Below are 72089 nucleotides of genomic sequence, written 5' to 3'. Positions count from 1 at the left end.
TGGGGTAGATTGCGTCAAAGGGGTACAGGAAGGGGTAAGCTTAACGTTTTGCCTGATGTCGTTGATTGCTAGCTTAAATATCCAACATACACAAACGTCTACACACAAACATGTACACGTAGGCACTTTGAACGACAGCCGATGACGTCTTGAGCATGTCCACAAAATGTAGAATTGTAGCACAAGCTCAATTTGTGTGTGTAAGAGGAGTGTTTGTTTTTGTGTGTGTGTCTGTGTATCTGTGTGTGTTAAGTGTGGAAAAGGCAAGATGCTGCAATGCTAGGACTTGTTTTTAATCTGCCACCTATCGCACACAGCAAATAAAATATATTTACATATATGATAATTCGAATATTGTACGCAAATAGTTTTATTCTTGTTGGTAATAACAATGCTTGCACTTAATCGACAATTGCAATAATATTTCATTTATTGCTTCTTTGCAGAAATAGTGTCCTACTTTAAGGCACATGTTACGTAAAAGTTAGTCAAAGTTTTTGATTTCTATACACATTTTTTCTAATACGAAATTAGATCAAATATTTTTTTCTTTCTTTTTTTTTTGCTGAGTGTACCTCCTGAGCAGCCGCCTCTCTTGGCAATGCTTATTTGATAATCTAACTGTTATTGACCTCATTTTTCTATTTGCCACACACACACACACACACACACAGACACAAATTTGTTTACTTGCATGTTGAGTCTTGGGCGCTCCCAAGACACCACCCAACAAAAAAAAAAAAAAAAAAAACACAAACCGAAAAAAAAAACTTGCAAGTCTCAAGACTTTCTGGCTGTGAAGCCCAACAACGAAACGAATCAGTATTCAAGTCAAATTGCAAGGCACATGTTCATGTCTCTCTGTGTGTGTGTGTGTGTGTGTGTGTGTGTGTGTGTGTGTGTGTCTCTGTGTGTGTGTGTGTTTATGTGAGACAGTTCTGAGCCTGTCGCCTAACTGGGCTTTAAAGTCCTGATGCAAATGTTCTACTTACATTTGGCATTTCCCTCAATCTTTCTCAAAACTGATCCGAATTTCGTTGGAAAATACAGATGGCTTAGTTCTTGGCTTGCACTTCTCAATTTTATTTCATTTTAAATATTTTTTTAATTTTAATTTGTCTTTTCTTTTAAGCTTTCAAGAGTCAGCCTTTAAATATTGTGCTTACACTTTTCCTGGCACTAAGAAGTCTATAACTAAATAAACGATTTTCACGAAAACAGAATAAAGTTTTATGAAAACTACTTTTGACTTTTTCTTTGTTTCGTCTTAATTCCAATTCCACATTTCTCAAAATTGTGCATTGTGCATAAGATTTTAAATTGAACGTAAAATTGGCTTTCCAAATCCGAATGTGATTTATTCCCAAAAATTGTTGTAAAATTGAAATTGTATGATGGAACGATGGGATGATTGAAGATGTACATTTCTTATTTTATTTCTCAGTAAATACCCACAATTTACAATGTGTGTGTGTCTGTGTCACCTGCTGTCCAATAAGACTCTCGATTGCAACCAGTTACAACAATAATCGAGGCAATTCTCCCATTTGTCGCACTTGTCCAAGAGTTTGTATCATGTGTCACTTTCACACACACACACACACACACAGACTGTGATGTATTGGTTGATGTGAGTGTTGAAGTAACACAAGTAACACACAACATTCATGTGCGTGTTTAATGGCAAACACAACGGACCCAGGGCAGAGTAATGTTGCCTGGATACTGGATAAAATTGTATGTGGCAAATGTGCAACAGCCTGGCAGCCCAGCAAAAACCCCCTTGCCGCCCTTTCACCCATTTCCCGCTCGTTGTATGACAATAATTCTGGCCATTTCTTTTACACAGCTCTCTGCTGTGCTCTGCAAATGACTAATTTCACTTTTTTTTTTGTCCATGGTTTTAGCTAGTTACCTTTTGCACTCTTGTTCCGAATTTCATTTCGCTACACCTTCATAAGCGGCAGCCCTGCCTCCACCTGCCATTCGTTGCATTGTTGGCAGCAGCGTGGGCCCTTGAGGCAGCTATTGTTTAACATGCGGCACTTAAATTCCTCACTGATTGCTGGGGCTGTCGCCCGCTCAAATGAAAATGTGTTGCATACTTTTACGTGGCACTGTTTAACCCAGATGGCAGGCACCCACACACACACACACACACACACACACATGCAGTTGCATACATTTGCATCTCTTTCACATATTAATTTGGGCGCATTTCCATTTTCATTTCGAATTGCGTTCGATTTTCTCACCATTCAAATCAAGGCTGTTTGTCGGGTACAATAAATCTAAGCAATCTAAGCCAAAAAGCATAGAAATTGAAGGACATGAATAAGTTTATAAAACTCTTCAATAACTTCCATAAAAAGTAATGAACTTGTACATTTTGTAACACATTCATGGAGACGCTCCCAATTTCACAAATTGTATATATTTATATTGATTCTTGATCTATGTGAACTAGTTCTTTAGTTCCTAAAACGTATCTATCTTTATGGGTAGCATTTGAACGTGAATGTTTCGAAATACGATCTTGAATCACGATTAAAGACTTCTTCAAGTCAACTTACGGCTTCAAATCGTCGACAGCATTTAGTGGAAATTAAATTAAGTGCCACTTACCTAAAATGAGAAGAAAAAAGTTTCGAAAATTAATGATTGTTGCAACAAAAATGACAAATGTCAAATATAAAAATAATATTGAAAACATTTCTTGAAGACAAGATGGATTATTTTTGGGTCGCTTAACTCACTCCATTCAATAGTTGCACAATATGTAAGCGCTTTAACTTTAACGACCTTGTGTTAGGCATTAAATATAATTCTCACTTGACTTTCATATATATATATATACACATATATATATATGTATAAGCAGCACTTACTTGCAGCTGTTCAGCTTATAAATTGCAACTACTTGTGCTTATTGCAATGGTTATGCAACCAAGACAGTGTGACAGACACAGAGAGATTACGGCGTGAGAAAGAAACAAAGAAAAATAGAGAGAGAAAGAGAGAGCGAGAGAGAGCGAGAGGGAAGAGAGAGAGAGAGAGAGAGGGAAGAGAGAGAGAGAGAGATGGCAGAGAGAAAGGGAAACAAATAGCTGCAGCATACGTTCAGTGGCAATGTAATTGAAAATAAGTCTTCAGCTCTGGTGCCATATCCTAATCCTTATCCATTTTCATATGCAAAGGACGCCCCCCTTGCCCAACGGCCCCAGCTGCCTATTGGCTGGTGCCAGTGCCAGTGCCAGTGACAGTGCCAGTAACAGTGACAGTGCCAGTGCCCAAGGGCATTGAGAAGGAGGCAGCCCGAGAAAATCTCTATCGCAGTCTTAGTTTCCGGCTCATCTTCTTTATTATCATCAAGCAAGCTGTGCTGCGAGAGAGTATATTGAACATTCCAAATATAACAAACAATGCCAACCGCCAATGGCAAGAACAACAGCGACCGGAACAATGCAAGCAATAAGTGTTGTAAGCTAACTGCAGCAGTTTTCCAACACACACACCAACATATTGCATACAATGCATCTGACAAAGTTGCTATTGAAAGATTCAAAATGCTCCTGAGTTGCAGATCTTTGGCTAAAACAAAACTCTGATATTTGCTCAGCACAGAAACTGGTTGGCAAACAGGCACAAATCCCCTTTCCCATCCAACCTACCCTCTTCATTCCTTTAAGACAATATCTAACACAATTTCCTTATTGACTATTCTCAACCATATATAATATACCTAACCTAAAAAAAAAAAAAATCCCAGCATCCTGCACAGAAAAAAAAACACGAACTAACTTAACTTTTTTGGAAGAAAATATGATTTTTTTTTTTGGTTGTGCTTAATTTTTGGGGAATATTCGACTATTGTCGTTAATCCTTGTTTATCTATCTTGGTTTTCTGTAACCTCAAAATTCCTCAAAAATCACAAACATTCAAATAATTTGAATTTTCTAACGAGATGTTTAATAATTATTTTACCAAAAGCTAAACAATATTTTTCGCTTTTCAGAAACAGCTGAAACTTGTTGGCAAATTTCAGGATAAGTGTTTCTGGTGCAAGTTTTTGTTAGTAAACAGTTTTTTCTCTTTGTGTAGACGCTTGTGGATGTTTTTGTGTGGATTTAGGTATAAACCATTTTAAGCTGCATGTATGGTTGCAGTTTTATTCGGACTTTGTGGTTAGTTTGCTGTTGCGTGGAGCGATTTCAGGGCGCTTTAGAATTGAAATGGTTCGCAGCAACGGTTCGCAGAGTGGTTCACTGTGGTTCGCTGTGGTTCGGTTTGGCTACGGTTTTGCACAGCTGCTTCCGCTTTGGATTCGCATACAGTTTGTATACAAAATTCATAAGCTTTATGAAAAATCCAAAGAGATGCAGGAAGCTGTCGCTGCAATGACCTGCAACAACAAAGATAGTGCAGAGGGTAGCAGGATGGGGGGGGGGGGGGGGGAGGTGCTGTGAAAGTCAACAGTAAAGGGTGGTCGTCCATTGTCGAGCTGTTGTTGTTTGACTCTTGCCTGTGGCGTGCCAGAAAGAACAAAGAGCAAGATAATAACAAAGTAGAAGCCCAGTTGACGGTATCCAGTGTTAAAATTTGCCACTTTTTTTTCTACTTCAATATACATATGCATATATATACATTTATTTATTTTTCTTTTCTTTTTTTTTGTGTCTTTATGTCGCATAACATTGCACAAAAACAAATTGTGAGTTGCATCTAAAAGCATTTTGCAAAGGCTCTATTTACAATGCAATTGCCACACAGCATGAGCAAGCAAAGGGGGAAGTCAAAACTTAGCACAAAATGGTTGCTTCCTTTTCTTAAACACCTCTGCAAATGTTCGTATAATTTAATAAAATGTCATTGACCCAAATGATGTACATATATATATATATATATATAAATATATAGCAGGTGGATTTGCTTCTGAGCAGGTGAACTTCCTTCCACAAAATAAATAACTCCATGCAGCTGCGAAGACAGACAAAAATCCAAAAACTTCAAGCTAAACTAAATCGAAAAAAAAAAAAACAAATATTATATAAGTTGTTGGCATCTCATAAACAAGAGAGAAGCCTTGAGAAATTGGGTGAAATAATGAAGCGAACTGTGCATAAAGCCCAGCTGGCAATCTTTTTAATTGAATTAGCTCCAAAGAACAATGAACTGGTTGAACGAATAGCAAAGTTGGCCAATTTCATTTTTCAAAAACGAAAACGAAAAAAACAAAAAAAAACAGAACTAATTTAATTTCAGCTGACTTCCAGTGGAAGCACAAAACTCATTCTTGAGCAAAGCTTTTAGCAAATACAAACAAGGAAGCAGTTTTAATAAGCTTAGAGGAACAAGCAAAGGAAACACATAAAATCACTTAGCTCAAACAAAATGCATGAGCTAGTTCAAATAGTATGTGTGTGGGCAAGACATGATTACTGACAGCCAGGTGAGCCAGTGAAAACAAATCCAAAATCATTTATTTGTAACACTTTTAATAACTATCCAATTAGCACATTCCTGATAAATATTGCGGCAACCAAAAATAAACTAATATCTTGCCATCTTGGCAGATGTTCAACTAAATTCGAATTGAATAATGACTTCCGTTGAGCACTGACAAATAAAAATAAAAAAAAAAAAAAAACAAAAAAAAACCCAAAAACTTGATAAAGTTTTGAGAACAATTTGTTAGTTGAAATTTTCTAGCTTACCGAAACTTTGCGTACGGCATAACCAAGGGTTGCCCAGGAAATTTCAATTACTTTTACAGTGTTGGTAAACTGAATAAATGCAAAAGTATTAACAACTAATTTGCCAGACATTTATTGGATTGTTTTATATATAACTTGAATTTTTGATTTCACAGTGTGTAATTTTTGAGCTTTTTTTGCAGTATTTATATAATTTCGTCAATGTTGGTTTATCATAGATTGTTACACTGAAGTTCTTTAATTCAACGAATTGCTGTTCCACTTTTGATCAACCCTTTTGGGAGTACAAGTTATTAATATCAATGATCAAATGTAATCAACCAGATAGAAAAAATAATATTTCTCGCATTACCAAAATTCCTATTACTTTATGGAAAGAAGAAAAAAAAAACAAAGTAAAAGTATTTCAGGTATATTTTATAAATAAGCGCACATGCATGTCAGCCAAATAGTACTCTTGGGTATTTTGCCTCCATTTTATGTGCAAGAGCTGACAAATTTTATTGAATATTTATAAATGTAAGAAAAGGGCGCCTTTCAATTTCTATATTTTTTTTCTCTTATTTTTAGCAACAGGTTTGAGTGTCGAGCCCCACACGACAATAAAGTTTCAATAAGACACATCCCTTTGTTACGCTCTACAGCGTATTGGGGTTAAGGGGGGAAGGGGAGGGGGCATGGGAGTTTCAGGTGGTTCGAGTGATGGAGGCTGGCAATTTTTGTGCCCACATTAAATGCTCCTAAAAATAAATATAAAAGTAGTGAGCAAACAGAAGACCTTTAAAGTCATGAGTGCAAAAGTCAGAAAAACTTGAGGGCCTAGAGTCAGGGCGTTTTTAATAATTTATATGAAGCACAAGCCAACGAAAAGAATAAATAAACGAAACAAAACACAACACAACAGAACGGAATGAAACCAAACCAAACCAAACCAAACCAAACCAGAGCAAACGCAACGAAACGAAACGAAAAACGAATCGAGCCTCAAATCAACCCAACTCGACGGACGGACGGACGAGCAAACAGCTGCTGACAACCGAAAAACAGTAAAAATTGTTGGCAGCTAAACGAAAACATACATAAAATTCAAATGGAAGTTCACATAACTTTGGCCACCATGTTTCAGACACATTCACTTCAAAAGAGGTCCTTCAAATTACTTCGGGCATTATGCAACACTGGAGACTTATAAGATATAATATTTAATCCACAACATATGCCAAATATCTATTTGTTATATATATTTTACATAAATATACAATTGAATTGTGCCATATTTATTATAAGAGCTTGAAACTAATTCATAATCTTGACCGGAGTCGGTCAAGTGTTCCAACTATTTGTGTTTAAAGTACAAACATAAATGTTTTCAAGTGCATTGGACACGCTTACACATTAGCATTTTTATTGAGTATATTTCACAATAATGATAAATTTTTATTATTTCGCTGACAAATGTTGCACGCCCCACGCCCAACTATTAGCAGAGCATAGGCACAATGCCCCTTAAGAGTCAAGCCGAATAGAAGAATAAAAATCGTTAAGCAATATAAGTAGTAAGTGCATTCCAACTAACGTAATCCCATTGCGAAAACTTTTTTTTGTTCGTCAATTTTTTTTCTTTCTTTTTGCTATTGACTTATGGCTGAAGGTGTGTGGGGTGGGGGAGGGGGAGGTGCGGAGTAAGGGGCTCTTACTGAATGCTCATCCTTCATTCGCATCAGCATCCTTTGCAGCTTATCTGGCGAGCTCACACAAACACAAACACATAGCGCATAAAGTTCGTTATATTACGACCACTATGGCAGCAGCGTCAACCTCCCCCCCACCCCTTTAGAAGGAACTCGCTACCCCAAAGCAGCCGTGAAGCGAGCACAGCCCTCACGTAGACGGTTTTAAGAGAGGCAGCGCCGGAAAACTACGGCATAAAATTTCCAATTTGCTGGCATTGCTTGACTTTTCGGTAGCCCGACAAAACTTGGCCCGTGTCCGGCTTTTGGTCTATGCCGCATATGGGTGCAGTTTTCATATATATATATATATATATATACATATATATATATATATTTGCTGCTGCTTTAGTTTTATTTTTTTTTTTATCTCAATTTTTTTGTTTTTGTCTTATGATCTGCGCTGGCAAAAATGGAGACTGGCGCTTTCCTATTGAATTTTTAGTAGCTAAACGACTAGCTTTTATTTGATGGGATGGGTGGGATTGGGAGGCAATGGCGGGGAGGCGTAGCACTGCTAATTTTGCGCAAATAAAAACGCTGAAACACAATTTTGGGGCCACTTGAGCGTCTCATTTTGAATTCATGCGCCGCTGGGCGGCTGCCAGAGTAAGTTGTATTTCTTTTGTATACCCTGTGTTTGTATTTCGAAATGGGTGTTATGTAATAAAGAAACCAAGCACACATCAAATGTTACTTACGAAGACTTTTGTAAAGGTGACCAATTGCTCACATATCGATAAATATCGATTTGCTAGCCAAGACTAAGAAATAAGCGCTGCAGGATATTTCCCAGTCGTGCAATTTCTAAGCATTTTTTCTCGCATATATATATATATATATATATATATATATATATATATATATATTTCTTTTTTGATTTTCCTCGTCTAGAGTGGCCAAGACCAAGCAAATAACTTTGGCCATGTGCCTGGGCAACTGCCAACTGGTTTTCATCTCCTTTGTTGCCAGCAGAGCCGCCTTTTCACCTTTTTCGCCGTCGCATCAAGCAATAACTTTGCCCGCAAAACAACAACTGCCCAAAAGAAGATCGAGTCGGGGCAGTGGAGGGGCAGCGGTGACTAGGGTTGCTTCTCCTCCGACTGCTGGTTTTGAGCCAGCCCGCTGGCCATGCTTCACAGCGTAATTGAAAGGCTGCGCTCTTATTATGCACTCAAAAAAAATAACAAAAGAAATGCCAAATTTTTGAAAGAGTGTATTGTACAAGCAGCTCGCTTTTATGCAACAATTTTACAATTAATTTCTTCTAAGAAACCAACAAAACATTTCTAAAAAATTCTGCACAAATTACCTCAAACTGAAAGCTAGAAATAAGTTTAAGTACAATTTTCTTAAGCGAACCTTAACTTTACCAATTGAATTTCTAAATCGAAACCCGAAACTCCAATTTTTTATATAGCAAATCGAAATACGATTCGTTTTGACTCCCTTATTTTTTAAATTAAAAAAGAAAATGATTTCTGCAAGTAGGAAATTATTTGGCTATAAACCAAAATTATTTCTGCTTTTTGCGGCGACTTTTATTTCGAGTGTTCATAAGGAAAGGGGGGCGGGGGCGGGGGCGGAGGGGTGCTGTGAGTGAGGTGAAGCGGGTGTTAGCAACAGAGCTCCTGCGGCAACGGCTGCTGCTGTTGCTGGTGCTGCTCTTGTTGTTGCTCCTTCAATTTCAGTTGCTGTCGCCGTCGCCTGCTGCTTGGTAATTAAAAGTTCGCCTGCGCCAAGCATTGAGCTGAGCTGTTGTGGCAACAATACATCAGCCACCGACCAACCCGCCCCCATTCCCCATTCCCCAAACCCCAAACCCCCTTATCATGCCCAAGCCATCTGGTCAAGATGGAGGGAGTTGGCCGGGGTGCAGGAGTGTTGTGTCTGAAAATCGTCATTTGCCACATTTGAAATTAGTTAAAGTTTTTCGGCACAAAGTTGCAGGCAGGCAGCTTTCACAGCTACCAATCTTCCAGTTGGCAATTTTTCTTGAAACCCCATCCCCTCCGCTTACCGGCGCCAAACAAACGCTGCCACACAGCGCAACAGAAAACAAAAAAAAAAAAACACAAAAACAAAAACAAAAAACAACAAAAAAATGAAGAAGCAGTAGAAAAAATTGTTTAATTAGTGGGCGTGGCGGCGCGTGGTGGGCAGCACGGTGGAAATTAATTAAGACTACGGTCATGGCAAGAGCAGAAAGAAAAAAAAATGAAGGCAACAGCAACGCGAGTCCTGGCTCATTATCAATTCAAGCAGCTCAAATTCCAAGCGAAGCTTGGGGGCAACTGCTGGGATTGGGGATGGATGCTGTTATAGCAAATCGAGACAAGCGTTCATTCATCGGCAGCGTCATTGCATCATTACATCATGCGGCTCTGAATCAATCCATCATTCGTGCTTCATTCATCAATGTCATTTGTTTGTTTTTCACTTGGGTTTTTCGGTGTGGGAATGGAGGGGGTGTGGGGGGGAGGGGAGTAATAGGGGAGTAGATGAAGATTCTGTTGCCATTTTCTACTACTTTGCTTTTGCTTGTTGCTTTTTGTGTGCTTTTTGCTATGCTTTGCTTTGCTCAAATCAAAGCCAATATTACCGACAATGACAGCTGTCCCCTTGATTTATCTACATAAATATTTTTGTTACATTTTCTTGACGTTTTCTTCTCTTCTGCTCCTGTTTGTTTACCATTCTCATATTCAATTAAATTTATTAGCTTTAGCATTTCTGTGCAGCCAAATTGATTTTATACATTTGACACATTAATTTGTAAGAAATATTTTCCATGCGTTATAATTTTGTTTTTTTTTTTTTGTATTTTCTTTACTATTATCAAATATTTACATTTTGTTTTGTGTTTTGCTGGCGGCTAAGGTCTAGACTGGGCCATGAGCAATGGCAATAGGAAATTGCTGTCACAGTTGAGTCTTCAGATGTTTAACCATTCCGGGCAAACGAGAAAAACAAATATGTAAATTATTCAAGGCATAAAAAATGTAATCGATATTTGTGTAAATAATGTTTGTTGTTCAAATGTATCACTTATATTTCGATAAATAAACGAATAAATAAACGGAAATTCAAAACCAGAAACCCGAAATTCAACATCATTCAACAAAATGTCACAGTAAAAGTGAGATACGATATACCCTGAGCTGAGAGCTGGTAAATATATTCTAGTTTTATTGTAAAATACCCCTTTAAAAGGATTTGATTCGGCTTTGATTGCTATCATCGATATATAATCGATATGTATCGATATTCGCGAAACGGGAGTTGTTATCGATTAAATAATATAAGCTTACTCTGCGTGGGGTATACAAGAACTTATATTCCAAACTTCACGGACATTGCTATATCTATTTTATGTGTTGATCCTTATCAAGTATATGTATATATATGTATATGTCTGCCTGCTATACACATTTGCCACAGCACCATTATACCCTTCTTACCTGATAAATATGTTTGACAGACAGTCAAAGCACAACTCTGTGTCAAACTCTTGAAAACACTTACAGGGTATTCGCCATTCTATATTCGCTGCTGTTCAAATAAGTCAACAAATTGGACTAATTTATGATTTTTGTCAAATATGTACGTGAAAGTAATTCGCACAAAAATTACGCAAGTTTTTGTTATTTTTATTTCGATTTTGCTTTTTATATGCAGAACCAATTTGAAGATTTTCTTGCTTAAGTTTTTGCAGCTTAAGTTTGGAACGTAGAATTCTCAACAACAACAACAACAACAACAATGAATATGTTGCGCAATCCTGACTTTTTTTTAACAGAGGAAAAATGAATAAATTTTAAGCCAAGTTAAGCCAATGCTTTCACATTTATCTGCCTGTGCTTCTCTCTCTCTTTCTGGCTGTCTCTGTCTCTGTCTATCGCTTGAGTAATGTAGCAAAAATATATGCGAAATGCGTCGCAATTTTTTGGCAAATGGCGAGTGCCAGGACATCATTGCCGTTTGCCAGGATGTCGTACTGCAGGCTGCCAGGCAGCCAGGCAGCTGGCTGCACTCCTGCAGGCCGAGCCAAGAGGCCAAGCACTCTCAGCTTTTTTGCTGCCTTTCAGCGCAGCGCTGACAACTCACTTTGGCAGCGCCAAACAGCGCCAGGAAACCGCTCATCCGATGTAGACCTGGGACGAACCAGGAGCAGACAGCAGCGAGCTGGACGGCGGGCCGTCAGGGGCAACAGGGTGTCAGGGCGTCAGGATATGGCGACTACGACTCAACAACTTTAGCTCCGTCTATTTCAACTTCCTTCTTTATTTCCGTAATCATTTATATGCAAATCGCTCGGATGCTGCTGCTGCTGCTGCTGCTGCTGCTGCTGCTGCTTCTTACGCACATACACACTGAGAGATATTATCACTCACACGCATACACATATATATTCAGGGCACGCCCACTCGAGTGGCTGCTTCGATTTACCATCAAAAATTCGTAGAAGTTTTTGCATTTGCTTTTTGTTTCTATATTGACGTGTTTATTTTAGCCATTTTTTTGGTGTCGTAGTGTGTGTGTCTATGCATGTGTGTGTGTGTGTGTCTATGCATGTGTGTGTGTATGTGTGTGTGTGTGGATGTATATATATGTTTAATAGTCAATAAGCCACCAACAGACACTTCACAGGCTCAACTTCTCTTTGATGCCCTCACCCAAAAGTAGTGTGGCAGTGTCGATATGAAAATTGTATGTCAAATGCGACAACATGTCTATATATTTCTGATCAGGTTATATGTGTATAGTGAAATTATGCAAATCATCTAGCTGCTCAATTTAAGTTCCTGAATAAGCCACATTTTCTGTCATCAACAAATTTTTCAACACGTTTATTTATCTATCAACAATTGTGGATAAAGCAAAAATAAAAACCATTTTCAAGTCAGAAAAATCAAAGATTTTTGAATATATATATATATATATTTAGCAAAGGGTATTCAAATGTCGACTAGCTTGCCAAGTTTTTGTGCTCTTGCTCATTTGATTTGCATCAATAAAAAGGAAGACGAAAAGATACGTTGCATATTTTTCGGGACCTTGTGTGTTAGTGTGTACTGGTGTGTGTGTGTGTGTGTGAGGCAGTCAAACTTATTTTTCTCTGGCTGGCGCACATTTTACAAGTTTATTTTGAGATTGGCGGGGTGGGAATAAGGTGGCTCATTAAAATTGCACAACACTTTGATTTGCACACGTTGTGGCCCCCAAACGTTGCCCGCACAAAAGCTCAAATGAAACAGCGAAAGTTTCTGCGTTTTATTTTATTTTATTCCGTTTTTTTTTTATTTATTTATTTTTTGTTTGATGGAACAGCCCTTGGGACTGTTATGCGTAATTCAGTTTTTCTTCTTTTCCTTTTTTTTTTTTGTCAAATTTGAGCATTTTCGTAGCAATTTTGCAAGCTCATTATCATTATAATAATCATCATCGTTAGTGCGGAGCAAGAAACAGCGAGCGGAACATTATCCAAAATTTACATTTGCAAAAAAAAAAATAAAAAAAATTAAAACAAAGAAAACATAAAAAAAATAAAAAACCGATAAGAAATGTCCTTGTGGCGAGTGGAGCGTGTGAGAATTGAAGAAAAGAGAATTGAATTTTTTCAAATTATAACTTTGCAAACGTATTAGCAACAATTTTTGCGTGTTTTATAAGTAGGCCACATACTATATGGAAAATATGCTAATGTTCGAGTAAGATTTGGAATTTTAATTGCAGATAGAGAGAGAGAGAGAGACAGAGAGAGAGAGAGAGACAGAGAGAGAGAGAGAGAGAGAGAGCGGAGAGGTGAGAAGTATAACTCATTTGGTTGAGCGTAGAAGGAATACACAATTCGAATTGTTTTTTAACTGGGTGTTCAAGTTACGTAAATTCGACGATGTTCCTGTAAACGGTTTTTGAATTGGTTTCAAATTTATTTCGTTTATTCGTTTCCATCAACTAATAATCTGAGTGACTGTAATTGTATCTGCAATACACGTTGAATATCGGTTTGGTTGAATTGTGGTTGGAGTTTTGGTTTTGGTTTGACTCAATGATTTTAAGCTTATTCTCAATATGCGGCAGCAAATTGTGTGCAAACTAAAATTTATGTTTAAATGGCTCGCTGTCTATTGAGCATTTGATTATGATGCTGTTATTGTTGTCATGTCTTGAAATTATCATTTACAGAACATTGAGCAGCAAGAGATTGATTCATGTTCAATTTGAGTTAAATAAAGGCTTCAAGCAACAAGAAGAAATTAATATAATAAACTCAGACACCATTCAACTAAAAATATGCGTTTATTTAAGCACATTAGCCGTGAACAATTGCATTAGATATACGCACTAAAGTGCATTTTAGCCAATTTTAAAATGAATTTTTGTTTATGGCAGAAATTGTAATTGGATTTCACATTTAATAGCGCTTACACTCATAAATGGAAAATTCGCTTTAGATGCGATATCTGACATATCTGAAAACCATTTGTAAAGTGTTGCATATGTGGCAGGCAGCAGCAACAAGATGAAACAACGCTTAAAGCCGACACACAAAAAAAATAAAAATAAAAAATAAAAGCAAATGCAAAAACAAAAATGTAAAAGCTCATAAAACATATTTTGTAATTGAATTTGTTATAATTTTGTATGTACAGCAGGTCAACAACAGCAGATTATTCATATATACACACACACACACACATGTAGCTAGTCTCTGTTTGTGTGTAAATATTTTTTCATTGAATTTCCTTTTGACAACACAAAACGCTAAATAAATAAAAGTGGCGCACAAAACATTTTAGACGCAGCTCTCAAAATTTTCTTTTATTTTTCTTTTTGCTTAACTGACTTGTGGGCTTTACGGGCGGCCTAGAATTACATCGGTGGCACGCAGGGGCGGGTAATGGTAGTTGTGGATGGGGCAGGTTGTTTTCAGACGTCGCAGCAAATTTCATTTGATTTATTTGCCAGTTTTCATTTCCCTTTCCTTTTGGTTTACATATATACATATATACAAATATATATATTTATTTTTTTTATTTATTTTTTTTGTGTTTTTTTGGTTCGAGCCAAGAACCCATTTGGCAATTTACTGTAAATCACATAAAAACGCAATAAGAAGAAGAGAAAAAAAAACAATAGCAACAACAACATGTGTTGCATGCTTCAAGGCGAGCCACCTTGTTTGTTATTGTCGTTTTGCGAATTCCATTGAACTTTTCATGACTCTCGCTAAATGCCTTTTCCTCCACAGCATTTTCATTGTACTCTTTACCATTTTTGTTTTTTGTTTCTTTGTTTGCTTGTGTGTGTGTGTGTGTGTGTGTGTTGATGGCTAATCCCATTTATAACGAATCGATATACAAATGGATCAATAATTGCTTCAAAGTCTGTTTTTATAGCCTCAACTCTTCTCACTCTCATTGCCAATAGTTGTAGGTGTTTCAGTTCAAGTGTTTTCTTATTTATTATTTATATACTCCGATATATATATCGAATTACATCGGAATTAATGCTTCACAGATTTTGAAACTGAAGGAAGATCATTTATGTCTATCTGACCGTATTATTAGCTGCAAACTTCATGTTTCGAATATAGGCACTCATTTACAACAAGTGGATTCAATTTATTGATAATTATCTTATGATTTTTTATTTATTTCTACAAAAAATCAATTTTTATGGCAGTTGTGGATACATTCGATATACGTCCGATCAATTTCGGATAGTTGGATTATTATTCTTAAACACACAATTTGAAAGAATAACTAACACAGGCCAAACTCTGCTTGGAAGCAGAGTATCTCTGAGTCGAGCTCTTTCTGGACTTGCTCATTCTAATTTGCCATTTTTTTCTTAACATTTACTTACAAAACGTATTAGTCTGTTGCTCTGAATCACTTGCGAACAGAGAAAATGTGTGTTGGGCGACATTTCATGTTCATTTTGTTTGAAGAGACTTGAATGTGTAACTTTTGTTTGATCAACTTGCAGTTGGTTGCCAGTTTGTTGTTGTACCAATTCCAATTGTTACTTACATTGTTGCTGTTGTTGCTATTGTTGCTGTTGCTGTTGTTGCTGTTGTTGCTGTTGCTGTTGTTGCTATTGCTGCTGTTGCTATTGCTGCTGTTGCTGTTGTTTTTCTTGCTAAACGAAAGACATTTGCGAAAATGTCTTTGGCCTTTTTCTTCTTTTGCACGCTTTCTATCTCTCTCCATCACACACACACACACACACTCATCATGTTACTTTTTGCTGCCTTGGCGCACTTAAAAAGCAATTTAGTCTAATTACATTAAGTATAACAGGAACAACAACAACAACAATAGCAGCAACAACTCACAAAAGTTTCGCGTCCCGTGCGTGTGTCAATAAACACACACACACACACACACACACACAACGCACTCAAATATGCTCGAATGTGTGTGTGTATCTATGTGCGTGTGTGCAACAGAGCAGAAAAAATGGCGCTTTTAGGCCATAATTACCTGAGAACTTTCTGTTCTGCCCAGCCCAGCTTCGTTCTGCTTCAGCTTCGTGCTTTTTACTTGCCTACACTGACCGAAAAAAAGCGTTGCGTTTCTTCGTCATTCTGTTAATGTTCAAGTAAACATGTATTGTTGTACTTGGAATACGTGTGCAACTTTCTAATCCTCAATTAAGCAACTTAGTTGGACTGGACTCTAAAAAAAGTTTGAATTTAGGTTTTAGAATTTGAGTGCTTAAAATCAGGCTGCAACTCAACATTTGTTTTGAAAGGATTAGTTACAGAAACTGATATTATTAGTTCAACTCAAATTGTGGCAATAAATTGCTTTAAGTTAAGGTAAAACAGAAAACGTTCTTTGCACCTTTTTGCTTTTGTATGCGCACTTTTTTGTCAGTGTACTCACTGTGTCTGTGTGTTCACTTTTGTCTTTCCGCCTGGCCATTGCTTGTTGAGCTAACTTCCGTTTCCTGACCAAGCCTCCCCCCCCCCTCCCACCCCCCTCCACCCTGCTCAAATCTCCCCCACCGCTTGCATGGTTGTCCCTCTGCCTATAGGCCTGAACGTAGCGAGCTCTTCATTATTACGTATTATTATGACTCCCCAAGTTGTTGTTGTTGTAGTTGTTGTTGTTGTTGTTGTTGCTCTTGTTATTATTCTGGCTGATTTCTTTGGTTTTCTTCTTCTTTTTTTTTTTTTTTTGTTTTGTTTATAGTAAATAAATCAGCCGTGGGCCAAGTAACTTTATCCACAGCTGTCCAAAGTGGCTTTTGTCTGCTCTTTGACTACTCTGTGGCGGCAGCTCCACTCCTCCATTTTTTCTTCTTCTCCTTCTTCTTCTTCTTTTTCTCCGTCCTCTTCTTCTTTGTCTCTTTTACGTCTTGCTCCTGTTCTCCTTATTTGTGTGTTGCTTAGGGATTGGAAGTATATCCGTTTAGTTGCATTTCTCACCCACACTCGACACACATTGATTGGATAATTATAATGAGCTTAGGCGTTCAACGAGTCCAAAGTAAATACTTATAAACAAAAACGTACGAACTTCAGCAGCCACCAGTCGTCTTTGATTTGATCTAGTTAAGGAAACGTCTTCTTCATCGAACTCCATACAAAATTAATATTCTGATGCAGCCATGTCTATCTATATGAATATATCCGATGTTAGTGTCTATGACAGCCTGAGAGTTTGGATATAAAATTCTCATCTACAACAAACACACAGGTAAAATGTATTTCAATTTATTGTTCATTTCATCTTTTGTAAAAATTTAGCTTATTTATTTGGCACAACTTGAATCAACTGCAAAAATTCATATTTGAATTCTAAATTCTAAATTAACAGCTCGAATTTTATTTAAAATATAAAAATTGCAAATTCTGTCAAAAAAATAAATTATTTTTATTTTCTTTTCCCATTTGTTTGTTAGCTTGTTTGTTCAATACTAGCGGATTACCGAACCTTTGAACTGTTCCAAAAAAAAAGACTATATTGCTTATGATTTAAGCTCTAAAATAAAACTACATTTAAATTTGCAAACAATGTTTCCGCTGGCTCTTCAAATAGAAAGAGGAAGCTGCCTCTCTGTTGACAATAACCAAAGTTAATAATTTAGTTGACAACCAAATGCAACGATTGTTGAGTGACCAAACAGACAGCAAAGAAATCACATCAAATGTTTACAAAGTAGTGTAAAATTGGTTTAAGCTGCACCTAAAATCCATAACAGCAAATCAATCTACATTTCATGCAACAAGGGCATGCAACATGACGTCATACACACACACACACACACACACACACACACACACACGTCCAGCTGTGACGCAGCGTGGTTAAAATAAAAGACAGCCGCACCTCGGCCCGAGTCCAGTGGCAGCTCCGCCCCTCCTCCGCCACTTCCGCCTCGCCACTTCACACGAAGCAACATTTTAACAACTTTTATTGCTTTTCTTTTACCACATCTATACATATATTACACAAATATCTACATATATATATATATATATATATATATATATATATATATAAGTATATGTATATTTATATATATAGTTGTTTTTTTTTGGCGCCATGTGACAGGCAACTGGTGCAGCTGCTGCCTGCCCTGCCCTGCCTTGCCCTGTGAGTGTTGTAAGTAATTTGTTTTAGTTGCGTCCGAGTCGAAAAACTTTGTAATTAACAACGAACGACCTTTGCTTAACAATATTTTCATTATAATTAGCTCCAGTGGGGAGCTTTAAGCGTCAGCTTTGACGGTTCAACGGTTCAACGGTTCGCCGTTTCAGTGGTTCAACCGTTTTCAGACAGCGACAGCTGTTGGTGGTTAAAGTTCAGCTTGAGTGTTAGTGTTTATGTGTGTGTGTGTGTGTGTGTGTGGGTGGGTGTGGCACTTTTTCGCCTCAGACTGTGTGCTGGGAAATTCCAAGAAAATTTTTGTTTAATTGTGATTCATTTTCTCTCTTCTTTTATAGTTTAATGTTTGATTTTTTCTTTTGATTTCAGGCGTACAAAAAATTCTTGATTGGCAGCAATTCAAGAAAATTTAAGCTTAAATAAATATAAAGCGAACTAAAGCATTTGATTAAATGCAGAAATTGAAAGGCAGCTGGTAAATGACGAGGAACTTTTGCAAAATCAATCAAGAATTATCGCCATGATACTGATAACTGAACCGAAACAGAAATTCAACATGTCTTGAGATGAAAATAATATTCATATTAATATTAATAATAATAATGATATTAAAAATAGCTGAAAGATTACAAAGGCTTGCAGGCAACTAAACTTAATTATTAAGTTAGTGAAATTAAAGCTCAGTGAAAACATTTCTTTTATTTGCAATTTCTATTTATAATTAAATATAATAACAAGCTTAATAGTTTCCATTCTTCCTTACATCTTTCATCTAGCTAGATGAATAAATAAATAAATAAATAGTTTCTCTTACTTGGAAGGTCAGGTCTTTCTTGGACAAAGTGCTTGTGTAACTTGAAAGGATTTGTAAGCCAATGAGACGGTGACGAATTGCTTGACAGTGAGCGATAATTGGCAGGATGCGATTGTTCAATGGCGCATTGCCATTGAACATTGCCATTCTTACCGTAGACAAGAAGCACATGGCCAAGAGGTGACAACAACAACAATAGCAAACAACAAACAGCCTGACCAAAAGCAGATGGAAAATGCGTTAAGCTCACTGCAAATGCAACAGATACAAAAACTGAGCCTTGAACACCAGGCTGGCCTGTCCAGAGAACGGACAGACAGACAGACAGGCAGACAGACAGACAGTAGCTGGGCAGGACAGCGGAGGCAGCCGCAGTGACAGCGACACGACTTGAATGGAACAGCAGCAACGGCAATTCCAGGGCCAGCTGAGGGTCAAATTGGGCCCAAGCCATTAGAGTCAAGTAACGGCACAACAAAAAACAGAAGCAGACACGTCAACAGTAGACACGAGACAGAGTGAACAAAAAAAAACGAAAGCAAAAACGAAAGCAAAGCAAGGCTGTTCTAGTCGAGAGTGCCCGACTAATCAGTTTCCTGTCTAACAAAGATTTATGGCTACTCATTACTGCTTTTTGCACACAACCAAATCCCACTCTGATGGACCACATCTCTCTGTGATTCTTTTTTTTTTTGTTCTCTCAATTTTTAAAGCAACAAAGCACAATTGATGTTCTCCAGTCGCAGCTAATCTAACACAAACTTTGCCAAGTCGCATTTTTCTCGACAACTCGAACTTATTAAATCGATAAATCCAATTTTGTAAGTCCAATTTTCAACTGTGCATTTTTTTTATGTCTAAATTAGAACCGCAAAATTTATCGATTGAAATTAGGAACCGGAAACGGAATTCCAAATTTTTTATACGAATCAGTCGCATAACTCGATTTTATTAGTCCATAAAATACCAAAACGGAACCGACCAACAACAACAACAACAACAAAAACTGTGAACCAACTCAGAATCTTTAACAGAACTTTCACACGAACCGTAAAACGATTCTGCATTACGCAAAATGACGCAAGTTCGAAATCGATATACATTTTTCTGACATTTTACGAATATTCCACTTTTTTTTTTTAATTTACCAGTTAAGATCGCAGCTGATCAGGAATATATCGAAGTAATTTTTTTCTGTTTGTGTTACATATTCTGGCACAACTTCAATTAAACTCTTTGCAGGCATTTTGAATGCGTACAGGATACAGGACAAAATAGAAGTGCAGGCAATTTTTAGTTGCTGTTGTTGTTGTTGTATTTGGTAAGGCGTTGAGGCACAAACAAAAATAGAAAAAAAAAATAGAAAATAGAATGAGTAACCACAACAACTAAAAACAAGCAGCAGCAATACGATGACATTGATGTTGGCGTTTGGCGTTGGTAAAAGGATAAAGCGTAAATGAGTTGCCAACCACAAGCAACAAGCAACAACAAAACGAAAACACAACAAGCCCAACAACAACAACAACAATGACAACAATGACAACGACAACAACAATAGCAACAACAATAGCAACAGCAACAGCAACGAAACAAAACCATTAGAAAAACAATTAAGTTAGCTGACAGCGTTCATCGCCGAGTTCGTTCGACTGTCAGATACACTTAATTGATGGCATTCGCCGCAGTGTGTGACACTTGAAAATGCATTTAGTGAATTGCGGATTTGCCGCAAAAGTTCTGTTTGCATTCAATGCGTGCCACAAGCTTTTTCAGTGGAGTTTTAACTTTTCATTTAAGCAGCAGTTTATCTGGCTTGTAGCTTGATTGAGCTTTGATTACTTCAATAAATAAAAAGTAGCAATGCAATTGGTAAAGCTTTAAGCGAATTTAAATCAAAATTAAAAAGAAAACAAAACGTTTTTGGAGCTCAATTGCAAACAAAAATTACATGTTTACCTTTACGTTAAATTACATTTAGCAATTAAAGCTTCCCAGGCATAGATTAATCATATATCTGCAGATTATTCAAACCAATATAAAATAATCGAATTTAAAGCTTTACTGTAAACGAAACCTTAAAACATTTGCAGGTCTAACAAGTTGCAAAGCTTCAAGTTGAAAGCACATTTGAAGGCTAGATCAAGTTTGAGTATATTTAAAGCTTGAAACAAGCAAACAATTGAAACTATTTATAAAAATGTGAAAAAAATGTACAAATGACAAATGACAAATGACAGCTAAACATCGATAGGAATATTTATCGATGACAGGATGAGACAAGCAGCCAAAGTAAGTGTGCAAAATGTTGATGAACATGCAACAAGGCGAGTCTCCAACTAAAACGCAACTTCAGTTATTAATTACTGACCCTCTCTGTGTGTGTGTGTGTGTGTGTGTGTGTGTGGGAATCTACAAATGTATGCGTATGCGATATAAATCTGCATGTATATGGGCTTAATATAGACGTGTCAACCAAAACCATACACCACCTCCTCAACCCAACCCTTTCCACGTTTCTTTCCCAGTGGACGCGCCCTTTGCCGGTCAGCAAACAACGGAGCAACCCCTTGGCCAGCCCAGGATAGGCAAGGCAATGTTGCGGAGAAGGGGTTGCTGGCCTAAAGGGTATTGGACATGGCAACAATGGACACACGGTAACACACCTTTTTTATCACTATATGGTTTGTTGTAGTTGCTGTTGTTGTTGTTGTTGTTGTTGTTGTTGTTATTGCTCACAAAACAGACGATGGGGCGAAAATGTACAGCGGATATATTGATTGTCAAACCCTACTTGTATGTGTGTGTCTGTATATGTGTGTGCCTGTGTATGTGTGTGTGTGTAAGTATGTATGTGTGTGTTGTTTTTTTTCTTCTTTTTTTGTTGGTATTTTGCATAAACAAGGACAAGAGCATAGAGAGTCCAGACTAAATCAAAAAAGTGATATTTATCTACCGCTTGGCGACTGCGACTATTTAATATTCTGTTTCGAGTTCATTTTTGGTTGTAATTGAATGCATTTCATTTGTTGCTCAATTTTTATAAATAAATGTAGTATCGAAAGTGGCATGCAAATGAACTATAATTGTTTAATAGTAAATACAATTTTTGTACATTCAATAATAATTTTCATAAATAATTATTGTTTTCAGATGCAAATCATATAAAAAAAAAAAAACAATATTTACAAACTGATAGAAACTTAATCTGCCAAATGCGGTATCCATGACAGCTTTGTATGTTTAGATATTTGATATTGTTGGACGATGTTTGGCCAAAAATTTGAAATGTTTTATTATGTGTCACAGATTCTGTGACAAAATTAAATGACCTCTCGCCAGTGTGGCAATCAGAATGTGAACGCCAGAAACCCGACCCGTAGCAAAGGCCACAGCAGACCAAAGGACCAAGGACACCCCCACACCCACACACAGGCACAAACACACACATAAACAGGAGGTTGGGTTAGGTGGATGGATGGGCTTGCTTCAGTTCTGCATAATTTGAGATATTGATATTATTGAATGCTATGCGTATTCAAAATATCTCTCTGACTTTAACTATATCTATATATATCTCTCTCTTTCTCTCTCTCTCTCTCTCTCTCTCTCTGTCTCTCTTTTGAAAAAGAAAAGGTTTGTGTTGAGCCTGGAAGCCACAAAACGTTAATTAGATCAAAGTTGGCATACTTAACATTTTGCAAAGTGAAACTGACAGATGAACACACAATGTAATTGAAAGTCAATTGGGCAATCATTGTTGCCCGTCAATAGTAATTAAACATTTCAGAAACAGTCATTAATTCAATCGATTTCACCCAACTCTGCTAATGGCTTCATCTGATGCTAGTTGCAATTGAAAGCACATTTTCAGCTCTAAACTCATCAGCTCGATATACATGTATATAGATATTGTTTTGCTGACAGAATTAGTGTTAATCAACTTATTCATACTCTAGAAAAAAAAAACGGCACTAATTTTGCACATATCCTTTGTGATTATGTTCGTAAACATTTTACTGGCCGCACGGAAATGCCATCAAATGCAACAGCTATGCTCAAAGTTTGCGGCAACAATACGAATCGCATTACATTTTATCAAGTGGGGCAAGAAGTCACAATTTCATTTATGCATTTTTCCAGTTTTCCAGTTTTCCATTTTTCCATTTTTTTTATACGCAAGAACTTATCAAATGCGAAAGTTTTAGCAGCTACAATTGTAATTCCAAAACACTTGTCAAGCGCTTCACACTTTTTGCTCCGACGCGCAATTTCGCAAAACTCGTTTTTGTTGCAACGCATAAATATGTAAAATACAAAAAAAAACAAAAATAAAAACAAAGAAAAAAAACGAAATTATTATATAAATACATTAAGCTAATAATGCCAACAAATTCAGTTGGCAAACTTTTTGTACAAATTTGTAAATTAAATCACACGAATTAAATCATTTACTCGAAAGTGTGCTTTTCTGCATTCATATTTGAATATTGTACGAAATTAGTTTTGCTTTAACGACACAACATCCCTTTGTTAATTCGTTTGTTTATTCATATTTTTCTTTGTTATTTTCTTTTTTTTTTTGTGTTTTTTGTGGCAGGCTCCGGGAGTTAGTTTGTTGCGTATATGTGCGTTATGCCCCCAGATGGTATTTCGTTGCTGGGGATTATTATTAAATTTACAATGTTATCCCAAAAGTGTTGTCGAGCTTCCTTGTTGTGTGTGTGTCCCAAAAACCAAAAACAAAAAAAAAAAATAAAGCTGAAACAAACTTAAACTCTGCCCTGTCATATTTTGCATATTAATGTTGTTCATTAAAGTTGTATAAATTATAAATGATATGACATGGCCATAATAATATCCACACAGAGCCACATGAGTCAATGCGTCGCCCACAGGCGCACCAATTAGAAATGAGCGATAGAGATAGCAACAACCCAACAGATATGATAGCTATACATATATATATATACATATGTATGTGTGTGTGTGTGTGTGTATGTGTGGCCCCATTTCTTACGCCCTCGTGCAAAAAAGGTTATAAACATTTTGTAGCGTACTTTGTTGCTGTGCTGTTTGCCGGCTTGCAAGTATCAACTACTTTCAATTTATGAAAAATGAAATCAACAAAAGCTGGGATGACATAATCTCGAGCATTCGACATTAAACTGAGTTATTACATAAATATTAAACACGCTCCGCATTTGATTACCACAGAAAGGTCACCGAAAGAGAACCGAAAACATAGAAGTCAAGAGGAAGGCCGGACGAGGGACCCACTTGAAGTGAGAAGAGAAGTGGCATACCGTACAAAAGGAAGTCAAGTGTGAAGTAGTTATAAGGAAGTTATGCAACTAAATCATGTGGACAAGTCGACAAGCGAGAAGCACAGTAAGACGCACGCTGAGAAGCAAAGCGAGAAGCAAAGCGAGAAACAAAGTGGGAAGCAAAGCGAGAAGCAACGCGAGAAGCAAAGCGAGAAGCAAAGCGAGAAGCAAAGTGAGAAGCAAATTGAGAAGCAAAGCGAGTGGCGAAGTGCGAAGCAAAGCGAGAAGCACAGCCAGAGGCAAAGCGAGAAGCAAAACGAGTAGCGAAGTCAGAAGCAAAACGAGTAGCGAAGTGAGAAGCAAAGCGAGTACCAAAGTGAGCAAAGCTCCACAGATTAAGTGCTTCGCAATGCATTCTGAGCAAAAACTGATTTGAGGGCATTTGAAGCAGCGACTGACTACTTTTAATACCCAAGTTCCTTTCACTTACCGCCACCGCCCCCGCCCCCGCCCCGCCCCGCCCACTCGCCGCCAACAATATTTCAGTTTATAAATGATGTTCATTCCATTTACATGCAGCCAGCGTTAGTAACGTTAGTAACGTTTCAGTTACTTTGGCCAGTATAGTAGACGAGAGAGAGAGAGAGAGTGAGAGAGAGAGTGAGAGAGAGAGAGAGAGTATCCTCTAAAGAGTATTGGGTTAACTAAGGTTGGGACTAGGGGACTTAACTGCTACAATCTGTATATATATATATATATATATATATATATAAATATATATATGTGTGTGTGTGTGTGGTGTAGTCGTCAAAGCAGCGTTCATATTGATTACCCTTCAACCTCGTAACATTTGCTGACCCATCCAACCAACCAGCGAGAACAACGTGAGCTGAACTTTTGCAATTTTGCTTTGTTGTTGCTTCTCTTGTGGCCAGTGGAATCTGTCATAAATATCAACGATGATGTATGCATGAATTATGTATAAATGACCATAAAGTTTTCGAAAGGCTGGCACTAGCAGAAACTACAAAAAAATTGTGAGCTGCTGCAGCTAGAAAAAGCTAGAAAATAGATGGCAACCGAGCAGCAGCAAAATGGAACCAGTACTTGAACCGAGGTCTTCCTTGACTGAGTGTCTAGCTCAAGAGCTAAGCAAAGAGATGACAGTGCTAAAGCTGTAATCAAAACTAGAACCAGATATGGAACTTGATTGATGGAAAGAACCGAAACTGAAAGTAGAACTTTAGAGCAACTGCAACTAGACCAGTTTAAAGCCGAACATTGACTAGAACTATTTAGATATTAAGGCATTTTGAACTGGAACTGGAACTGGAGATGAAATTGGAACCATCGCCAAAGCAGTTGATTGCACAAATTTGTCGAGTCACGAAATGGCCTTAAATCAGAAGAAAAAAATAACCAAAATTGTGTGCGCAATGCGAACTTAGGTCAAATACTATATAAATACACATAATATATGTATGTGTCTGTGTGTGTGTGTATAAAATATTTGCTTTTTAATGTACGCAAGAGGGGTGGAGTGGAGGGGGCGTGGGGGCGACGAGAAGGCTCGGGGCTGTGTCATCATTAAATTCTGGCCAAAAGTAATTTAAAGCCAAAAACGTAAATGTTGTTCCGCCAGCAGTTTATGAGTTAGACAGAGAAAGAGAAAGAGAGATAGAGCGAGAGAGAGAGAGAGGGAGAGAGAGAGAGAGCGCGAAAGAGAGATACAGAGATACAGAGATCTTTGTTAGCTTCTTTTGCGCCGTTTCCTCCCATTGGATTATCGCTGCCCGCATTTTCCCAATTGGCGAGATTTTTCGCGTTTTATATTTGAACTCAATCGCTAACTGTTCGCATTTTGTTTTTATTTGCAAATGCCATCAAAGGACGACATGTCCTTGGCAGAAAGTATACGCATACCACCCACCCCCTGTGGCAAGCAGTTGCAACTAAAATAGCTCTTAGTCTGTGTGTCTGTCTGTCTGTCTGTCTGTCTGTCTGTCTGTCTGTCTGTCTGCCTGTCTGTCTGTCTGTCTTTCTGTCTGTCTGTCTGCCTGTCTGTCCCCACTCAAAGTGTCTCATAAAATGAATGACTATTGCATAATCAATTAGATTTCTTGCCATTGTGCACAAAATGATTTCAAATCGCCAAGGAATTATTAGACCTTCCCCTGCCTCTTCCCCCCCATCACCACTTGCATTAACTGATGAAGGGGGAGTGAATAACAGAAATGCAGATAGTATAATAAACAGGCGAATGGCATCTGTCAATGAAGATGCTTTTATTGTAGCCTTCAAATACACAAATTAATAGAAATTGATTTGAAGGTAAATACTCAAGAAATTCTCTAGGGTTTCAAATAGAGATATTGAAATAGTTGCACATAAGGAAAGATAGTCTGTATGCTAATCAGATTAGTGTCATACGAGTATATTGACAGGAATAGATACGTGAACAATTTAAGCCAGGTCAAGTCAGTCAAACCGGAATTCAACATTTCTTTTGGAAACCTTTGCTTCCATCATCCGAAACCAAAAAATGACTTGATGCTGGTAAATTGTAATTAATTCGAAAAGTCAGAGTAAAATATACATTAAACTAGATCGATAAATATGATGGATAACATCATCGAATAGAATCGTTAATTAGTGCAAGTATAGTAATAGTTATCGATAACATGTACAATTAGTTTGAAAGAGTCTTATTTCTTTTTAATCTAATTAATTACTGGCCATAAGTATCGCTATCACCTGCTCAATTCCGATACAGCAATCGAACAAAAATTCATTCCAACGTATTTCAATGGATTTTACATTACTTATTCTGTTTGCATGCCTCACTAATCTCCAGCTTACGTATAGCCCCGATAAACAGAGACAGACAGAGAGAGAGTGAGAGAGAAGTCCGATTGACCCAATCATCGAATCAAGTTAAAGCTAAAAGATTTCGTGTTTTTTTTTGTGATTTTTTTGCTTGCTTCTCTGAACTTTAGAGAAGGAGGAGGGGGCGGGGGTGGGTAGGAGGATGTTGTGGTTGGGGTTGCCACCTAGTAATATATGTGGCGCCAAAATGACAACTAATGCTCGGGGAACAGTTGTCAAATGTTTTCAACACAGCAGAAGCTACTAAGGGTGGCCGAATTTGAGCTATACAATGACAAACCTACATACAATATATATATATAGATATATAGATAGATATATAGATATATAGATATGTAACATATTTTTGGGGGTTGCTTGACAACCCTTGCGTATCGACGAGGCAAACGCTGGGCGTGCGGATTAACGCACACAGCGTAACGAAGACAACCCAGCAAAGCAGGCCAAGTCCGAGAGAGAGAGAGAGAGAGAGCAAGGGACGGAGAGCGAGAGAGAGAAGGCTTGTTGGCCTAGAGAAGAGTGCGGTGGCTAAATCTTGGCCAAAAAGGCGTTGACAACAACAACAACAACAATAACAACAAGAACAAAAAAGTAAATTGGTTTACTATTGACCTTGGCGTTTGTCAACGCCTGGCAATCCATGCTTTTCTCGACCCAACGCCACATAAATAAGTCAAACCAGACTTTATGTATGTCTACATATATATATATATATATATATATATATATATATATATTTATATGTATATATATATATAATCCAAGTTTTATATTGTCAATATATGTAATTTTCTCTTTACACATTATTTTGTTGTCGCATAAATAAATAAATAAAAATCCGTCAAGCAGCTAGAATTAAAACAGATTTCACTTCAACTGTCGGCCCATCAGCAGCACCCACCCCCTCCTTACCCCCTACCCTACCCCATCTCTTCCAGCGGCAGCAAGTGCCAGCTATAAAAACGTTTGGCGCTTCTTCTTCTTATTCTTATTCTTGCCACTGTGCCTTCAATTCAATTTTATTGATTTTTTATTTGTTATTTATTTATTTTTATTTTATTTTTTTTTTGTGGTTTTTGTCTCTTTTTATGCTTTAACATTTGTATACCCTGTATCCGTAAAATGATTAGAGACAGGGGTATAATCAACTTGAGCATTACTGTATTTTTATAGATTGTAGATCGACATCAATTAATAATCATTGAAATGGTTTTTAGAGGCTCGCAAAAATGAAGCTTTGATCGTTTTTTAGTTCACAATTCATAGCATTTTTGCTTGTTACGCTAGGATAATAGGGATATCTAATTAAATAAAACGGAGAACGAGAAACATAACCAAAGTTCAGGCTTGTAATTGGGCTGAACTGTGTTTCTCCCTGGACAAGAGGGTGTTTTGTAATATATAATAATAATATTACTAATAATAATAATAATAATAATATTTATAATAATAATTATCAGGCTGTAAAGCCGGAACTAACACTAATTATTCCTTTTATTTACATTTTTTATCATATTTATATCATTTTATACAGTTTTTTGGGATTACAATCACTGATTATATACATCTATTTTATGTACTTATTTTGCTATATTTTTTCCCAAGTGCAGGGTATCTGCAAGTCGCGTATTCTTATCAAGTTCAATATAACTGGGATATTTCTGCTACTGCTACTGCTGCGTCTGCTTCTGCTGCTTCTTGTTCGGCTTCGTCATTTGTCGTCAGACGTTATTTGTCGTTACACGCCCCGTACCGCCCCCCTTCCGCTCCCCCTCCCCATCAGACTGATGCGACCATTAAGCGCAATAAAACACCAGCAACAACCTATACCCAAATACAAAAACCACCCCTCGCCGCCAACAGTTTTTTTGTTTTTAATAATTAGATTAGTTTCTGTTTTAAAATTATATATATAATAAAAGAAAGGAAAGGAAAAAATAATCTGAATGTACATTAATGCATTGCTTGACAAATGCAGAGCAAGTTGCTGGGGCAGATGAGTTTGCAGGGGGGCGGAGTAGTTTGCCAGGGGGTTGCTGATAATAATGTTAATGAAGTTGTCCAAAAAAAAAGAAAATAAGCAAAAAGGAAGCAGAAAATAGTTGCCGAAGTTTTCATCTGTTTTGGCCGCGTAATGTTGCAATGTCCATAAACGTGTCACGCCTACAACACCAACAACCCCTCCTGCCCAGTAGCACAGGGAGCGAATGCGAGAGAGAGCGATAGAGAGGGAGGGAGAGAGAGAGAGAGAGAGAAGCAATCAAAGAGACGTTCAAATGGCTACCGGTTACACAATAATGCGTCCGGCTTTGCCATCCCACATGCGAATGAATGAATGAATGAATGAACGAATGAATGAATGAATGAATGCATGAATCCCTTCAGCGTCCTTAAATAACATTGCGTTGTTCTTTATTGGGTCGTTAAATCTCTTGCGGTTGTCGTGTCTTCTTCGAAGCATCTACTGTTCTCTCAAGCCTTGAGCCTTGAGCCTTGAGCCTCAACCCTCAACGACTGCCACTCCCCCTGCCCATATCTGCTCACCCCTCGTCAGACAACACACTTGGCAGGCGCCAGGCAACGTTTAGCCTTACTAGACGCATACCACCCACCGCCCATCCCTCGGCCTCGGTGGCGCATCTCACCCTCACAGCACCCTTGGCAACTGAATTTGGAGTTACGCTACACGATCTACGTGGCCACAGTGGGACAAAAGCAACTGAGACACTTATCGACAGTATAAAATAAACTTGATCTGCCCAAAATATGCGAATTTTAGACGGCTAAATCAATTCAATTGTTAATCCTGATCAAGAATATAAATACTGTATGCTTTCGGAGATACTTCCTCCTTCCTGCCCGTTACATGCATTTGCACAAAACCATTATATTTTCAACAACAAAAAACGCACACTTGTTCCACTGTGCAGCTGTATCTGATTGTTGTTGTTGTTGTTGGCTGGCGACGGCGACGGCGACGGCGACGGCGAAAGTACGCGAAGGCAGCCGCAGCCGCAAACAGTTCGATTCCAGTCCATTCCATTCCAGTCCATTCCATTTCAGCAGGGAGCCAGCAGGAACGCACAGGATGCGACAGCCTGACGCCAACGTTGACGTCGACATCGGCGTCCTTAACCTTTTTGTTGTTGCTTAATTTTGCATTTAGGGTTGAAGAAGAAGCAGCAGCAGCACAAGAAGAAGAAGAAGAAGAAGCAGCAGCAGCAGCAGAAAAAAGAAAACACAAAACACGCCTTGTGTTTTTTTTTGTTTGATTATTTGAATTAATGTTTTTCACTGGCGTTGATTTTGTTTCGCTTTTGCGCGTCGAAATCTGTCTGGAATTGTTTTTTTTGTTTTTTTTTTTTGTAGCCTGCATTATCAAAAAAAAAAAAAAAGATGAGAAACTTGATGAGGCATTTTTTGTTTTTTTATTTTTTTTTTAAGTCGTTTGCTTTGCTGTCTAAGTTTGTTTTGCTTTTTATTTCATTTTATCTTTTTATGTTGTGTTGTTTTTTGCTTTTGTGTATGCTTTTAATTTTTACGTTTCCCCCTCCCCATCTCTTTCACTCTCTCTCTCTCTCTCTTTCTCTCTCTCTGTCTATCTCTCAGTCACTCTCAGGTCGAATTTCTTCAGTCGGTGACTTTGGCATTTGGTTGCGTAGTTGTTAGTGTTCCACATCCTTTGTCAGGATGTTAACAATAAGAGCCCATTTTTATTGTTTCCTTCTCGCACTTGCAAACAGCTGACAGCCGGCAGTCGACTGTGACGCCAGCAGCGACGCTGGCAGCGACGTCCACTTCACTGCTGAGCGTTGCGTGGCAAAGCACGTTAATTAAATTAAATAAAATTAGCTAAATATGTTTGCACTTTTGCTCCCGCTCTCCCTCCCTCTCTCTTTCTCTCTTCTTGAGGGGGTGGGTTTTTTTGGGGGATAAGGGCAAACGCGAGACAGACTCCAACCAAACAAACAAACGATAATAAGCTGCTGCAATGTGCTCCAGTTTGCTGTGAAATCAAAGGCGATAATTGGCTTTTTTCGTTGGATACCCTGTAACAGTGTACTTAACTCTCTTTCAGTCGTGAATACATATGTATTTATATTAAAATAAATACATATATAGAGTCGTGAAAAGACAAGCGAGAATTCTCTAGTCAAGCCAAGTGCACTAGGAGCACCAACCTGGAGCTAGCTTCTAATTGTAATTTGCTCAATTATTAAATATGTTTCGTTTAACAAAAGCTTTTACTTGATCAATAATAATATATATATATACATTTTGTTTATTAATTGCCAGGGTATATCTTTAGGATTGTGTCTTTTATTGCTATCGGCAATAGATTTGTATCGATATTAACGAAACGTGGCCAATTATCGATTAAATTTAATTAAATAGGTATATCGACTCGACTTCTAGGGCTGATCAATAAAATATGCACAATATTAAATATTTTTTATAATTGGCAAATTAAATATAAATTAGAAAGCGCTTTAAAATAAATGCCAATATAACAAAAAAAAAGATAATGGAATATTTTTAAGCAGCTATCGTCTCTAGCCAATACTACCGAGAAATTAAAATTAAATAAATAACTGAATTTTTGAAATATGCTTCACAGATTATTTGCGCAATTCGAGGCACATTTCGGGGAATTACTCAACACTGGTCAAAGCCATACGCTTTAATATTTGTAATTTCCTCCTAATTTCTTTTGATCTACAATTTTGTTTTTTTTTTGTGTTTTTTTTTTTTGTTGCTGTTTTTGCTGTTGCTTTGCTGTTGCTTTGCTGTTGCTTTGCTGTTCTTCTTCTGCTTCTCACCGTGTACTTTTGATGGGGCTGTCCTCTTTCATTTCTTCTTCAGGCTGTGCTTCGGCTTTTTAATGCAAATTGATTCGTTTCTCTCAACTTGGCGCACGCTGTTGTTGCTGTTGCTGTTGATTGATTCATAGCCATTCCGAGCACCATAACTCAACACCAATTCCCCAGCAACGACCCCAACCCCAACCCTCAATCCTCTATCCTTCAAATCCTCCGCCCCCCCGGTGGTGTTGCGGGATCAGCTCTCGGAAGTTGGTTTTGGTCGCTTAATCGGTCATTGGGCCTTGCTATACAGCTCAATTATGGTCATTTGCCATGCGGCGCATGTGGTACTCCTCCTCCGGCCCCCCCATTACCTATTGAGAGTTCACCCTTAGACCTCACTTACACCAACACCAACACCACCCACCATCTATGAGTGTGTTGGGGAATGGGTACCCGAAATGCCTTTAATCGATTTGCCTGCCAATCTTTTGTCGTTAGCTGAACATTTTTGCCTACTAAAAATAAACACTTAATGCAAATCGACAACAACAAACATAAAAACAAAAAACAAAAAAACAAAAACAAAAACATAAAACAAAAAACAAAAAAAAAGAGCTGAATGCAAAATTAAGTCAACAAGAGGCGACCAAAAAATAATTTTCAATTTGTTTGCTTCAGCTATGGATCCGGTGCCCAGATTTTCTAAACCCCCTCTCTCTCTCTATATATATATATATATATGTATATATATATCTGTATTCACACCACTCTCTCTCTCTCTCTGTCGCTCTGTCTGTGTGTGTGTGTTTGTTTGTTTGGTTTTGCTATTACAGCACATACAAACAAGCAAACAGAAGCATAAACACACACACAACACACACACAACACACACACAGCACACACACAACACACACACAACATTCACACACATTGCGATACACATCTCTATAGGCATATATAATTTTAATGACTGCATTTGAAAATTTTTATGCATCCTTTATGCAAAAAAAAAAAAATAAACCAGAAAAGCAAGAAAAAAACAAATGAAAAGACACAAGTCGCAAGAGCTCGGCTAGTGGATACCCTGCACACAAACACATGTAATATGAAAATACGATTTTCTTACATATTTTCCATTAATCAATATTTTATCAACTCATATACATGCTCACTAAAAAAAAATATAGCTTTAAAATGTGAGTTTTTATTGCTATCGGAAAACGATTTATATCGATAAACGCAAAATGGAAGGAGTTATCGATGAAATGAGCAAGAAACAAGTGTCAGACAGACAGTCATTCCACTTAATTTACTTCCTACTGCCTGTTACATACTGAAGCCCAACTTGATGTTACCCCATTTGCACATTTTCAATGATTAGAGGATATTCAAAAAATATGGAAAGTGCCTGCAAATATAGATATTATCTAGTGTATATTTAAGTACACACAGCTCCAAAAATATTTCCATTTTTATTACTTTGTAATAGGTATTGATTTTTTAGGGTCTTCATTTCAGCATTTCAGCTTTGCTTTTAGCTCATTCAAAGCATTTAAATATTTCAGATTTCAGGACTCGTTCGCCATTATCGATTATGTTTCAGATACAACGCTTATTTATGCAGCAACAACAACAACAACAACACCTAATGACATTGCCATAATCAAAATAATTGATTATCTTCCACATTATCTCGGCAAAAGGGTAAAATTACTGCAGACCCTGCTCTTCCCATCCATTAAAATTAGCAACTAACAACTGACTTATCGACAAGAGATACAACTGAACAAAAAAAAAACCATATCCATATTGTTGGTCGGTTACCAAAATAACAACAAATAATCGAAAGTACAAATCTAGAGGTCATCCACAAAAAGTTCTTTTTTTTTCATTAAATCTACTCGCTTTTCAGAAGGGAATTTTTGAGGTATTCATTTTAAATGAAAATCAAATGGAACTTCCAGCTTTCGGTGGTGTTTTTGAATAGAAGTAAAAACTTAATCAAAAAGATCTGGTTTTATATATTAAATCAAGTCGCTATTGACAAAGTGATTTGCCTGAGAAATTGTTGAGGTTCCCACTTTAAATATAATATTAATCAGGAGAATTGGAATTTTAAAATTATAAAATGTATGGCCCTGGGAAGATTTAAGTTTTTATTATACATAAATAAATGACGTGGCATTAAACCAAAAATAATTGCTGCCAATTTCTACTTTAACATTTATTGTATTTTGAATGTTATGCATTCTTTTGAATGCATATGAAATATCTGCTTTATATTTATTTAAGCTGCGGCACATTATGGCATTTTTATTTTATTTATTTTTTTGTGGTTTGAACACGTCAACACTTTTATTAATTTCTGGTTTATTTTTATTTATTTTTTGTATTTTTTTTTTTTTTGATTCGACGCTTATCAGATATTGCCGTGCCGCATAATCAGGTGGAAAGAGCACATAGCATATATTGATATACATACATGTGTGCATAAGATATATATACATATGTATGAGTATATGTAGCTATGCGCACTACCTATATAAATTATATATATATATATATATTTATGTATATCTCTGTTTACCTTCGCCTATCTTATCAATGAACGCCGACGAACAAACTTCAATTCAATTTCTTTTCAATTTCTTACCTACCCAGAATTTCTTACTCATACACACACACACACAGGCACACACACACACACACCCAGCGCTCACCTGTCAAGGTACCGTCAGTAAAATTCTTATATATATTTTTTTTTTTTGAGCTTGAGAATCTCAACCTAAATCAAGTAATGATGAGCGACGGTGTCGTGTTTTCATTAAGAAACCAACGAACGAACGAACACACACACACACACACACACACACACACACAGACACACACACACATATTTAGGTAACTCAGCTACACAGCCACCACCCATCCAAAAATGTAAATTTGAAAATCTTCACTAATAATAATAATGTCGTGTAATAATACAATATGCAGGCAGGCATATTGTCTTCAAGGAGAGTGAGCGGGTGGCAAAGGGCCAGGAGTAGGCTGTTGCTGGCCTTTGATCTAATCACAGCACAGGCACAACATATACACACACACACACATACACACACATACACACACACATAGACAGGTAAGCCGGCTCCCTTCGCGCTTTGCACACGGAGATGTTTTTCGCTCTGCGGCTTTAACAAAATGTTAATTTTGTGCTAATGAAAGCAGCGTCTATTTGCCTGTGTGTGTGTATGTGTGTGTGTTTGTGTGTGTGTGTGTGTGTGCGGCATTTAGACGCCATTTTGTCAGGCTGTCTAAATGAAATTGCGCTGTCTCGTGCAAAAAGATTTTTTGGCTGCACAGATTTGTGCGACGGCTTAAAAAATAACCGCACACATTTTAACTTCCATTTGCAGTTATTTTTTCCTCTTCTTCGTGTGTGCGTGTGTGTGTGTGTGTGTGTGTGTATGTGTGTGTGTGTGTGTCCTTTTGGTATTTGCTCTAGTTTTTGAAATATTCTCCGGTCTTAAGCCGAGTGTCAAAAAGGGCAATTAACAAAACTTGACGTGTGGTTTACTTTGCTTGCCAAAGGTTTCTCAAATTATATCGAGCTGAAGATAAATGGATATATTTAAGGGCAACCATATATATAAATATATATATATATATATATATATATGAATTATCACACAGCGGAAAATGTATTGTCAATCGATTTTATTAATTCGATTAGCAAAAAAAAAAATACAAAAAAAACTATACAAATCAATACGTAATCTTTACCGGAACTGACATATGATTTGGATTTGAAAATGTGGTTCGTTTCAAGCTGAAAACAGATGGAAATCATTAGGGGAAAATATACATATATATATATTCATATATATGTTTATATCTGTGTAATTAGAAAATATATTTCATTATGATAGCAACACCACTCTAAGCATTGAAATCGAAGACAAACTCTTTGAAATGCAATTTTGTTGGCATCAATCAATACTTTTTTAAGAGCCAGCAACCATATTTATTAAAAAAAAAAAAAAGGAAGCAAAAAAACAGCCATTTTTCTTGGCACTCAAAATACAATATTTGAAATTGTCCTTGCGTTCTTCTTACGCAAAAAAAAATGAGCTAAAATCGAAACATTTTGTAGGTTTGAGTCTAAGATAAGCTGCTTGAGATGCGCTTCAAGTTTCGAGTGATTGCTATCGATAACTGAATGCAATCGATAATCGATTGGAAAGATTTTGAATATTTTGCAGGCTGACACTTACCAAATGTAACACGGTGTTGACCACCTCCCGATTGGTCACCTGGCCAACCTCGATGAGGCCGATGAGTACGGCGAATTTCAAATTATCGGCGGTTGTCATTCTGACAATTTCGTCGGGCCGCTTTATATCGCTGTACGGCGGACGCATGATGTCCGCCATTTTGTATTTTTGGAGTCGATTGTTGTTGTTAGTTGATTGGTTTGATTATCGATTGATGATGATTGTTATTTATTTATGAATTTATTTTATATTGTTGTTATCAGATTTGCATGTGCGCCATATACAAGATTTAATTAGTTGTTGTTGTTGTTGTTGTTGTTATTGTTGTCATTTAGATCGAGTTAAATATATTTGTATATATATATATATTATATATATGTGTGTATATATGTAGATTAATGGATGGAATGCACAGGGGAAATAAACACACGCACACACACACATACACAGATGCACACAAACACATACATATGCATATGCGTCAAAAATATATAAATATATATATATTGATCTATATATATATATCTTTATGGAGGCTCGGGTCGCTGCTTTTTACTTCGAGAAACAATTGGGATTCTTTTTTTCGAATTTGTATTTTTTTTTTGCCAGGCAATTGGGAAATAACAACAAAAAAGATTATTTGAATTTTTTTTAGAACTTTTTTTTTATTTTTCTTATTATTTTTCGTTAAATTTTTTTGGGACTATTTTTGGCGACTTGAAATTGATTCAATTTGTTGTCACACAATTTGATGTATTTTTTGTTGTTGTCGTTGTTGTTGTTGTTGTATTAGTTGTTGTTGCCGCTGTGTTGATGTTGCAGTTGTTGTGGCTGCCACATTTGGCGCTCATATTGAGCCGCCTTTGTGTCACATTTATTTGTTATATATATTTTTTCTTGTGTATTATTTTGGAAACAATTTTATATTGCGCACTTTTCAGTTATGATTTTATTATTATTATTATTATTTTTTTGTATTTTTTTTTTTTTGTGGATTTTGGTTGGGTATTACATTTTTTGGTTTTGGTATTTTTGGTGACATACATAAAGAGAAAGAGACAAATGCAAAAATTAATCAAAAATGTCAAATAATATATACATACATATACAAATACATATTTATATCTAAAAACTATAGTTTTGGTCAAAATGCTCGGTAAACAAATAATTAAACATTTATATACATATTAAAGAAAAAATAAATAAATAAATATCTATTTAAACACAAATATTTGGGTAAGGCAAGCATTCCTGTACAAGTAACATTTTTTACAAAATTACTTACTAAAAAAAATGCAGATGCTTAGAATAAAATAAAAAAAAAAACATCATCTCCAAATTCTTCAAGAAAATATATGTGCCAAGTTCAGCTTTTAAAATAATCTAAAGTTAAAAAAAAAAGTGGCACTAAAAATTACAAAAAATCATATACAACCAATTTAATCTAAGATTATATATCTGATCTCCGATATTTCTTTTATATTTCTGAATACTTTGAATTTTATACAACTCAAATTAAATATATGTGTGGATCAGTCTTTCTATACGATTGTCTTTCTCTTTCTAAGCAGACCTCAATTTTGAAGTTATCTTAATAAAACTTGAAATCTAGAAATCTTTTTACAGCAGACAATATATATATATATCATCATATAGCAGCCATAGCAACAATCAGTCGAAAAATACTTCTTTGTTATCTTTATTTTGTTATTTGTTTAGTTTTTATTTATTTGAGATGAACATCGCTTAATGTCAAAAGGAGAAAAGTTGCCGATGCATTTATATAATATAATATATATATAGATTGAAGCATACGTTCAATATATCTTTTAGTTTGTTTATTGTTTGCTGACCTCTTTTTATAATTTAAATGATTTTAGTTTTTCTCTTTTTTTTTGCTGGCTTATTTCCAAACAAAAGCAACTTGCTCTATTCGAGACAGCTTGAAGATAGCCTAGATCCAAATCTTTACCCATATTCCCAATTTGGAGTCTTGATCTGCTTCTTGCATAATTTTGCACAACTTTATTGTACCAATTTTCAATGAAGAAATGCTTTAAAATGAGTAACTTTTTAATCGTTTATCGAATAAATAAAAAATAATAATAATAATCAAGAACCATTTTGCAGCTCTCTAATTCAACTGATAATGGATATCTCTCTCTCTCTCTCTCTCTCTCTCTCACACACACTCTCACACAGAGCTTAGCTAATATATATAGAGAAAGTTATCGTCACGCTTCGGCTATAAAATTGCATACCATAAAGATACCCAATAATAACCCAACAATTATTTTTCTCATTCCCATTTTAAACAAGTTATTTGAAATACATTTATTCTAATAAGTTTAAAATTGAGCTTGGAATTATTTTGAATATGTATTTTAATATTAAAACAAAATCGAGAACTGGGCAACCATTTAAAGTTGTTCCAAAAATTAATGGTAATAATAAATTAATGAAGAATTTCGATTTTCGATTTGTGGTTCACACTATCGAGTATTTACTGTCATCATTACTACAATCAATGTTTCATCGAGTATTGCGTGTAGCCCCCATTTCTGCTGTTAATTTGTATTTTGATTTTGATCTCGTTATTTATGTATTTGATATAGGGGCGCCATCTATTGTTGGTCGGGCGTCATAATCTAAATGCATTCAAATACAAGTATCGAACCGAAAGTGAAGAAAAATCGGCGTGGCATTTTTTTGTTTGATTTTTTCTTTTTCGCATTTTGCGGTTGACGTCGACGTTGATGGTTGGCAGCGACAGTTGCGCTATCAACAGCGGCACGCTACGTAAATGAAGTGCGCTTACGCTGACGCGACACGTAAGCGGCCGGTTTTTCGCTTTACTTCAATTAAAGTAAGAGCGGGCCGCAAGGTGAAGTGTAAGAGCCAAAACCACTTTAAACTCGAAAGTGCGAACGAGAGAGAGAGAGAGTGTTCGCTTATGCTGCTGCTCCTGTTCAGGTGATGTGTGCCCAATTGGACACACATGCAAGTTTTGCCAATTGGACAACTGTTATTGCATTGCATTACGTGTTTTTGTTGATTTTTTTTTTTGTCTTTTGTACAGCGTGCGAGAGGGAGAGAGATGATCGGCAGTCTGAGGCGGCAAGTTGAACTTGAAAGTGAGCAGTAGAGCAGAGCAGCTGCTATCAATTATGTTATCTAAGTGTTAATCACAAATGTGATAAACAAAATGCTATCGCTTTAACAATTAGAGCCTGTGCTTTAACCAACATTTATACGAAGCAGAGAGTTTTTTATATTACCACTATTTGTTCTCGCTCCCTCTCTTTCTCTCTTTCTCTCTCTCTCTCTCTCTCTCTCTGCCTCTCTGTTGCTGTTGTTTGCGCTCTTTGGCGCTGTTATTGTAGTTACTGGTTGTGTTTGCTGTTATGCTTTGTTGCTGTTATTGTTGTTGCTGTTAATATTGTTGCTGCTGTTGCTGCTAATGGTGGCCAAAAGCGGCGGTTTTTCGCCTCGTTCTGTTTCGCTGGTTTGCTTGCTGCTCGCATAACAACACACAAAAAAAGTAAACTAAAAAAAATAGATATATGAGTTCATTTAACAAATTACGCAAGCCGTGTCAACAACAACAAATTATGAACGATTTTATTTCGACTTTAGCGTAACATAACCTCCAATTGTGGCTAACTGTGAATTGTCATTTTGTTCCCTTTGTTTTCCTTTTCGTTGCAGGTCTCTCTCTCTCTCTCTAGCTCGCTCTCTCTCTTGCTCTAGCATCAGGCTCTTGCAGAGTTCACCTTGGTTGCCCATTCGCCTTCTTTGCCTTCCTTCCTCCCCCCTCCAATACACACACACACACACACACATTCTTCCTTCCACTATGACAAAGCAGAAAAATCAATGAATGTCAGCGCGTAACAGAGCGAGAGAGCAAAGAGAGATAGAGCGCGCGCAAAGAGAGCGTTCGCGTCCTGCTTCCCTTGACCCCACCAACCGCTCTCCCATGCCCAACACGAACCTGAAACACACGTCGTCAGTTTGTTAACTTATTCTTATTAGGTTGCTTGCCAGCTACCACGTTCTACCACACACACACACACACACATACGCGCGCGCGGAGAGAGCGTGTTTGTTTTGTGAGAACAAGTGAGATGAGCGCAGTGTATGTGTGTGTGTGTGTGTGCGTGGATGTCAACGTCAGCGTTGCGGCTTTTTCTGCTTCTTGCTACCATGTACAATTTTTTTATATTGTTGTATTTTGCACCGCTTTGTTAAATTTCTTAATTTTTTCATTCGGAGCACTGCTAGTAAAATACTAATTGGAATTGCCCAAAAGCTGCACAATTGCAAGTGAAGGCAACATAACGTAATTGTGTACAACAACGTAAAAGTAAACGTTAACGCAAACCAAAAACCATAACAAGAAACGAGCATGGGAAACGTTAAACTACAACAAAAATGCCGCACGAAATAATATTTATTATATTTACGTTGTACTGTTGTTGTTGTTGTTGTTTGCTGTTGTTGTTTTCGTCGTAATTATTTTAATTATCTTTTGTAATTTTCGATAAACAAATTGACGGTACACTTTGCACTAACATTTTATTATTAATTTGTGATTTGCATAATTGTTGTTCCGATTGTTGTTTGTCGCACACGCACACAAAAAAAAACGCAAAAAAAAGTGATTATTATTAATAATAATATTATTATGCATAAATAAAGTCAACGTTCACGTAACAACAAAAAAACACAACCATTGTCGTCTACGTCTTGCTGCCTACTGACGTTAACTCTTACGCCGTCCAACTGGCAATGAGAACGCATGGACAACAAACCCAATCAGAATGCTTGTTTATCGGCCATGTTCCCGTTTACAGCGTTGCACAGTGGTCTGCATTGCATTAACTCAATTTAACTGCAGCGAGCTTAGTTACTCGTTTCGTTCGCTTTAGCAATTACATTTTACTGTTGCGTTTGCAGCAAATTTCGTTCACTTTTCAATTTGTTTAGTGGCTTAAATTAACTGAAACGCTTTAAGGACGCAATTGGAATTGAGAACATTGCCAATTACAGCTGTTAGAGGATAATAACATATGTTTGGCATTTTAATAGCACTGTTAATGTTAACCAACATCCCGGAACTCTCGCAGCTGAGAGACGCTCCCTGTTATTAACATTGACGGTCCTTGCAGAGTGTGACCCATTCCAGGCGCCAGTATAACACTTTTCAAATCACTCCATCAACTCCTTTTGAGTTTTATATAAAAATAATGATTAGAAAAATTAATACAGCTTCAAAAAAAAATCAGAATTATCTAGATGCAAGCAAAGCAAACCTTAAACCCAAATTAAACCCGTAAGCTCAGTATTTTAGCATAAACGCTTCGAATATTTTCTTAAAACACTCTTATACAAATTATTAAACCTAAGATATGGTATATACAATAATTTTTTTGCTATCATGGCGCGAAGTTCAAATACAAACAACTATTGTATTTTCCAGCACTCTCGACTTAAATGTTATACTCAACACTTAAAAGTGTCCCGCTAAATATAGGCAATTTCAAAACACTGATAGAATGAAACGATATCTGCTCTAAGATAATACTCAAGTTTATTTGTAATTGTTATATGTTATTTAGGCAATTTATGCAAAATATAATGAAATAAAAACAAAACTAAATTGCACAAAGAATTGAAATTCTAAAATGGAATTAATTGGATTTTCTTGCGCTCCTTATCGATAGTGACAATCGATTTTAAAGATGAACAAATTGCATAAACTCGATCAGCATATGCATAATAATCGCACTTTGCTTCATTTTGAATTCTATATCATTCTTTTCCTCTTTTTATTAGAGTTTAGGAATTTAATTACATTAATAAGACAAATTAATTATTTAGGTGAATATTAAAACTGACAAACAGCGAAACGAGAAAATTAAAGACTTCAAATTGTACGATATATCGTCGGTCCTATCGATTGCAAGTGGAAAACAATTCCAGTCGCAGCAGCTATCGATAAATTCGAAAATAGTTCGCAGCTCAACGGTGCGGACGCGCTTTGAGCAATAGCAACAGCAACGACGACAGCGCCACAACAACACAACACACAATCAATTTTGTGTAAAGAGTGTGCAAAAAATATATTATAAAATAGCCAAATACAAGAAGACAAGTTGCAAGCGCAATCGCAATCGTAACACATCACAACAAAGCCCAAAAAATTCACATTTCTTGTCTATTGTTCGAGAGTTAACATTTTTTTGTTTGTTCGTTGTTTTTTTTTTTTTGTGTTGCAGTTTGGGCTGCAGCAGTAGAAACGCAGAAGAAAAGTGAAATCGATTAATAGGCGCAATAGGCAGCAGCAGCAGCAGCAACAACAACAGGACTGTGGAAAAAAAAAAGCAAAATATTACAAGAGTGGAGCAGAGTTGAAAATAATTAATAATACGAGCCCAAAAAAAAAAACGAAACGCAGAGATTTAATTTTAATGTCGCAGTTAATTTGTGTGCTAGCAAGAAGCAGCAGCAACAGCAAAAACGACAACAACAACAACAGAAGCACCATCAGCAGCAGCTGAGGCAGAAACTGAACGCAAAACAAAAAACGAAAACGGAGAGCAAAGAAAAAAGAAAAGAACTTACGACGCAGCCGTCGCAGCCCGCCTCTCTCTCCTTCTCTCTCCCTCTTTCTCTGTGTTCGTTTGCTCGTGTGTGCGTGGGAGCGAGTGAGGCAGCAGCAGCAATAGCAACAACAACGAAGGAGAACAGCAACATTTTTGATTTTTTTTTTGTAATTTTGACACAATTCAAACAAAACTGAAGCGGGAGCTTTGCACTTAAAAGTTTGTTTCTAAGCTCGAGTTTGTGTTTGCCCTCTCAAGTGTTAGTGCTTGTGTGTGTGTGTGTGCGTGTGTGGGCGTGTCTCTGTATTGGTTGGTGCAGATACCAAAGAACTCGAGACGCAGTTTGTTTGTTGCTGCCAGCCAAAAAGGGAAATTCAAACAAATTACTGTTGCTGCTGCTGCCGACTGCAACGAGAACAACAATAAAAAGCAATAAGACAACAAGCAAAAGAAGAAAAGGAAGACGACAACAAGAAGAAGACGTCAATAACTGAAAACATATGATTTTTGTTTGTGTTGTTGTTTGTGCTCCGCTTCTTCTTTCCACTGTGTCCTCATCATCATCATCAGCAATAACTCGCAACTAGCAACTGAGTAGAGTGAAACGGAACGGAACTGGCACGAGTGAAACGAGTATCAGGCGTGTGTGTGTGTTGCTGCTGCTGCTGCTGCTGTCGTCGTCGTCTACCAATTCTCAACTGTTTCTTGACGTCGTAACAACAACGCAGCAGCGTCAAGTGGTAAGTTTGTTGTTGTTCCTATTTCTTTTTTTTAACCCTGTTTTTTTGATCGCAACAATAATAACATCCATTCACTTATAAAAACTTAAATATGAATTTTATGCAATTTTGTTGTTTATTATTTTCAAAACTATTTCAAGTACACAAAAGAAAAATACACACATTTAAAAAATACACACATACATATAAATATATATAGACATATATATAACAAGATTTCATAATTTATATATATACATATGTATATATTGTTCATTTAAGTAATTTTGTCAAATTTTTACATTATTTTGTAAAAGCAGTGAATATTTTGTTTTTCTCGCAATTTGCTTTGCTTATAAAAATACACAGACGACATCGGTGTGCACACAAAACAACGCATATACGCACACACACACGTACACATAAAGACAGAAGAGAAGCAGCGAAACACTGCGCGTTAGATAGACAACGACAGCAACAGCACCAACAACAACAACAGCGGCTAAGTGAAACGTACTGATAGTGAAACACTTTGGAACCGTGGTTTAAGTGGTTTACACATTAGTGTGTATAGTTAGAAATCAAAATTAAATATGCAAAACTACATGATATACATGGCATTTATTATCATAATAAAAAATCAAATTTAATTATTCAAAAGAAAATAGTAATTATAATAATAAATAAAATAATAATCACTTTACTCTCCCTCCAATGATTTTGAAGCTGCATATGATCATATTGTTCACTTTCTTGGCAGCTTCTCTACCACTGTGCTCAACGCTCTTATAGCTTAAGCAGAGAGAGAGAGCGAGAAATAGAGCGCGATAGGAGACAAAAGTGAAGAGCAGAAAACAACATTTTCGTTGCAGCTGACCGTTGTTATTTGTTATTTTTGTTGTATGTGTATGTGTGTTTTTTTTTTTGTTTTCTTGTTTTGCTTATTTTGATAATTGCTTTTGGGCTGTGGGGGTCTTTGTTTCCAAAAAAATATATATTTATTTATATATATCATATATATATTAGCAGCAGCAACTAAAAATAAAGCAATTGAATTAGTAGATGCAGCAGCTTAACAAAGATAGACACAAAAATGCATTGACACAATTTTTGACAAGAGATTCATCCTTTATATTTGTTTGATATTGAAAAGTGCAAAGCGTAAAGATCTCCCTACTCCTCCCCTAATCTCAAAACTGTCCTCGCTCCCCGCACCTACCTGCCTGAGGAAATGTTTAAAATTGCCTGTAAATATGTTTGCCAAATATTTTTCTGAGTAGCTGCGCATGAATGGGCAAGAAAGAAAAAAAATAAATAAATAGAATAAACATAAACCATCTCGTTGCCAATTTCTTACAGTCCTGCTACACTCAAATGCATAAGTATGCGTACACCTGCGCATCTGTATTTGTGCACGTTCCTTAAAAAAAAAAAAAACGAGTATTTTTGCATTCTTGGCATTTGTGATTTGTACGTGTTCTGAAAACCTAACGAAACCACTTGATTATCAGTTCTAACTAACCCAGCAAGCTGAGAATTTGAAATTAAGCATATCATTCCAAACTACACTCTTCAAAAATGTAGTTTGTTTTGTTATAGTATTTTTTTTTCAACTACATTTATATATCGATTTGCTAAAAATCGAACAAAATTAGCTTACAAATTTGGAGCTTTCAGCTTTATCATTTTGATATGATTGATGTGCATTACGAATCAAAAGAAATGTATTTTTCTTTAATAATGCTTCAGCTGCTGTGTCTGATAGATATTGTGATTGCCTTACTAAATAAGTCCAACATATCGAGAACTAATTTGTTATCGATTCTTTGCAAGGACATGTGACGATTTAGTAATTATTTCGAAGGCTGTGGCAATTTCTCAATTTCGCAACGCACATATTGATTATTCGATTAAATTCAATTTAATCCGACAAAGGACCTTCAACGTTTGATTAGCAATTCAATTATGGCATATTTCTCCTATGACGCATTGATATTTAATCAAACCACCACCACCACCCGCTCGTTCCCTTGCCCATGCTGAGCACCACACAGTAGGACAAAAGTGTGCATTTAATTGGCTTCAAATTGCATGCGGTGCTTGATTATTGCGACTCTCACTCTCTCGCTCTCTGTTCTTTCGCACTATGTCTCTTGCAGTAAATTGCGTGCGATTTTGAAATTACTGTGTGTGTGTGAGTATTTTCAGTAACACCTGTTCACAACATATTGCGTGTATGTGTGTGTGTGTGTCTGCTTTGCGTTTTGTTGTGATTTTCTTTGTCCAGCGCTTGGCGTCGATTTTTGTCAAGTGGCTTTGGCAATGAACAGCATAAACAATAACATACTAACACACACACACACACACATGAGTTGTTTTTGTTTTTTTTTTGCGTGTGGACAAAGAAATCGAACGAACGAACGGAATGGAACCATTGGCTTAACATGCTGACTAGCTAGCTGGCTTATTAACATTGACACACCAATTTACACATACACACATATAAACACACGTCTCGCACAAAACGTACAGCGATTGCTTCTGCTGTTGTTTTGTTTTGCTTTGTTGCCTATTGCAAAACAAAGACAAAATGCGTTTATCGGTGGGTGGAGGGAATGTGTATGTATGTGTATGTGTGTGTGTGTGTGTATGGTTGTGACATTGCTTTTAGTAACTGTTGCTATTGTCGCTGTCGTCGCTGTTGCGCGTGTGCGCAAGTCAATTACGGAATGCAACGTCGCTTCTCGACTCTCCTCTGTCTCCCTCTTTCTGTCCTCACCGTTTAACCGTTGCTTCAAAACAAAGAGCCACAAATAGAAATCAACTTTAGCAATGCGTCATGCGCTTTGTGAAACAGTTGTTTTTTTTTTTTTTACTTAACCTTAACCCCCATTGTTGTGCACAATTTGCAATCCCCGTCAATTACGTTACAATTACATACATCATACATATGTACAGTTGTACTTATCGCTTAGACATATTGTTAGTTATGCGCATATATACATATATATGTATTATTTGACAGCGCTGATCTGTGGCTTGTTCGATTATCTCATATACATATACATACATGTATGTACATGTATGTATGTATTTCATTGTTGCCCATTTACTTATGTATGTATACTAGTCATGTCAATCGACAAACGAGTTTGTCTTTTACTTTTGCAGCAAATCATGCTAAAACCAAATTTATAGCGCAAATAATAAATTTTATCATACAATATTTAACCCCTCTTTAAGAAGTTCGCTTCTGGGGCTAAAACAAACGAGCGGACCGCGCACGGGTTAATGTTACTCTTTGCTACTTTGCATTCGTTGCGCACAGCTGTTGGTCTCTCTCTCTCCCGCTCTAGGTTGAAAGCTTGGCTTTGAGTTTTTGTTGCCGTTGCTTTTGCTTTTGTGCTTGTTTGGTTTCTTTTGCCGTTGTTGCTTCAACTTCTGCTGATGGTCTGATGATGATAACTATTGTTGTTGTTTTATATTTACAGTAATAGCAAAAGCAAAAAACACGTTACAAAAATTTGTTTACCAAATGAGCTTAGTTAGTTTACTGTTTACTTCAGCCGCCTGCTGCTATTTACGTTGTTTATTAATATAAATACATTTCGGTGTTCAATTGCGTGGCGCACACTATAATTCTTTCTGTGTGTGTGCGTTTGTACATATTGTTTTATTGCACTTAATTTACGCCCCATGGAATTGCTGTCGCCCCTTTTGCAAATGTTTGTGCGTGTGTGTGTGCAAAGAGTGAAGCAAAAAATAAAACACGTAATGTGCTAATAAAACTTAAAAGAAGGGGTGCGCGGACCGTGCGGAGGCGTGGTAAGGAGAAGGGGGCGGGCCTGGCACGAGTGTGCAAAGATTAAAAGCATTTGATTGAGACAAAGCACAAACGAATGGAATTGCAAATGCCACAGTACGAGAGAGCAAGAAAGACAGAGAGAGAGAGAGAGCGCAGTCAGTGTTGCCAACTATATGTTGAGAAGCATAAAAAGCGCATCTTAGCCAGCGGCCAAATAAAGTAAAAAAAAGAGCTAAATCTTATTTTCGAGTGAGATTTAAGTGCTTTTCATATTTATTTATATTTAAACTCTTTTTTTTATATTTGTTTTTATTATATTTATAAGATATATTTTGTGTTTAAAATATCCCTTTTCACTGTCATTGCTATTTTCACTACTACTGGTACCATCGGAATTCTTAGTGCTTGTTAAATATGCTTTTAGCTACTCCATTTCTCAATTTTTGTTATGTTTAAAATTCGCAATTAAACTGGTTATTCAGATACCTATAAATAATTTATCAAGTAAGCATATAACTTGATTAAATAAAAATGACAAAGAAAAGAAGCCAACTGCACAACACACCACAATTGGCAACACTGATTGCGAGAGTGATGATAGACAAAGAGAGAGAGAGAGAGAGAGTGCTTGCAGTTTGTTTATTTATTTTTCTGCTTCCTATTTTGCAGTTGACAACAGCTGGCTGACACACATACACATATACATACACACATACGCAAAGACATCGTTTGAGGCAGCGCAGCGTTGCCACACAGACAGACAGCCTGTCTCCGTCGTCTGCAGCAGCTGTGCGAGCGAGAGAGCGCATCGCTCACTCCAGCTCTCTTTGCCTTAACGTGAACGGAGCAGCTGAGACGTCGTCGTCGTCGTCGGCTCCAAAGCAGGGCAGAAGAATCACATAATGTCCGCAGATTCGCCACGCCGCCACCAACACAGCCATCATCAACATCATCATCATCAATCGTCGTCTGGCGGCAGCGGAGGGAGCAGTGGTGGTGCTGGTGGTGGAGGTGGTGCAGGTGTTGGCGGCAGCGGTGGCATGCCGGCTATTGTGCCGCCACAAGCAGTCAGCGATCGCTCGATCTTGGATTCGGCAATTGGATTCATAAATGATGTGACGCTGGTGCATCAGCCGGTGCAGGATCCCAAGGATACCATAACGTGGGCACGATTCGAGACGAGTGCCGATGTCAGCGATCCACGTTTCGGCGATGATTGGGAACTGGAGGGGAACGCTGCACCGCCGCTCCTTTTGATCCTTGGCTATGGCCTCGGTGTTCAGGTGTGGGCCATTCCGGCCAATGGAGAGGCTGTTGAGGTTCTATCGTGGCGTCACGGTGTCGTCACCGCCCTCCGTGTCCTCCCCACACCGGCGACGGCGGCCAGTGCCTTGGATGACAATGGACGGGCCGATGAGCCGGTCGATGCTTTTGCCGAGAAACGTCCACTGGTTGCCCTTGTCGATGGCGGCAGTGCTGCGGTCAGTGGCCTAATATCCGGCGGTGGTCATCATCACATCTCTGGCGGTTCAGGCTCCGGTTTGGCTGGTGGCGGCGGCGGCGGTGGCGGATTTGGTCATTCATCGACTGCGTCCTCGGCGCATTTTAGTGCCGTCAATTTTATGTCACTGAAGACGGGCGCCCAGGTGAAAACGATCAAGTTCAAGAATGCCGTGCTGGACATCCAAGCCAATCGATCGGCGGTCGTCATCAGTTTCCATGAGCGTCTCGCCGTCTTCGATGCACGCACCCTCGAGGATCGACTAACAATTACCACCTGCTTTCCCAGTCCCGGGTAAGTGCACCCAAATATATTTGATGTATCGATTTACTTAAGTTGCATCTGGATACGAGAAGATAAAGAAGGAAAGATTCTTCTTTAAGTTGATGATTCAATTTTTTAAATTTGATTTTAAATGGGAGACACCTAACGAAACTAGGTATATAAAGTAGCGAACTGTGCAGGTTTTGTGAAAGAGAGGACGAATCCTCGATGCACATCCTAGCAGAATGTATCGAATGTGCCTTAACTAGAAGAAGATGCAGCTTCCTTGGGATACATGTTATGAATTTCAGAGACAAAGAAGACCTCAACCCAGGAGGAAATATAGTTTTGGCTTAATCTAATCCTTGATCTCTATCGCCCATCTAATGCCCAGCATCAATCCGAATCCGATTGCACTTGGACCACGCTGGCTGGCATATGCGGAGCACAAGTTGCTCCAATCGAAGCGCAGCGGTGGCGGTTGCGACGGCGAGGGTGTTCCCAGCTATACGGCAACGGTGCTAAACGCAGCCAAATCGTTTGGCAAGGGTCTCCGTGAGTTGGGTGAACAGGTCGCAGCCGGTTTAACCGGCACCGGCAGTGGCAATAGCTCCAAAAGTGGCAGTTTCGATTCAGCAACGGGAGGCGCCGATGCCAAACAATCGGGCGTGGTTACCATTATCGATATCAAGGTAAGTCATCAACTTAACGTATATATATACATATATATATATATATATATATATATATATCAACTATTCCATTGCATAGCACACCGTCAAGGATTATAGCCCGACGACGGGCACACCGATTGGCTCCATTATCGATCCGATTGTTGCCCACTTTGTGGCACACAGTGAGGCACTGGTCGCCATGGAATTCGATAGCTCGGGCATGCTGCTGTTGACGGCAGATCGTCGTGGACATGATTTTCATGTGTTTCGCATCCAACCGCATCCGGTCGGATCCAGTTTGGCGGCAGTGCATCATCTGTATGTGCTGCATCGGGGCGATACGAGTGCCAAAGTGCAGCATATTGCATTCTCGCTGGACTCACGCTGGGCGGCCGTTTCCACGTTGCGCGGCACCACCCACGTCTTCCCCATAACACCGTATGGCGGTGCGATGGGCGTACGAACGCACACCTCCCTGCATGTGGTCAATAAGCTGTCGCGTTTCCATCGCAGCGCCGGCCTCGGCGCCGATGGACGCTCCAGTTCGCCGATCTCGCATTCAGAGAGCACAACGTTTGTGCAATCGTTGCAGCCGTATCATAATCCCACTCTGCCCCCATTTCCACGACCAGCTGTTATTCAGCCGTTGGCGCAACTCCGTCAACCGTTTACCCTCGGCTCGCCGCCAGGCAGCGCCACATTGGGTGGCGTTGTTGGTGGCGTCGGCAGCGGCGGCGGTGGTGGCGTTGGCGGCATCGGCAGTGGTGGCGGTATTGGCCATCATTCGAGCGGCGGCAGCCATCATGGCATCGGTTCGCATCAGCGTCAACGTTTGTCCTCCCTATCGGATGACAGTGGCAAACCGTTGAGCGTTTGTGCCACCTTCGCCAAGTCGCGTTCGTGGCTGCTGGAGCCGCCAACGGCGACACGTGAGGCACCGCATCGCGTCCAGCGCAAGGCGGTCGATTCACTGTTCGTGATGGCCGGACACGGTGCTCTCATCCAGTACGATCTGGACACGAAGTTAGCCGCAAGTGAGTACAATAGTTGTGCGATATATGATATCTGATTGATCGGGAATGCTAATTGATGTTGCAGATGTTGCCAAAGAGAAGATTTGTGATGATACGCCCATCGAGTTGGAGGTGGAGGCGAAGGCCCAGTGGAATCTGGGGCGACGCAAGGATGGATCTCAAGAAATCATACCACCGCTGGCGCTGGACAATTGGCTGATCAAGGATCGCCATGCCAGCCTCCTAATGGACAGTGGCCATCAGTTCGATGAGGCCGACGAGCGGGCCGAGAGCTGGTTGGCCCAGGTCGAGATTATCACCCATGCCGGGCCACATCGCCGGCTCTGGATGGGGCCGCAGTTCGTTTTCAAGAACTACAATACGCCCAGCGGGTAAATATTATTAAATATCTATTGATTATATATCTCCCATCAGACTAGAATGTCTATGAATATTAATCCCATTAGAATATAGTTTAAATGTACTTTTACATTGAATATATATATATCTCGGTATTAAAAGCCGAGTCAATTTAGCAGTGTGCGCGAAGATAGAGACTTTGAATTTAGATTCTGAGATCAAGTTTATTTAATTTGTCGATAACTGTCCCGATTCGCGAATATTGATATAAATCGATGTCCGACTAAGAAACACAGATTTTGTTATCCGAAATCAAGTTTATTTAATTCATTTATCGATAACTGTCCCGTCTCGATTTCCGATAGAATTAGAAGACATTCTAAATTGTTTAAAAGGAGGATTTTACGAGCGAAATAATAAAAAAAAAATGGAAATAAGAAACAAATATTATGTCCACATTCCACGTAGATCGAATTTGAATCATGTGGATGCGGAGGCAGTGGAAATTGGGGTAACGAAGACGACAACCACAGCGCTGCCGTCGACAGCAGCAGCTGCCGGTTCCTCTGTCCAGCCGAGCATCATTTCAACCGCTGTCGATCGTTCGAGTCCATTGAATATGCCGCTGAGTGGCGTTGCCGTTGCCGGTGGATCGACGGTGACAACTGGCGGACATCGTGCCGGTGTGCCCGTGCTCATCGAATCCGGTTCCTACAGTGAGTCACAATTATTGAGCATTGATTTTGTGTATAATATTGATATACTTGTTATGTGGTTTCAATTTGTTTGCTGGTGGTGCAGGCAGCATTGAGCAGAGCCCCAAGTTGATGGATCGCTTTCGTCATGGGCATTTGGATTCGGATTATGGACACGGCGATATGCGTCTCAAGGAGGATCTGGCCGATGCCATGCGCGAGTCGCCATCAACGGCAGCAGCACGTCGCGAGACGGGTAAGTCTCTACTGAAAGAGTTAGCCAAACAGATTCAAACTGAAACTACTCTTTTCATATACCGTATATATAAAATTGTGTTTAGACGTGATTCAATTGCAAAAATCTATCTATCTATTCAGAGAGAGATAAAAGAAACTATAAACTAAACCTCAATTTGTATAATATTCAAAGTGTGTGTTTCAAACTTAATCACCTGCTGCCAACTGGTAGCCAACTATTGCTATATAATATTTAACCTTCCAATTAGTTTAATGACTCGCATGATTTTCACTTCGATATACTTGATCCTTGTATAGAAAATATATATATATATATTTATTGCATATTCAAATTTCAAATATGAATCACGTTTGAACAATTTGCTAATCGATTAATATTAATTATTATTGTTATCATTAAATGTTCAAAAACTTTGTGAACTGTTCTTAAAAGGCATCTTTGCTTTTGATGCCTGGTTTGAATTTTGTTTTCGTTTCCGATTTATTCGTTATCATTACTATTTATTAATAATTTTTTTTTATTAAGATTAGTTTTGTTTTTTCGCTTTTTTTTTGTGTTGTTTGTTTTTATTAAACCAAATCGTTTTGTAATTTGAACGCTTTATGGAAAATGTTGAATTGAAAATGTTGGTGAAATCGAAATTTTTGAAAAACACCACGAAATTGGCATTGGTTCTCTTAAGTTTTATGTGTATTTAAATGGGCGGCAATCGCAGTGATTTCTATTCATTACCTCCCCAACCCACCCACCCTTCTCGTCATCATTATCATCAGTCTTCTCACTCATTCTGTATGTGTGTGTGTGTTGCTTGTGCTTCTTTCTTTCGCGCAACTTCTTCAATTTTGGTCAAAACTTCTTCTTGCTCTTCTTCTTTCCCGTTTATTATTCTTCATTGCGGTGTTTTGGTGTACATATATATATATTGTGCTTAGAATCAGACAACTGACATATATATATATATATATTATATATATATATCTTATCTGCCCGATATATTCACAATTAATTCTATATTCTAAAATATGTACTAAATTTAAGCTAACCAACAATTTTTCTATCACAGCAAAACCAAAAATAAACATTTGAATTTTATCAACTTTCTTTCACCAAAAGCAAAGCAGTCACACACACACACACACACACCCTTACACACACGCACACATAAATTGGCTTCTCTTTGCACTATTTCCGTTGACCTTCTTTTTTGATCGATTAGAGCTCTACTTTTTGGCGACTCCCCCAATCTTTTTTGAAATCTGTTTCACTACTCCATAGCAGCCCATATAGAGACGCGAACCTCTAAAAATGTACATCACAAAAATAATGGCCGACTTCTCTTTCAGCAACCATTCGCATTTACCACGCCCATTTCTTAAATACCCCTTAACAAATCCTTGCAAAACTAACTGGTGAAGCTTGTTCATTTTGTGCCCACTGCTTCTTCTTCTTCTTCTGCCACTTCTTCTTTTTCTTCTTTATCATCATGGTCTTCTTCCTCTTTAGCTTCTTCTCCAACTAATTCTCCTGCTTTACCGCTTCACTTTTACTGGGCTTTTCCCCTTGTTTTATGCTTTTGTCGAGTTACAAAATTTTGTCAAAATGAAAAAAAAAAAAACGCAAAATTTGAAAAAATTGCAATCAACGAGTGCGAGTGAAACAGTGAGAGAGAAACAGAGAGCGAGAGAGAGAGAGAGCGAGCGAGAGAGAAAGAGAGGGAGAGAAAGAGAAAGAGACAGAGAACAGTTGAGAAGAAAGAGCACATGAAATCTACATGAATTCTTGTCTAAAAAGCCAAAGCCATATAATTTCGTTTAAATAAACTTTGAAAGAAAAGAAATATTAAAAATTAAAAAAAAAAAAATCGTTCTAAATACGAAATTCCATTTTTTTTTTTCAATAATTTTATATTATATTGCTGTTTCGTTTTGATTTTAAAATGTTTATGAAAAGTGCTTTTACTTTTAACCTTTTTAAAAAAAACTCACTCAAAATGCAAAAAAAAAAAAAAACACTTTTGTGTAATGTAAAAAAAATGTAAAAATATTTTAGTCGCAAAAACATTTTTCACTAAACAAAAAAAATAAAAATAAAATAAAATAAATTGCAAAAAAAAAATGTTGGTTATGTTGCGTTTTGCATTTAAGCCTAATTTTTGTTCTTGCTACTTATGCATATAACAGTTGCAGTTACTTTTTTTACGCTTACTAAAGTGCTAAAAAAAAAAAAGCAAAAAAAAAATGTAAATTTAAAAAAAAAAAGAAAAGAAAAACAGAAATGAGTTGAATTCAAATGCAAATCTTTGGCAAATGCGCTTTTCTCATACAAATTTGTTTTCTCTTCTCTTCTCTTCTCTGTTCTCTGTGCGACGAATACGAATGTGCCTCCAATACACCAATCCTTCCTCTTGTGCCACCACCACCACCACCACCAAACCAACCAGCTGGCTGCTTTGTTCAGCGCACCGCGGATGTTGCTACCGAAACGATAGCAACTGTTGGTGCTGCCAGCAGCTGCACTGCGACAGCAGCAACAGTAGCAACATCAACAACCACAGCAGCAACATCAACAACAGCAACAACAGCAGCTGCTTGCGACAATACCTGCTACTATGATGCTCTGGCCGAGCACGAAGCGGATGAGGAGCAGCAGCAGCAGCAGCAACAGCATCCACACAGTGCTGCCGCTTTGGCCGCGTTGGCCAGTGTCCTGCCTAATATATGCAGCTATGAGCTGACTGCAACAACAAGCGGCAATAAAACAGCAACGGCAGCAATGGCAACAGCAGCGGGTTCAACAACGCCACGCATTGAGAAAATTGTGAATCCGTTGGGCACGGTGACCGATGTACATGCCGGCATCAGTGGTGAGCTGCAAACGGATATGCTGGATGAGGTTGTGGGTCAGCTGGCTGCCGAGGATTGTGTCATCCATGAGAATTGCGATGAGGCCCTATTTCGGCCGGTTGTCGCCATCTTTTGTGATGAGCTCGCCGAGCAGCGGAAACATGAGCTGCAATTGCAGCGCGAACAGCAGAATGCTGCTGGCGGTGAACATCAGCAGCAGCAGCAGCAGCAACAGCAGCAGAAGCAGCGCGATGAGCACAATAAACCGCCAGTGGTGCTGGTCAATAAGCTGATTGTGCCCGTCATAGCCAAGGAGGTGGATGAGGTAATCACCCAAAAGGAGAAGAGACAGAAATCATTGAAATCTCAAGCAGCTGCCGAGGATGCGGCGCAAGCATTGCGCTTTGCTCAGCTCTCGCATCTCAATAAGCCAATTGCAACAGCAGCAGCAGCAGCAGCAACATCAACAGCAGCAACACCAACAACAACAGCAACGATGACAACAACTGCCAAGCCAGCAACAACACAACAAACACAAATACCAACAACAACAACAACTGCCAGTAGCGAGGATGAAACGCTGCTCGATGATGAGCTGCAGACATCGATAAGCTCCACGCTGTCGCTAAAAGCAACAACGACAACAACAGCAATAACAACAACAACAAGCAATAAAAAGTCCAAAGCGGCCAAGCACAAGGCAAATAAAGCAGCAGCAGCACAACAGCAACAACAGCAGCAGCAGCAGCAGATGCTGAAGATGGCTAATAAAAAAGACAAAAAGCAGCAGGAGATGGAGAGGGAGAGGGAGCGGGAGCGGGAAAAGGAGAAGGAGAGAGAGCAAGTGGAGCTGAAGCGAGCGGAGGAACTGCTGAAAGCGGAACTGGAGCAGAAAGAGGAGGAAGAGCTAAAAGAGAAGGAGCTGGAGCAGGAGCGGGAAAGGGAGCGCGAGAGGGAGAGGGAGCAAAAGCTGAGAAAGCTGAAAAAGGAGCTGCAGCTGAAGCAGGAAAAGGAAGTGGAACTGCAAAGGGAGCAGACGCTCAAGCGAGAACAGGAGCTAGAGCAAGAGCAGCAGGAGCACAAACCGAAAAAGGGCCAGGAGGAGGAGGAGGAAGCCGATAGGGAACGAAAAAGGGAACGGGAACAAGATACCGACTCGGAGCATGAGCAAGAACGGGAGCAAGATGAGCGCGATGCAGCCGATCAACTGCTGGCTAAAAAGGATGCCATTGCAGCGGTGATGATAAGCAGCGCCAGTGCACAAGGACTCAATCTGCAAGTGGAAACCAACGAGCAGCAGCTGCAGAAGGAGCAGAAGCAGGAACAGCAGCTGAAGGAGCAGAGACAGCAGCAGCTGCTGAAGGAGCAGAAGCAGCAGCAGCAGCTGAAGGAACAGAAGCAGCAGCAGCAGCTGAAGGAACAGAAGCAGCAGCAGCAACAGCAGCAGGAGCAAAAGGAGTCGTCGTCACCGTTGTCGCCGTCAAAACCACTCAAACTCAATCAAAACAAGAGCAGAGCCGCCAACCAAGCAACAACCCAACCACCAACCAGCTACCAGGTCAAAGTGCTGGATCTAACGCCAACCAGCAGCGCCTGGAAAATGCCCGAAAAACCGCAAACCACAAAAACAACAACGGCAACCACAATCGATTTTCCCAGTCTGGGCAGTCTGGGAAGTCGCAAGGAGCTAACGTTGGCGCCGCTCAAGGATCATCATTCGCGTGCGAAAAAAGAGTCACCATTTGATGATTTCCTGCTGGGTACACTGGAGCCGCTGGAAACGTTGGCGCCGCTGCCGGCACTCGAACCGCTCCAGGTACCCGATAAAATAACGAGCAGCAGTGGCGAGCGGAGTCTCATCAATTTCGAGAGTCCTGTGCAGGAGAATGCTTCAATGCCGAGGAAGATAACGCCGCCGCCGCGCGGCTTCACCGAACAGAATCTGATCCTGGCGCTGTGCGGCTCCCTGCACTATGAGCATGAATATGCCGAGCAGCTGCTGGCCGAGAAATCAACATCAGCAGCAGCTGCTGCTGCTACTGCTACTGTTGACAGTCGCCACAAATCGCTGTGCAGCTCAAATAACTCATCCGGTTCCGAGGAGCTGCTGATCATGCAGGATGAGCCCAAAAAGCTAAGCAAAAAGCACAAGAGACCGATTAAGAAATCAGGATCTGCTGCGGCTGCTGCGGCTGCTGCTGCTGCTGCTCAGGTTGAGGATGATGAGGAGCTGCGTCCTTTGATCAGCATCAGCATGTGTGATTCACAGCAGCAGGAGGATGCAGCTCTAAATCAAGACAAGGATGACGACAACATTGACATTGATAATGATAATGATGACGATGACGCTGATGATGATGATGACGACGATGATGATGATGAGCGGGATCAGGATGACGATGATGACGACGATCGGGATCAGGCTGATGATGACGATGATGATGACGACGATGATGACGATGACGATGACGATGACGATGATGATGATGATCGGAAGAATGTTCCACGTACTGTTGCACTGCCCAAGGATTTGCTGCATTTTGGCAGGAGCAGCACTGGTGGCACAACCACAGACAGCGAGGGTGCCATGCCAACGACGACAACAACAGCGACAGCAACAACAACAGCGACAACAACATCAGACGATAAGATGCATTATCCGGGCGGCAGCAGCAGCAGCAACAGCAGCAACAACAACTGCAGCAACAACAACAACAACCACAACAACAACAGCAGCAACAGCAGCAGCAATATTCACTCGAAACTAAAGACGAAAAAGCTCGAACATAAAATCAATTTGATTGCAGCCATTGAGGCGGCCACCTCCTCATCGTCGACGTCCAACAGCTCTGCCGAGGACAGCAGCGTTGAGACAACAACAACAGCAATGACAACAGTGGCAACGGGCGCTGCAACAGCAGCAACAACATCTGCAGCAGCAGCAGCAGCAGCAGCGGGAGCAGGATTAGCAACAACAACAACTGCCACACAACAGCAGCAGCAACAACAGCAGCAGCAGCTGCAACAACATTTGCCGCTGGCCGCGCCCACATTAAGTTTGAACATGGGCGTTGGCGTTGCGGTACAGCCGAGTGGCACGAAGAAGAAGACGAAGCGTCGCAAGAGATAAGAATTAGCAATATGTTTGTTGTGCGTGTTCAGTCTTGTGGTGCTCTGGCATTTATACGCCAATCCGGCGGCAGGCAACAATCCGGAAAGATCCGCGTCGCAGCAGCAGCAACAGGAGCAGCAACAACAGCAACTGCAACAGGAGCAACAATTGCCGCTGCCGGATGAGCAACAATTGCTGCCCAAAGGCGCCCAATAGTGCAACAAACATTCGCATTCAACAACAACAACAACACACAACAACAACACACAACAACAACAGTAATAATTCTACGGTGGTTGCTTGCAGCATTAACTCTCCTTTTTTTAAGCAAATATATATATACATATATATATATATATATATATATATATATATATATATATATATATATATATATATATTCAAAAATCCATTGCAAAGAATTTGTCAAAATTGAAACAACAAAAAAAAAACAAAAAACATTGCAACTTTAAGCAGAATATATATAAATTAAAACTATGCAATCACACCGAATCGAATCGAATATTGTTTCCGATTCTGGTTGCAAGTTCAATTCGTTAGTTTTGTTTGCTGTTTTTGGTTCCATGCCCAGAAAATGACGTTTCTAATACAATAGTTGAGAGATAATATTAAACATTTATTCATTTATAATTCGTATTTGATATACAAAACAAAAAAGCAAACAAATAAGTTGAAAATGCTTTGCATTTTACAATTCTAATTGGTAAACATTTCGAAATTCGGGCAGTTTCCCTTGCCGAGCAACCACTGTAAAGGAAAAGAAAGAAAGATAGAAAGAATAACGGCAACTTTCTCAGCAAAAAGCTCACACTTATAAAGACCCTCTCTCTCTCTCTCTCTGTGTGTCTGCCTCCCTCTATCTCTCTACAAAACATACACAGCCCAATTTCAAATAGTGTGCAACAAAAAAATAAAAGGAAAAAAATATAAAAGAAAACAAAAAAAAGTTTATATAAAAAAAAACAATGTGATTACTGACAAAAAAAAAAAACAAAAAACAACAAAAAACCAAAACAAAAAGCGTATAAAGCAATTCGGTTTAACTTAAAAAAATGCAAAAAAAAATAAAAAATTATATATATAAATAAATCTAACCATTTTTAAGTGCAAAAGTTATATTATTAGCGATAAAAAAAAACTCAACAAATATATAAACACCAATTAATATAAATAAATAAAAGAATTATGCAACAAATTACAAGAAAAAAGGAAAAAAAAAAACCCAAAAAGCTCTAATTTTTAATATGTATATAAAAGGAATATTTGACATGAAAATACAAATTGTAAAAAAAATAAGAAAAAAAACAAATAACAATTGATTGCTCACACACACACACACACACACACACACACATATACTGATCAACACCTTTCCCTTAAAGCTCTGCATACATATATAAAACGAAAATAAACACAAAATAGGAAAAAATAAATAAATAAATAAATACTGTCCAAAGCCACAATCGTTGTAAAAGCTCAGTGTAATTGTTACAGCATCAGCTAAAGCTCTCTTCGCTCTCTTCACTGCTCTCCTCTGCTCTGCTCTCCTCTCCTCTGCTCTGCTCTTCTATTCGCAGTATGTGCGATCGTAAATTGAGCACTGAGCTTGTTGAGAGCAAATGAGAGCAATGCGAGTGCCAATCAAAAGCTGCTCGCTGCTCCAACTGCATCGAACTTAGGACCTGCTTTCGTTAAGTTTCGTTAAGTTTTTTTTTTTGATAATGCCAGACCCCAACACAACAAAACCTGCACCAAAACGCTCTCAAAACAAAACAACAAAAAAAAAGAACAAAAAACAAAAACCCAAAAATACTTTTGACAATTTTTGCCGCTTTGCTTTTCATTATTTTATTTTTTTTTTATTGTCTGTATCTTATTTTTGTTGTCTTAATTTATTTAAACCGAAACGATTTACAATAGTTTAAATATACAAATATATATATATATTTTTTGTCTTTTTATTGTTAGAATATTAAATTTGTAATGGTTAAAACCTTTGGCAAAGTTCTTGAAATACAATGTAAAGAAAGAAAAATAAAAGAAAGTAAAATAAAATGTTCTGTACATATAACTTGCAGTATTTATCATTTTCAACTGATGAGAAAGCAAAAATATTGACGAAAAACAAAAACAAAAACAAAAAACAATTAAATATAAAATTTAATTTAATATATTAAATGTATAATTAAATAAATGCAATTTTAGTTAAAACTACCATGCAATGTTTTCGTTCCTATTGGCCAACAAAAGATTATATAAATTCAAATTAAGTTTAAAAAAAAAAAACTTTAAAAGCATTTCCACAAAATTAAGCAAAATCAACATTTTTGGGATCTAAACACAAAAATGCATTTAATTTCATATTTTATGTATTCTCGCCTTAAAACTTAAAACTTTTATTTAAATTTGTTTTATTTTGCTATACTTTCAACAGGCAAATTCTTTGGCATTGATCAAATGGATGGACTGCCTAACAACAACAATATTAACAATAAGACCACGGCCAGTAAGGTTGGCAGCAGCAAGCCGATTAAGCCCAACAATAATCGCAGCAATAATCGCAATCCCGATCCCAATTCCCATGCCCGGCAGCAGCCACTGAAGGAGCACAAGGATGTGCCGATGAGCAGCACTCCACCAACAACAACAGCAGCAGCAGCAGCAGCAGCAGCAGCAAAACTATCCTGTTATCCGCAAGCCGTTGTATTGCCACAGTTGCCACAGCTGCCGCAGAGCAACACAGCCGCTGTGGGCATTGATGGTGAACTTGCAACAGTGGTGAATATCGATTGTTTCGACGATCAGCTCAGCTTGAGCAGCATCAGCACAAACAGTCGCCTCTCCTTGGAGGGGCCGCCGTCGCAGTCGTCGCCGCCGCTTAGCCTAACGAACGGTTTAATGGAAACGAATCTAATGCATTTCAGCGAGAGCGCTGCCGTCGTCACAGCAATCGATGGCTATGCCGATGATAGCACCGATGGCACCGACATCGAACCCGATATCACCGAGTGTCCTGATTCAGCTGCCACAGCTGGCATGCAAAGCTTGTGAGAATTAATCCAGTTGCCACCGGTGGCGCCATTTCTGAAACTGCGTCGCATTTACGCGCAGCTTTTCAATCCGAAAACGGCGACAACAATTGCTGGTGACGATTACCCTTAAAAAAAAAAAAACTAAAAAAAAAACAACAAAAAAAAAAGAAGAAAAGATTGAAATGAAGCTTTCTTAATTCCTATCATGGCCCCTACTTGAAATCCTATCCCCCATTACCAATTTAGTAAGGTGCTTGTCTTATCATTATTTTCTCTAAATACACATATATATATTTTAAGTACAAATGACACGTGTGCTCCAAATGACACTTAAGCTTACGATTAATCCGAGCTAGTTTGTCTACTTTGGCTAGTTTCCGCAGCAAAACACTTGATCAAGCTCACAACAAAAGTAAATGCCACAAATTAGGCACTTTTACAAGCTCAAAATGAAAGTGTTAAACACCAAAAGCAACTATGAAAAGCAACAATTTTTATGATGCACAATTTGATGGAGACATCATCTTTAAGTAAATACCATCCACAGTTCCCAAAATGTATGAGCCAAATAAATATTAAGCTCAACTCACTGGGAAAGCTTTCCGAGCTGAGATCCAGCAACTCTTGCAACACTGCATGCAGCGATTTATGTGCACTTGTTTGTTTCGCAACACTAACCATTCAAGACACAGTTTACAACCAAACAGTTAACAACTTAAAGCTCTTCCAGTGATGCGAACACATGCAATTTTTATATTTGTTATAAGGCTGCATGCAGCTTGCTGTGTTTCCCCCAACAAGCAACGTCTGTTTGAAATTAAAGCTTTCCAGTCACTTTGAATCAGGAGCTTTACAAAATTAATGCTGTGGATTCATATATATCTGTATTTACTTGTATTCACTTGTTTTTCACAACACTATGCGCCTAAACTAAATTGAAAAGCTCATCAAAGCTTTATGCCGAGCTTTAAAAGTTCTTGAACGCTTTTAAGTATTAAGTTCACTTTAACCTAAAAAAAACTTATTTGAATGAAAAATGCTTGAAGCTCGAAAGCGTTTGATTAATCTTAAGCTTAAGTGTCACATGAAGCCAATGTCATTTCATTTTACAAAAGCATTACTTAGTTCAATTAGATTCGTTTAGTTGTTTTTTTCTCAATTTATTTTATTTTTTTTATCATCATATGAATAATTGTTAACAAAACGCATAGCAAAAAGCCATAAAAAATGCAATAAGCAAAGAGTGTGAAAACTAAAAGAAATGTGCAACAAAAAAACAAAAAACAAAAAAAAACATAAAACAATACATAGATCAGATCAGACCTCAGCTGAATGCCGTGATATTTAAAATAAAATTTAAACAGAAAAAAATATATAAAAAAAACAAAAAAACCAAAATAAAATAAAATGAAATGCAAAAAAGAATAAACAAAATAAAAATAAACAGACACAGACAATGAAAGCAAAGAAATAAGCAAAATAATTAAATAATATAAAAAAAAAAAGAAGAAATATTAAATATGCATATATATATATATATATATATATATATGAGAAAGGCATACATTTAATAACTATAAATATATAATATTATACAATTCATAAATATTATGTATACTATATACTAAATACTTATATAACTTGTGGGTAAGCGTGGGCATGTTGAGAGCTATCCTTAACACTTTTTTAGCACATACCATTTTGGTTAATCTTCTTTTTCTTAGTCTATTTTTTATTTTTCTTTTTTTTTTTGCAGTCCAGAATTTTGAAAGACTTGAGGAAAACCAAACTTTTTGTACACAACTTTTTTATACTACCAAAAACAAAACAAAAAAACAAAAATGTTGAAAAACCAAAAGTTTCTTAACTATTTGAGTTCAAAAATATTAAAATTCCATTCCAAAAATAATGCGACACAATCCAAAAGCGAACCATTTACAAAAAAAAAAAAAAAAACATTTATAAAAAACAAAATAAAACATATCCATATACAAATGCATAAAACATAAAACTTTATAGAATTGGTATTAAATTCGGATCCATTCAAAAATAATACAATTGAAAGCATTGAAGAGTAAATGTATTCGAAATGCATATGTCAAACACGAAGATCTATATATATATATGTATATATACATAAATATTTTTGGTAATTATGTGAGATACATATAGAAATACAAACATATATTTAGATATGAACATTACGCAAACAAAAATATAACAAAAGCAAAAGCAATTCAACCTCATTGTGCATTGTGATTCCATCAAGAATTCACCAAACAACAACAACAACAATCAATCAATAAATAAATAAATATATGTGTATATATATATATATATGTATATTTATTTAATTATTAGTTCTATATTCGCTTTGAACATCTGCTGGACAGGAACTTCAAACAAAATTCAGAGATAGAAAACAAGAAAACAGAAAAGTAAACGAGAAATGTGTAAAAATAAATATATAATTATATTCTTTACATTCATTCTATTTTAATTATAGACATTTTTGTGCTCCATTGACTGAAATATCGTTCAGTAGTTCATCTATTTTAGCATATACACAATTATGTGAGTGAAAAATGCATTATTTCATTGCAAAAATTATATATATATATATATATATATATATATTAAATTTGGTTATAAGCGCTCGGAACTTCCATTGCGTGCATTTTTAAAAAAAAAACAAAAAAAAAATATATATACAGAAAAACAGAAAAACAAAAACAAACAAAATTACGATGTTTTCGAATTTCTCTAAAAAAAAAAAAACAATTTATTAAGGAAATAAAACCCTAGAAAAACTTATATATATTATATAAAAAAAAAACAACATTTTATTGCGTACGATTTTGACTTGCTGCCAAATGATTGAAGTTTTTCAGTGTTTTGGATGAATCTATAATCCTTGACGGAGGTCCTTACGGTTCCAACGCGCCTTGTTGCCGAAAATCTGTAAGATTAATGCTGAGTTAGAGCCAACTTTTCTACAAATAAAAGAAAGTTTGCAATCTGAAAAGAAGTCGAGGTATATTCATATATTTATTAATATTAATATCTATAATCGAAGGATATATCAATCCTAGATGCCCATATTAAAATAATATTTTGGGTTCCTTGTTGATCTTATGTGCCAATCGCAACCAACGCAATCTATTCTTCAGAACCCTGTAAGAATATAGTCAGTCAAGTATAAGTTTGGTTTTTCAGAAAACAATTCTCCTAAAAGTATGCTTTAACAATTTTCTTCGACTTTCCTAAACAGCATTTCACTATTGATTTCAATATCAGCCTAAAAGTCTAAAGATATCCTAAGTTATAGTATCAAAACTAACTAACATTGACAAAACTGTGCTGGTTTTTAAAGGCAACAACTTGTCGAAGAATGCTCTTTAAAAACAAACTACTTGAATAAAATTCCAAGTTTTCCAATGCCATAGCTTTGTCAAAGCTGTGTCAATATCTATTCACACTTAAACTTATGTGCTTGGATATTTAAGAAAAGTTATTAAGCAATTGAATTTTTATGTCTACATATATATACAAATATGTGACATTAATTGGAAATAATGTGAGCGCAATAAAATGCCAATTGGGTGATTGGAATAAAAACAATTCGCTAATTGGAAATGAGTTGATAAATATATGCAGATGTATAATCGGATATATATATATATACATATCCGACCGATTGCTGATTTACCTCAGATTTAAATTTTCAATTTTAATTAATTCAAACATCATTCGATTTCCTACGAAATCCAACCTTTTTTCTTAATCTGCCACATTTGTATTTTTTTCGAAAAGTCTAGAATTATTTGTGGTATACTACATATTTCTGGACACTAGTGTACAACTTATCCAAGTCAAGCCTAATTTAGCTAGTAAAGCTCTGGCCGAGCTAAGCTCAGGTCAGCTTTACACTCGTGGCTCGAAATAGAGTGCATGCCTTGTAGATATGTAAGAACACATTGCACATGATTTAAAAGCAAAAGTAGACATTCCCCAGCAAGAAACTCGAGCGATCGGGCCTCGAATCGCTGTCACAAGTTTCGATTGTCAAGTTTCAGGGCTAAACTGTGCCATGGGAACAACCAATAGCACCCCTCTCCCTGTCCGCCTGTCCTTGCCGCAATCAGTTGACCATTTACTGCAAAACGTACGATGTCAGTATTATTATATTTATTTTTATCATTAGTTTATAGCAGCCTCGTGTGATTAGGCAACAGTTACCGCTTGGTATTACCGATTCCCCCCATCCCCAGCACTCCTACGCGCATTATTGCCTGGAATCTTATCGGGGCAGCAAGCGTTACGATTAGATGATTAGGTGACCAATGATAATTATGATTACCGCTGTGCCTGGCACAAAAAAAAAAAAAAACAAAATAAAACAAGGAAACAAAGTGGGTGACTTTCTCATATTGAGAGTTGGGAATTTTTATATATTTTTGCTAAAAGCAATTCATGATTTTATGGCTATTCAATGGTCAAATATTTAACTAGCTCGAATGTTCTCGAGCATTGAAGGCTTGCTAATCTCAGTCGGCCATTCTTAACCGATCCTAAAGTAATTTTTGCAGTTGATCAACAATATGCCAGGATATATTACACATAATTGAAGTGTTATATGTTTATTGTGCTATATTTTTTTTCCCCCTGTCTGTAACTAATTACGTATGATGTCATATTTTCCAACAAGCTCAGATAGTTTTTCGCTTTCGTTTTCATCTGAATTCGTCTATTGTCTGAGATAAAAAAAAAAAACAGAATCAAATTCAAAATATGTCGAGTTGTGTCTGGGTGTCTGTTGCATAATAACATGATATGTGAATGTTTTAATAACATAGCTCGTTTTATCTGCTCTCCCTTATCAAATTATGGTCATGGCCAGATATGAGGTTTTTTTCTGGCAATTACGTAGACTTGATAGTAAAAAAAAAAACAAACACTTGCGTCAATTTTGTGGTTCTACTTTTTTTTTTATTATTCTCATATCAGTCAGAAAAAAACGAGGAAACAAAAAACGTAGCAATATAATAAATTATTTTTCCCAAGAGCAAAAATACCAAAGTAGTACAAATCAAAAGTTTAGACTAACTCTGCTCACAATTGGCAAATAAGTGCTGAACAACGTTACGTAACTATAAGAAAGAGCGAGAGAGAGAGAGGGGGTGGGGGGACACAAATTAACTTGTAGATTGAAAAAAGAACTGTTATCGCTATGAAAGAAATCGAGAGTTCGGTTATCGTTACAAGAACATTATCTTACAGCAAATCAATCAATTTCGATTGTTATAGAATTGTCTGATCAAAGGACTATGGGAATTGATTGGTTTTTAATTCATAACGGTATTCAGATGTAAGCAACTAAACTCCAAACTGAAAGGGTGTGTAATGCTCGGCATACTTAAGGCAACAGTTCTTTCGTAATTCGTTGATTTGTAATCTGTGAAAATAACCGAAGCACAATCTAATTACAATGATAAGGATAAGAAGGCTTAGAGACAACCGTTGGAATTAAAGACGCAACTTATGAGCTTGTCTTATTACTTCATAACCTTCAAAATGCACATCAATTCGTATGTATCTATATATATACATATATATATATATATGTATAGTATGTAATTTGCCGGCAAATGAGCACATGTGTAAAATTGCACGTGCAATCAAGAAAAGAAATGCATAGAGAGAGCGAGAAAGAGAGTGAGAGAGAGCGCGGGCAGAGCGCAGACGTCGTTGTTGCTCAAAAAACCTTTTTTTTCCCCCTTTTTATTTTCCCAAACGATAAATTTCCCCTGCGAACAGAAACTGCCCCAATTTGGGCAACATTTTGCGGCGAATTGTGCCCAACCCCACTAACATTCAAACAAGCAGAAGAGAGAGCGAGAGAGAGAGAGAGAGAGAGAGAGCGAGGGAGCGTGCGCATAACTGGGATGCAAGAGCATTTACACGAAACTGACAGCTGCATTTGATTTTAACGGTAAATAGAGAGATACATATGTATGTATGTTTATATGCTTGAACACATGTCCACAGCTGGCTTGCAATACCGTTATAATTAGCGGGATTGTGTTAGTGTAGCTTTTACTTGTAGTTTATTTGTTTTTTTTTTTTCTTTTTGCATTAATTTTATTTTTGGTGGCATCTCGTTCAAAATGTTGCATGCCCTTTTTTAGACACAACGCAAATGGTTTTCACTTTTTTTTATGTTATGTTAGATGAAATCCACTGCAAATGGGCGTGAGCAAGATGAAATGAGGGTGTGTGTGAGGGAGAGAGAGAGAGAGAGTGAGAGGGAGATGGATTGAGTTGATGTTGTTTGGCAGACCATATGGAGAATCGAGTGAGATCTATGCTTGTGTGTAATAAATACATATGTATACATATATATATATATATATATATATATGTATATATGTTCATCAGTATGTGTGCTCCACATTTTCAGAGTCGTATTTAAGGTTAAACAATTGATCTCATCTCTTTTGATATAACTCAATCAAGCACAACTCGAAGCTGAGTCGAAAGCAACTGAAAAAGCTCCAGCTGCCCATGACCAAAAGCATTAACTTTTCATTCAGCAAATGCCCAAGTGGATTCCAAGCATAGCATGGAGTTAAAGAACGAGAGAGCGAGAGAGACATAAAGAGAGAGAGAGAGAGAGAGACAGTGTGTGTGTGTGTGTGTTATTGACCGCTTTGGGCAATTGATGCATACGTAGTATAACCATATTTGGCATTGCATTTGCTGAGCTGCACTCGGCTGCTCTCTGTGAGCAGGCAGAGAGCGAGAGAGAACGAGAGAGAGAGAGTGGGCGCATGTGCATAAGCCACGCTTAAAAGTTGCTTACAGCAACAGCAACAGTGAGTCTAAAAAGTATTACATTTGCAGAAACTGAGTTCTTGCGCAAGCAACTTTTTTTTTTGGTTTAACTAAATATCTTGACTAAACTCGAAATTTATGGCATATTTATGTTCGCTACATTTACGCAGTGCAATGAATAATTCTGTATTTTATTGGACTTCAAACAGAAGAAAATGACATTAGGCAAAACTATAAAACATGTAAAACACACAGCACTTTGCAGGTATAGTTGTGAAAATGCATTTTTGACCCACTGTATATGCATATGTGTGCATGTGTCTAGCATAGTTAGACACTCTTCCACAAGCATACAACACACACACACACACACAGACGCACACAAACACAGTCGCATTAAAAGATACCAGACCGGAAAACGCTCAAAAGACAAGAAAAAATAACACAAATAAATTTGAACTTGAACTTAACTCACCCTGCTCTCTCTCACTCTCTCTCTCTACCTCTCTCTTTCACTCTACCTGGCTCTGTTGCTGCTACTTCTTCTTCTTCTTCTGTTTTGTGTTTGTGCGTGGGTGCGCAAGTCACCCAAAACGCCGGAAAATACACACCCATTTACATGCACACACACACATATATATATATATATATATACACATACATGTGCACAGTACATGCAGGGCATTTAAATCTATATACATCTGTATCTATGGATGTATGTACACACGTTCGTGTATATTAAATCATGCACATGAGTGTGTCGTCATCATCAACTAAATCTTTGTCTCCTGTCATGTCCATTTTCGGCTGTTCATTATTGTATAAGCACACACAGCCACACACACATGCATATGTAAATCGATTATAAGCGGACGTTGCCGTCTACCTGCCGGCATCCTAAAACTCTCTTTCTCTCTCTCTATCCGTCTTTCCGTCTCGCACTCTCTTCGCCACTCTGTTGCTTTGGAGCCTTGGGTCGTCTGCTTTGCAATGCCAGTTGAATATTAACGAATTTCACGTTGTGAATGTAATTTTTGTGCCGGTCTTCAACTTCACTTTATGCAGCTTTTCCCTTTTTAATTTCTGCTTCTTCTTCTTCTTGAGTGCTGTGAACGTGTTTGGCCTTTTCAATGAGCCTCCATTTCCGCAGTGAGTGATTTTTTTGATCAGCACACACACACACATATATATAAATATATATATACATATACATATATATTATTCATATATACATACTTATTTATGTGCAATCTACCTGAAGATCGTAAATCGACAGCCCACTCAGAACTCCTAGAGTTATCTTTCTACCCAAGCAAAATTCATTTTACCTTTCTCTTCAATTTACTGTTTGGCATATTTTATGCATCCCAGCAGCTAACTTGTGAATGACCCCTACCCATTACCGAATGCATTCTGTATGCACGTTAAAGTAATTACAGGTGTTTCGCTGCTGGGATCTGCTAAATGTGTTTTGCGAAATTGGATCGCAAATGTAAAAGCTTTTTCACTCGCTTAACACGCTCAAATGAAGGCTATGCAGCAGTGCCAGCTGATTATTTGTATTTGGTATTTGAACACATCGCACCTTTGTTTAGTTAAATAATTTCATTCTTTACCTATTAGGTGTTTGTTGTTCTTGTGATAATCAGTTAAGTTGTTGTGCGATATGAAAACACCTGCGCAGCCATTTGCTTATAATGCTTACAATGAATCCTCAACTTTTCCAGCTAAGTTTAACTGTCTGCTGAACAACGAAAAAAAATCAAAATAAAAACTTTTTGCAATATTTCATGACTCATAACAAATTTATTTACCGCTACGTGTTTTTTGTTTTAAATATTATGAACATGACACCCGTTCATACATATATAAATACATACATACATACATATATATGTATGTATGTATTTATATTGCACACCCGCATATTGCAGCATTTGTTTCTTATTCTGCTTTTGTTTTAGGTTACTCCTTTTCTTTTCTTTTCTTTTCTTTTCTTTTGTTTATTTTTTTTTTTGGCAGCGACGGAAGCGTTTCCCACAGCCACAGCCCAGTTGAGTGTCGCGGCGCCACGCCCTTTTGGACTGCGATAAATTAACACCCCGCAGCCAAAGCTCCGCATTACAGCAGCAGCAGCAGCAGCAGCAACAGCAGTTACAACAACAACAACAACAGCAGCAGCAGCGATTGTTCTTGTGCGTCGCTGTTGAGAGCAAAGCCAAGCCGAGCTGAGAAGAACCGAGTCGAGCCCAGCCCGAGGCCAGGCCGAGTCGAGCCCAGCCGAGCCGAGCCTCGGTTTCAGAGTGCATTTTCTTAATTTCTTCATTTATTTTCTTTCTTTTTTCTCTTTCTCGCTAAGGTCTGCTGGCAATGCTGTGATGTGACTTTATCGGCTGCAGTGGCAAAAGCTGCAGCAACTAAAAACTAGTTTGTGGAACTTGTATTAGACTCGTTCACAAATTAATTACAATTACCTTAAGTTATTTGCAGTAATATGATCTCCATCAAAATCAAGTGCATTATTTGGACTCCAATTGAACATGTTTTTTTAATTGCTTGAGCTGAGCTTATTAGTTGTAGAAAGATAGATCTCAACCAAAATCGAATTTAATTATAGATTTTCATTTTTTTTTTTCAACTTAAAATAGGCGTGTTTGAAAAGGGGAATTATCCAATTTTCGGACAATAAAATGTTATTTGTAAAACGAAAGAAATTAGGAACAACAGGAAAAGAGATATCTTTTATATATATACATATATATATATATAGTAAATTCTGAATTTGTGAATAATATATATTTAGATTTGTACATAAGTAAATTGAAACATAGATTGAATAAGTTCAACAACTATAACTAAAATATCATTCTATAATATATAAAATAAATAGATATATATATATATATCTATTATATGGTCGTTGCACCACAGGCAAGCTGATGTGGGCTGCATTATTCATTGATGGTTCTGGCTGTGCACCACCCTGAAGGACACCCGGACAACAGCTGATTCGGTTAGCTGCTGCTGGCAGCCACCCTCTCGCAAATTGTGGTTGTGCTGGTTGTGTGTGGTGGTTGTTCGCGACACCCACGAAAAGGAAACCCTCGTTGGTTCCCTGGTTTCCTGGTTCCCTCGTTTTCTCGTTCCCTTGTTAACCCAGGCCCGTTTCCGCTGCACGCACACAGCACACAGAACGCATTTTATTCCCATCCCTGCACTCCCCACTCAACCCTCACAATGCTACCCCCTCCGCCCACGAAAGCGGCTCAAGGTTGCGCCTCGCATTGAGACGACCCTCAGTTTTGGGTAGTAATCGCAATCGTAGCCGTAATCGTACCCATTACCCTCAGCTACCACCCTCAGTAGCTGCGTGTAGCCACTTTCTTTCCTTGGGGGTGGTTCTGATCACCCCTATTTAGATAGTATATCAGCAGCGACTGGGTGAGGCCTACAGTTCTTGCCAAAAACTGGCAAAAATTACCAGAAAGTATAAATACTTATATATATACATACATATATGTTAAAGTCTATCATCTGGAATGAACGACTAGCCGAATACCCTGGAATCCCATGTCTTATTTCTTGTCTATTTCACTTGCTGTCATATTTTTGAGCATATTCATTTCTAAAAAATACTATTTATTTGAAATGAACAAAGTATTTTAGTACAAATTGTATTAATCATCAATCAATCAATCATTAAGAAAACTATAATAAGATAAGATACCAAGTTAATTGAGGTAAGCAGGCGCTAGTCGAGACAGCTCGATAAGATGACTAACGGGACGGGATGTAATTTTTACAGCTGATCAATCAAAAAATATATATCATCAATCAAGGATTAGAAAGATAGAAAGATGTTAATGTGCCGTTTGTTGTGCATCTTTGAATATATGTTTAACACTTGCCTCAATCTGATTTCGATTTATTTCATTTCTATATATGCCCTTTGCCTAAATATACCCCTTTCTACACATTTTACAGGGTACAAGAGTACATCAAAATAAAAGCGAAAGAGGCATTAATATATATATAAATATATATATAAATATATATATAAATATATATATAAATATATATATTTTTTTTTTTTCTTTTTTTTTGACATCATGCACGTGCCACTTTCACAATGGTGTGGAAATGGGGAAAACCATCTTGCAGCCCAGACGCTTTGCTTTTCCATGACTCATACGCATCAAAGGGGCATTGATTTTCTGTTGTTTTTTTAATTTTTTT

The 72089-nt window shown here is 37.7% G+C and overlaps 2 protein-coding genes across 7 annotated transcripts in view; one reads left to right on the top strand and one right to left on the bottom strand.

Annotated features, from left to right (window-relative positions):
• The window catches only part of LOC6566205 (neurobeachin), a 220034-nt gene extending 183703 nt beyond the window's left edge, over window positions 1-36331 (bottom strand). For 3 of the 5 annotated variants that reach the window (XM_032739008.1, XM_032739009.2, XM_032739010.2), the window contains exon 1: window positions 36114-36331. In XM_032739008.1, the coding sequence (XP_032594899.1) occupies window positions 36114-36272 (159 nt within the window). In that variant the 5' untranslated portion in view covers window positions 36273-36331. The remainder of the gene's footprint in view (window positions 1-36113) is intronic. The other 2 variants (XM_032739011.2, XM_032739012.2) reach the window with 1 other exon arrangement.
• A 6867-nt stretch (window positions 36332-43198) lies between these two features.
• LOC6566199 (breast carcinoma-amplified sequence 3 homolog) lies at window positions 43199-61318 on the top strand. Of its 2 annotated transcripts, none has more exons than XM_032738930.1 (8): window positions 43199-43461; window positions 47915-49040; window positions 49405-49702; window positions 49782-50718; window positions 50783-51089; window positions 51526-51773; window positions 51859-52008; window positions 60422-61318. In XM_032738930.1, exons 2-8 carry the CDS (start codon window positions 48148-48150, stop codon window positions 61036-61038), a joined length of 3450 nt encoding a protein of 1149 aa, XP_032594821.1. In that variant the 5' UTR covers window positions 43199-43461; window positions 47915-48147; the 3' UTR covers window positions 61039-61318. The 2 variants fall into 2 exon arrangements, with proteins under 2 accessions (XP_032594821.1, XP_032594820.1); XM_032738929.1 differs by having other exon boundaries at window positions 51850-52008.
• Window positions 61319-72089: the final 10771 nt, after the last annotated feature.

This window comes from Drosophila grimshawi, unplaced genomic scaffold (genome assembly GCF_018153295.1).
Source record: "Drosophila grimshawi isolate 15287-2541.00 unplaced genomic scaffold, ASM1815329v1 contig_848, whole genome shotgun sequence".
In the NCBI taxonomy this organism is placed as follows: domain Eukaryota; kingdom Metazoa; phylum Arthropoda; class Insecta; order Diptera; family Drosophilidae; genus Drosophila; species Drosophila grimshawi.
The sequence above is the reverse complement of the archived record's forward strand: the minus strand, read 5'-3'. Positions and strand labels throughout refer to the sequence as shown.

Bases quoted from the DNA above. Each gene is read 5' to 3' on its own strand.
- LOC6566199 (XM_032738929.1), top strand. From the start codon at position 48,148: ATGTCCGCAGATTCGCCACGCCGCCACCAACACAGCCATCATCAACAT. The intron at 50,719-50,782 runs GTGAGTACAATA...TTGATGTTGCAG, and splicing joins GGACACGAAGTTAGCCGCAA to ATGTTGCCAAAGAGAAGATT. The intron at 51,774-51,849 runs GTGAGTCACAAT...ATTTGTTTGCTG, and splicing joins CATCGAATCCGGTTCCTACA to GTGGTGCAGGCAGCATTGAG.